The 59,512-nt window shown below is 47.3% G+C and overlaps 2 protein-coding genes across 3 annotated transcripts; both read right to left on the reverse strand.

Moving 5' to 3' along the window:
• Positions 1–5,735: 5,735 nt before the first annotated feature.
• AIRIM (AFG2 interacting ribosome maturation factor) lies at positions 5,736–14,599 on the reverse strand. Its single transcript, XM_079989262.1, has 5 exons — positions 13,565–14,599; positions 11,711–11,992; positions 10,605–10,784; positions 8,191–8,309; positions 5,736–7,740 (listed from the first exon to the last, which is right to left on the reverse strand). The coding sequence occupies exons 2-5, from the start codon at positions 11,989–11,991 to the stop codon at positions 7,700–7,702; spliced, it is 621 nt and encodes a 206-aa protein (XP_079845388.1). The 5' UTR covers position 11,992; positions 13,565–14,599; the 3' UTR covers positions 5,736–7,699.
• A 42-nt stretch (positions 14,600–14,641) lies between these two features.
• EPHA10 (EPH receptor A10) lies at positions 14,642–56,967 on the reverse strand. 2 transcript variants are annotated; one of them, XM_079989261.1, is made up of 17 exons: positions 56,843–56,967; positions 44,433–44,497; positions 41,732–42,401; positions 35,534–35,689; positions 34,807–35,142; positions 31,566–31,690; positions 30,169–30,337; positions 28,061–28,172; positions 27,758–27,813; positions 26,102–26,227; positions 24,739–24,924; positions 22,866–22,927; positions 22,545–22,748; positions 20,558–20,707; positions 20,159–20,352; positions 19,827–19,991; positions 14,642–19,373 (listed from the first exon to the last, which is right to left on the reverse strand). In XM_079989261.1, exons 3-17 carry the CDS (start codon positions 42,333–42,335, stop codon positions 19,259–19,261), a joined length of 2,760 nt encoding a protein of 919 aa, XP_079845387.1. In that variant the 5' UTR covers positions 42,336–42,401; positions 44,433–44,497; positions 56,843–56,967; the 3' UTR covers positions 14,642–19,258. The 2 variants fall into 2 exon arrangements, with proteins under 2 accessions (XP_079845387.1, XP_079845386.1); XM_079989260.1 differs by lacking the exon at positions 56,843–56,967 and adding an exon at positions 46,776–46,870.
• Between the last annotated feature and the right edge of the window lie 2,545 nt (positions 56,968–59,512).

Genomic DNA, 59,512 nt, shown 5'->3' on the forward strand with positions numbered 1-59,512 from the left:
AACATCTTAACGGAGCTATCCACTATGACTCCTGGTAAGTCACATCCAGTTCAGATCCTAGAAGCGCATATATGAAATTAACATTTTTTTTGGCCCAACACACATCACTTTGCACTTCTTTACATTCAACTGCATTTGTCATTTTACCACCAATTCACTCAACTTGCAGAGGCTTTTGAGCACAGAATTTATTGCTTGTGTCCATAAAGCTGTCCAGAATCCATGGGTCTTTGCTTGGATATTCATGTTAAAATTATGTTCATTCTGTTAGATGAAAAAACCTTTAAATTTGGCAGTATCTGGGCTGCTCATGAGCTCACCACTTCATAAATAACATTTTGTAATCAGTCCAGGATTCCAAACCACACCCCCCCAACTCCAAAATGCCCCCTTCTTTCTCCCAGGCTTCTGGCTCAACTCTAACCCTCAGTCATGATGTCAGAGAAAGTAGCAGGCGCCAATCGCTACCACATGTTCGTTGCTTCATCAGCCCAGAAAAACAGCAACAGAAGAGGCAGCTGCCCAATGGACATGGTCCTCAAAGCGTTTTGAGAACGCTCTTTTGTTAAGGGAAATGTTGGATGCTTCTTGATAAAAACTGCTTGGGGAATTTTTTTCTACTCCAGCTCAACAAAACATGCTGCTTGAATGGTTTCCTCAAAAAATGTTGAGAACCATATCTATTTGCTGCTGTTCTTGGCTTTTTCTACAGCTGTTATTGATCTTCTCTACTTGTGCAACTGGCTTATTTCACCCGAGTCAAGAGAGTTGGCAGAGGTCCTCACAGCATCTTTCTGTCCTTGCCTGTAATCTGTTCTGGGGAATGAACAACACATCCCATTAAAGTCAGACCATGGCAACTACGAGATCCCTGATCACTCACACACCTACAGATGAGACAGTTATAGTGCCTGGACTCTTATGGGGAAAAGCCAATTGCCCCTTCATGCTGGTGGGTGGAAGGTCAGAGAAGAACAAAGGAGTGGCAATCCACGGGCAACACTGGAAGGAAGGAAAAATGTTTCCCTTTGATGTGCAAAAAGAAACAAATCTGCCTGGAAGTGCCAAATGTTCCGTCATCAACATCATAACTTATCTGTACACCACTTTTCCATAGTAAACTATGGCCAAGACAGTTTGCAAGGAAAAAATTACATAATTCACTGAGTTATGAAATGTAACAAAATTTAAGTGTTAAGGAAAGCATCTCAAAAAATATTCAATAAAATTAAATAAACCCCTTATAATAATGTCTTACAACAAAATACAAAAACAGAATCACAAAAACAGAAAAAAATAACATACAACCAAAGTTAAATCTTGGGTCTAATAGAAGCCCATAAAACATTACCACTACCACTACCACCCCCCACGATTGTCTCCAGGCGTCTTGAGCAGGATGTCTTGCAGCACCCACAGGTCAAGGGTCTCTTGGGTACTTTCCGCTGAAGCAGCTATGAGTGAGCCGGTCTTCTTGCTGGCCAGATGGAAAAAGACCAGCAGAGATGGAGGAGGAGAAGGGGATGGAGGAAGAAGACAACTCTGGAAGGGTCATTGCTGAGTGTGGCAGTAGACGAGTTCCTGGAGGTGATCTTCCCAGCAGCCACTGAAATTCTCATTCCCCGGTTGTAAACAGCTCCCCTTTGCATGCTTTCGAGTGCACACATACAGCACATATGTATGTGAGAAATACTGTATAGCTGATTATTTTATTTAAATATTTTTTAAATCTCACTCTTCGGCCAAAAAGGGTTCCCAGAGTGGCTTACAGATCGACAAACAAACACCAGTTCCTGTCCTTAAGGACACAACATAAGCAAAGGCGGAGGGAGAGAGGAAGAAAAGCAAAGTCAAGCACCAGTTCTCAGTTACGAAGTACTGACATGGACCAGCTGGGATAGGTCAGTTCAGAGACAGAAAAGTAGCCAAATCTCTTAAGTAGAACCAGTGGAGTGGCCTTGCTTCCCTTCGTTCCCTTTCTTCTGCAGCCTGGCAGAATGGCTGCCACTAGGCGATGAGGGAGAGCCAAAAGGCAGCTGTTCTCTCAGCAGAGCCAGCAAAGTAGCCCTGCTTCCCATCTCTCACACTGCGGCAACCTGACAGAGTAGATGCTATTGGGTAATGGCTGAGGAAGAGCCAGAGACCTAGTCTCTCAGCAGAGTCCGTGGAACAGCAGCCCTCCTTCCGTTCTCTCCCTCTGTCACAACCTAATGCAATGGCATCATTCACCCTTGAAAGTCATCTGCCCCCATTTGTGTGCCGGACTAAAGTTCTTAGTGAAAGACTTTTGGGATGTGAGAGGTACAGAATTGCCACAGAAGTGGGGAAAGGGGGAATCAGCAGTTCTTTATGAGCAGATCCTGGTTTGTGCAGCTCTTCTCCCTTGGGGCATTACAGAAGTGATACTAACTCTCCTCTCCCCTCCATCCCCAATGCGAATTTTGATTATTTGGACCCGGAAAGGGGCCAGATCTAAAGAAATACAAACCCGCCTTTTGCAGACCCGCAAATGGTTTGTTTTAACAGCTTGGGTTGAATCGCCTTCCCCTTTGGTATCTCCAGTCTGGCAGTAACGGGCTCGCTGAGTGTTTGCCTAATGGTTAACATCCTTTCCTTATTAAGCAAAACATTTGAAGTGATTATAGTTTATTTACAACCAAAGTGGGCTTAAATGAGATCTAATTCCTCTCCCTTCTCCGCTGTTGGGCCTTCAGCCAGCCCACATGCAGCTGCCTTTGGGCAAGGAGCAAAACTGCGAAGGAAGGAACAGCCAGGATGTCTCCACCTTGTGGCAGGCTGTGAGAAAGCACCTCGTGGGCATGCGTAGCATCAGAAATCCTGCACAAACCAAGGCTTCGTTCTCCGGCTCCCCCAATGGCTTTCTGGTGGGACTCAGTCAAACAAGGAACATCACCTATTTCAGTACTCTGGTGGGTTGGGCGCTCCTGCCAGGGAGGAAGGGGGAGAGATGGGCAGAACAAAAAGGAAGCTCAGCTCACCACACAGATGTCCCTGGTCAAAATGGCACCATTCTCCTCCTGCACACCAAGAATGCAAAGGACCTTCCCAGTCCAGAACCAGCAACTGCACTTAAAGAGAATCAATAGCAGGTGCTGGAAAAGGCCTCCCTCTGCCCAAGTCCTTGAGGGTCTGCTGCTGCCACCGCCAGAGTAAAGAAAACTAACCTAGATGGTCTTATTCACTGTAAAGTTTAATCTTCTCATTTATCCAAGAAGGTGGCTTAGAGTGGCTCTTTGGGGTTCCTTTATTCTGAGGCAGGCATCCCCAACCTGCACCCCTCCAGATGTTTTGGCTTACAACTCCCACGATCCCAAGCTGACAGGACTAGTGGTCAGGGATGATGGGAATTGCCCAAATTGCCTTTGGGCAAGGAGCAAAACTGCGAAGGAAGGAACAGCCAGGATGTCTCCACCTTGTGGCAGGCTGTGAGAAAGCACCTCGTGGGCATGCGTAGCATCAGAAATCCTGCACAAACCAAGGCTTCGTTCTCCGGCTCCCCCAATGGCTTTCTGGTGGGACTCAGTCAAACAAGGAACATCACCTATTTCAGTACTCTGGTGGGTTGGGCGCTCCTGCCAGGGAGGAAGGGGGAGAGATGGGCAGAACAAAAAGGAAGCTCAGCTCACCACACAGATGTCCCTGGTCAAAATGGCACCATTCTCCTCCTGCACACCAAGAATGCAAAGGACCTTCCCAGTCCAGAACCAGCAACTGCACTTAAAGAGAATCAATAGCAGGTGCTGGAAAAGGCCTCCCTCTGCCCAAGTCCTTGAGGGTCTGCTGCTGCCACCGCCAGAGTAAAGAAAACTAACCTAGATGGTCTTATTCACTGTAAAGTTTAATCTTCTCATTTATCCAAGAAGGTGGCTTAGAGTGGCTCTTTGGGGTTCCTTTATTCTGAGGCAGGCATCCCCAACCTGCACCCCTCCAGATGTTTTGGCTTACAACTCCCACGATCCCAAGCTGACAGGACTAGTGGTCAGGGATGATGGGAATTGTAGTCTAAAACATCTGGCGGGCCGAAGGTTGGGGATGCCTGTTCTGAAGGGTCCATTCAGAATCCCATCTTCCCAGCTGGCCCTTTTCAGCCACTCTGGAACAAACCACATTTTGGCATTTCCAGAAGGACAGAATAGTTGCGTCAGCCCATTGCTGCAAAAACCAACAAAGTGCCTTCTTACGGCATATAGAGGCTTACACCATAATTAATTAGCAAGTCTCTAAGGTGCCACAAGACTCTGTTGTTTTTATAAGATTCCATTTGTCTTGAATAAATTGACCTTCAACAAATGTCCCCTGATGGGATAATTCTATTAAGTTCTCTGATGTGAAGGGGTCGTACCAGCGGAACCTGGTTCTATTTCAGCGCCACAAGTTGTGTGTTTTGCTCTGTAACGAATTCCAACTGCTTCTCAACGTCCATCTCAGCCTAATGTGTGTGACGGTTTGGGGTTACTGCCTCGGAAAGGCACACCGCCCTGCCTAATTGGTTTCAGGTCCGCAGCTGGGTGCAGTCTGAGACGGGCTTGGCTTTTGCTCTGCTGGGGTGAGTGGCACCTCTCAGGCAACCTCCACTCCCCAAAAGGCCCTCCAGCAGAAATCACAAATGATTCCTTGGGTGACATCGCCCCAGAGCGATTGTGTGGGGTGGGGGTGGGGCGCGATCCAGAAATGTCAGCTGTGGGCTTGGCCCCAGAAATGTGACAAGGCTGCCATTTCCATGCACTGCTGGCAAGATGTGATAAACCCTGCCAGATCCACCAAAGCAAATGAGAAAGCAAGCTAAGCGTGTTCACTACTATGACACAGCCATGCTCACAACTGGCCTGAAGGACATATTTCTGCAGGATGCGTGAAGATGGACAGAAAGCATTTGGGACAGATACACAGAAAGAGAAGCCCCTTTTCCCTTTCTTTAACTCAGGGTTTCCCAAACTTGGCTCTCCAGCTGTTTTTGGACTACAGTTCCCATCACCCCTGACCACTGGTTCTGCTAGCTAGGGATGATGGGAGTTGTAGTCCAAAAACAGCTGGAGACCCAAGTTTGGGAAACCCTGCTCTAGCTTCAGAGTCTGTAGACCCTCCAACTTCAACAGCCACTTCTTGCATTCTTCAGCTTCTTGTTGCCTCTGCTGCAACAGGCTGCTCTTCTGACTGATTTATTTGGAGGCCACATGGAAGAGAGAAAGCTACAGCCAAGTGCAGACTCAGCAGGTGGAAGAGCTGATGCTCTGAGCACAAGAGGCAGAAACACAGCTCGTCCCTTCAACAGCCGCAACACCAAATGCAGGGAAGCTCCTTGCAGCAGCGGTGCAGGATGCTCTTGGGTGCCTTAATGTGTGTTGCCTCAAACCCATCCATCACCATTTCCAGCCAGAAACACTACATTAGTAGAGCCGTGCAATGTTAACAGGGACAGGTGTTTTGTGGGTAACAAGCACAAGCACCAGATGACCGTAGGAATGCACAGCTTTGACGCAGATTGCCCAGATGGGAGGGATCAAAGGCACCTGCTGGTCACGTGTCCTGCTGGAGCCCTGCGCTGCTCACTCCTGGATGCAGCAAGGGAGTGTTTGTGCGAGATGGTAAACCTTCTGCTGCCATCACCCACTCCAAGCTGCTTAGTGTATTTTAAGTATTACCATATGGGATGATAAAAATGCATTTGGTAAAAAGAAAAGAGATGGAAAATGCAGTAAAGGAGGACCAGGAGCTAAAAGCACTGGGCTATTTAATTTTAAGAAGTTTTTAGGAGCCTTTTAAGAAATGCAAAAAGAGAAACAAGCACAGAGGAGGTAGAATAAAACCAGGGTGAGTTTACAATGCTATTGTAATGTTACAATGCTATTGTAATGACTTTCATCCCAGCTTTCAAGACAACTCACAATAAAGTGTTATAAATAATAAAATAAACCAATTATATTTGAAGGCAAGCGATTTTTCCCGTTGCGCAGCGGTGGGATCTTCCTCTATCAGGTGCGCAGCAGGGCTGTTTAAAATACCAGAGTATGAAATGAGGAACAACCACTGACCTAATATGCCAAGTAAGAGAGGCAAAGGGTTTTGCTTCGCCCCAGCCGCTCCCTCTGTAGGAAGGTCTGCAAGCGCCCTCAAGTGGACACACAGCATGCAGGGAAGCAGTAAGAACTCAATCACATTTTGTTATACAGTCACAAACACTTTAAAAGCTGATTAGTTTCCTTCCATAGATACAGTGATGCCACAGGATAGAAACGGGAATATTACCAACCTTCTTCACAGGGCTGTCGGGACAGAACACTTTGCAATTTAACAGTACCACCGAAGTAATACAATCAAAACTGATTTACAGTAGCTGACTGCTCAAGGCTGCTTCTCAAGGGGAACGGCACTTCCACCAAAAGTGGGGGAAAGCTGTGGGAGGGATAAGGCACAACCCTTTTCATCTTTGCTCCTAACAACTCCTGCAAGGCAATTCCTAAAACTCTAAGAGGTCAAAGGGAGTTCATTCAGTCCAGCATCCTGTTCTCACAGTGACCAACCAGATGCCCACAGGAAGCGCCAAAGCAGGACCTGCATGCAATAGCACCCTTCCCACTTGTGATTCTAGCAACTGGTATTCAGAGCAATAGTGTGTCTGACAGTAGAGGTAAAACATAACCATCATGGCTAGGAGACATGAATTGTCTAATTCTCTTTTAAAGCTATCCAATTTGGTGTCCGTTACTACATCTTATAGCAATGAATTCCATAGTTTAACTATATGCTGTGTGAAGTACTTTCTTTTTCCATCCTGAATCTTCCAACATTCAGCTTTGTTGGATGGTCCCAAGTTCCCCCAGACCCCTTACTTGCCCTTTTTCCAAACTAAAATGCCCCAAATATTGTAACTGTTCCTCATAGGGCAGCTATTACATCCCCTTGATCATTATGGTAGCCTTTTTCTGAACCTTTTCCATTTCTGCCTTTCTGCATATGGTGCAACTGCACCATAGATTTGTATAACAGCATTGCTATATTGACCTTCTTCCAATTCCTTCTATCTTAGTCATTGTTCCCCATCTGTTGAATTTGATAGCACTGTGGTCACTGTTCCAAATCAGTTCACCAACACTTACATTTTACACCCATTTCTGAGCACCACTTAAATGATGCACATAACTTCTCCTCTGTTTGGTGCCACGACCAACTGTCATTAGAGTATGTAGAAATGTTGCCTCTTTGTTGTGGCTAAATACAAATTCAGCCAGGCTACATGCATCTATTCCTGGAAAAAGGGACATCTGGTTGATCTTCTGGAGAAACTACCCCACACACCCTCACCCAGGCTATGCTTCTTGCAGCTGTTCCACTCTGGACAGCTACAGGCACAACAGGAAAAGGGACATTTTGCACTCCAAGGGTGCGACATCAAGTTTAATTTACAAAGAGGCGCCTACCAGAAATGGTGGCATGTGGCTCAATAAGGAACAATCCCCAACTACTGGTTCACATACTCTTCATTTCAAATCTGAGGGCCAGCACCAGCCCAGGTCTTCACACAGAGCAGGATCCGGAATTTTGCATCTTCTGACTACGGGGCTGGGGAGCTCCATCCGAACAAAAAGCAGCCCTGTTTAAGGTCTGGGCCTCTTCACATGGTGGTGAGCTGTCCCAGGAAAGCTGGCCTCTCTTGGGAAGATGAGCAAGTTCCATGTCCTCACACGGCTTCCAGAAAGAAGGAGACCTTCAGCAACACTTCTGAGAGACAGATCAGAAGAGGACTCTTTGTGAGGAACAGGTCATGGGTAAAACTTCAAAGCAGGGATACTGCAGGTGCAAAGCATTGTCGTTTTCTATAGGCCAATATTGGTTCAGTTGTGCATCTGTTCACAGATGATGGGCCTGTTGGTGGCTATTTGCCAGTGACTAAGACTTTCCCGTCAAAATCTTACCTCTGCCATGAAACCTTGCCCTGCATCAGCACTAGCGCACTGCCTTATGTTGCAGGAATGGTGTAAGGATCACAACAAGGCAGTGTACGTGAAGGTGCACTGAACACTCTCCCAGTGTTAACATTTAAGATACCCAAACATGAAGCCTCCATATTCATGGTACTATACCTCTATCCAGCTACTAGAAGCTGAGGGTTTGTGTCTGCTACTGACCCCACCTCATCGCCAAAGACATGTTCCACATTGGTGTCATTACCTTCTGCTGTGTTTTGGAGGCCCTGCTGTAGCACCTGCTCCCAGGCCTTTGGAAGAGCTTGCATCTCCATCAGGTTCGTGTAGCTGACCTGAAGGAGGAGAAACTTGAGCCCCAAGTATCTTTTCAGGTGTTAAGGACAGATAAGCAGCCAGCTCAAAGTGGAATGACAGACTTCCGGGTCAGCGCCATCGCCGAATGGCGGACTCCCTCCGAGCTCCGGAGGGAGTCGGCTGGGTAGGGGTCGGGTCCTGCCGTGCCGGCGACGCGGGGACCCTCAAAAACCATGGGCGGAGATGCCCATGGACTTGGTGACTCGGCGGGCACCGTTTGCGCCCCCCCGACCCGCGAAGGAGCCTTTTTAAAGGCTGTGGAGCGGGTGACGGGGGGGGGGTGTGGTGCTGTGAGTCCAATGCTTCCCCTGCCCAGCGAAGCCGCATGCCATTCGGCGGAGAGCAACGACTTCTTCTTTGAAAATTTCGGATTTGGACTAAAAGGAACAACCCGTGAGTAAATTGATTGGACTTAAAAGGGAAATTTGATCTTTGAATTTGGAGCGAGCGGGGGGAGTGCAAAAAGGAAGTCCGCCCCCCCCCTGTTGTAGATGGCTCAACGCAAGGATTTGACAACTAAGATCGAGAGATGAACTTGTTTACCTGAAAAAAATTTTTAACTTCACGAAGGGAAATTACAATAATTGTGCTGGAGGAGAAGACTGATTTGTGGGAACTAAAATGCAACCCCCCCCCCCGGGAACCGAGAACGATCCGCTATGAGAGACTGGTGAAGAGACACAGAAACTTTGACAGCTGTCAAAGCAGCTGTCAAAGCAGGAAAATAAAAGAGAACTTTGTTACGATGGCTTTGCTGGTTAGATTTGTTACAATTTGGACATAAATTATTGGAAATAAAGGCAACAAGTTATTTGACTTTTGGGTCTGATTTTGAAAGAAATTAAGTTACCATATTCCCTCTAGAGGGAGGCTGGGACATTGCAACAGTAGCAGCAAGTGGAAAAATACTATGAATTTGAGCAGGATCTGTTATCTCTTGGGAAAGCTGCAAAAACGAAGCATTATTTTGTCTACAGAGGTTTCTATACTAAAGGAGACAATGGATTTATCTATTGAAGAAAGAAAGGGACTTGACGCAAGTTATGTTCCTGAATAACAAAAGCCTCTGTGGAGAACAAGAAGTTTCTGAATTAGAAGGTTTCTGCAGCAGAACAGGAAAAAGCAACCTGAGGAATAAGAGCTGGACCAAATTTGAAGCCGGAGTATTTGGAACATCCAGACTTTAAAAGGACCAAGAAATAGAATTTAAGTTAGACTCTTAAACATAGAGGTCTGGATGGAAGAACAATGACTTTTTCTGAGAGTTTTTCGAGATTGGACTTTCTGAAATTAAAAGCTATCAAAAGACGGCAAACTGGAGTTGAGATATAGACGTGGATACACTAGGCTGGCAGTAGACAATGGATGAACTTTGGGGATTGGAACCGGGGAATGGGGGGGGGGAGATTTGGAATCCAAAGGCTGTAAAATTATATATTATTTCTTTCTTTTCTTTTTTCATGTTTGTTGTTTGAAAATAGGGGAATTCGTGGAAGGGAAATGGGGTCGATCTTAGGGAATTATATAAAATATAAGGAGAAATGGTTCATTAAGATAAATAAGATAAATTAATTTGGAATAAATGGGTTATTTAAAATTACAAATAAGGTTTTAAAATTTGGGGTAAGAATCTGTGGAATCAATTTAAGGGAAATGGAATACAAGAGGGGGGGGGGGAAGTCCGGGAAAGATGCCACTGAAACCAAGTGTAAATCATATTTGTTTTTTCTTTCTTGCTTGCTATCTTTCCTTTTTATTCTGGAAAATTTTTAATAAATATTATTAAAATATACAAAGTGGAATGACAGAGACTCATTTCAAGCTACACAAATCAGAGGGGCAAATGAGAGCAGTCCAGAACAGGATTATTTGGTAAATTTACATCTTGCCAGATGCTCTCAACAGGAGCTTTTCAGGAGCGATGAGAAGAGCTGAACTCCATGGAAGGAAAGGAGAGTGTTTCTGGGGGCAGAGGGCTTGAAACCTGCCTCCTCCACACTTGCACAGCTTGAAAAGTTGTGGGAGAATGGCCTTGGGGCTGGGGCCCTGCAACTCTCACAAGTGACAACTGAATCAACAGTGAGGCATCTTATCCAGAGCTGGAGGCAACAAGGATTCTGGTGTGCTAATGTTGTTTTCTTTTACTGGCTTGTGTTTCAGTGTTTATTGCTAAACTGAACTGTTAGCTATCTTGGGGGTCTTTTTCAAGGCAGACATAAAGGCTGCATAGATAAGTATTTTAATAAAGGTCTGTTTCTGGAGAACAGGAGGACCTTGCAGATGCAGAACTCTTTCAAAGGATACACACGGTGGTAAAATTCTTCAACATCCAGAAGCCACTCCAGCATGTCTGCCAATGAGGGGCATGATGCAGAGCGCTGGAAGGTCGTCTCCAGGCTTAGGCCATCTCCTGGCTGCTCACAGAGCCAGAAAACGCTGTCCACACGGACCCCAACAGTATCCCTCACCTTCTGGAGCTCCATTCTACACAAAACAAAGACCACTCATGTCACACTCTGGGGTGGTTTCCATAGAGATCAATCACCCAGAGAAACTACTGGTTCATTTTAAGTGTGCTAATACTGGCTTTCATCATACGTTGTTACATTCTCTCTTGTTTGCACTTCCGCCATATTGTCTGAAGGGCCTTGCACAAGTTTAAGACGGGGTGAGAATCTGGCCTGCGCATCTCTGCTGCCCAAGCTCAGGTTGGAGATGAGAAATTTTTGGCTGATTCTCTAAAACAGGCATAGGCAAACTCGGCCCTTCAGATGTTTTGGGACTACAACTCCCATAATCCCTAGCTAACAGGACCAGTGCTCAGGGATGATGGGAACTGCAGTTTCAAAACATTTGGAAGGCCGAATTTGCCTATGCCTGCTCTAAAAGCTGTGTAGACAACTTAAGCAAAAGGCAAACGTTGCTAATTTGAACAAAGGTCTTACCTAAATTCAACCTGTTGCAATGGGAATGGTGAGCTGAGCTTGGGCAGCTCACTAGGAACTGCCACAAAGCTCACTGGGTAGAGCCAAGGGAAGCCAGTCTGAGCTACCCCATGTGGGCTGCTGTTATGAAAATAAGTAAAAACATGAAACTACTTTTTTTAACTGCGAAAGTGCTACATAAATAACTAACTGGAGCTAGACAAAGTCAGCTGAACTTACTTATTTCAATGGGAATTAAGTTCAATTAACTTAAGATCTGACACCAACCCAAATAAATTTAGATGTACTTTTAAGATGCCACAGTTTTAAGTTATAGAGTAATAATATAGAATTGTTCATGCCTGCAAAAAACTGCCTCCTACCAAATAATTTTGACGTGAACTTTTTTCACACTGTGAATGACCCAGAGAGCAGCAATTCCCCCTCCCCTCTGCCCTACCCACAATGCAAAGCAGATGCCCTTACAGGTGGTCCTGCTGCAGCACCTCCAGCAAAGCCTCCATGGCACATTGCTGCTTGTGCCTCAGCCTCTCTGGCAGATCTGGGAAGTCTCGCAAGGGGGTGTTGGCAAAGGAGACCTTCTGGGAGGCCTGCATCTGCTCAGCCAGGTTGGCCAAGGAACTGAGAAGAGGTGTGCAGGCAGCTAGCACTCTCTTCCAAGCCTCATGTTGCTCCTGGAGGGCACGGAAACACTCCTGCAGGGCACTGTGAATGGTGTGCAGGGAACTGGAGTCCCCAGAAGCCATCCTGGAAACAAAACACAGAAGTCAGGTCAAGAAGCAGCCCAGGTAACAAGACTCCAGCAACACCAGGCTTGGTTCAACCTGCCCTTCCCCTCACTTGGCTTGTCACACATCTGCATCAAAAACAAAGCAGATATTTCCTTTTGCAGAACATCAAACATGTTTGCAGGACTCAAAACAAGTTAGTTAAGTCATAGCAGTAGGCTGAATCAAAACTGATTCAAAACCATACACATACAAACACACACACTACTGTGTATCATTTTTTAAAAAGAATACCTGGTTTAAAATGAAATCCTAGTTTAATACAACACCAGGAGGGTGCCAACTATGTCCCTCATCCCTCAGAGTTTAGGTAAAGCTTTGAGGAGAACAAACCCATCTTCCCTGCCTTTTTCTAGAAGGGCTGAAGGTTGCTAGCTGGGATTTCCTCATGCTATTAACCAAGTTAATAAACGGATTCTGATTTTTCATTTTTTTTAATTTCCTTCTCAAGTCCTATAGCCGAGTGGATTTCCTAGGTGAACTTCTCAGCCACAGTCCATCATGCCAGTCATTTACAATGTTTTTTAATACTATTTTCTGAAGCAATGCTAGCACAGCCTAACTGCTACAAGCAGATAATGCTCCATCACCAAGCTATCCTCATGGGTACTTTTCAGGGCCAGCTCTGGATTTCATGGCCTCCATGGAAAGTCTCACATTGCCATCTGCCCATCCCAACATACTCTTGATTTAGTGTTTACTCTTAAGCAGTGTTGGATGAGCTTCTGGAGCATTCAGTGTTTGCATGACACTCTGAGAATAAAGTTGCTCAGCTTTATAGCCTTGGATGCTTCAAGTGTCGCAGCCCCATGGTGCCCAATGCAGCACACTCCCAAATTAAGCAACTGATTTTCCCTTTATGCTATCCAGCAGAAACAGCAGGACCTTTTCCACAGTGGCTGCCAAGGCTTGAAACACTCTGCCCCGGAAGGTCCACACACAGAAGGTCCTCCTTCTTCCACAGGCTGGCAAAAGCCCCTCTGGTCCCTATCAGGCATTTGGGGGTGCAGCAGAGATGCCAGGCACCGCCCAGCAAGTGTCCAGAGAATTGCATCTTTAATGTTGCTCTGGTTTTATTTATTTTGAATCTCTGGTGCAAGTTCATGAAGCACTGCTTTTCTATTTTAACCGGTTTGCTCTCCTTTCTCCAGCAAGTCGGCAGCAAACTGCCACGTGTTTTCTCCTGCGCCCTAAACTGCTTTGAGGGTTTAGTTTTCTTTGCGATCAAATGGTGTATTAAATTTTATTTTTTTAAAAAAATATATTTCATATAATTCATTATTGTCAAGACTTCTGGGCATGTTATTCCTCACTAGCACCTGCCTAGAAAATTCTTACGAGGCTGATAGGATTTAAATACCGAAAATATTCGGCATTTTGTAGGTGAAGCTACCTACAAGCTCCCTCCGCCCCAAGGAAGTGCTTTGCCTTCCTTGGACGGAGGTGGTGGTGAGCAGGGACAATACAGCTTTCCTGACCTACCTGCTTCTCTCCGGCACAAAAGCCTATTTGCTGCCAGGTAAGGACCTACCTCAGCCCTTCCTCGCCGGCGCTACGCGAGTGCCGCTCGGGCCTTGGACTCCTCTGGGTGGGGTGTGTTGGGAAATGTAGTCCCTTCTCTCTTTCAATCTGCGCTTGCGCGCTTTGTCACCTCCCGCCGAGTTTCTATTGGTCCAACTCACTCTCCCGCGCTTCTGATTGGCTGGTTGCTCCGAAGGTGATGGGGAGGGGCTGGGCCGAACGGGCTTTTCGCGCGCCGCTTTCTTTCTCGGTTGCCATGGCGACACGGCAGCGGCGAGGTGACTGTTGCCTGGCGACGCAGACTACACTTCCTTGGAGCATGTGCAGAGCGCTCCTTTCCTCCCTCTTTCAAGGCCAGATTTGTGTAAACTGCTCGAAGTGAATAAATGGATCCAGCAGCAGCATCATCCCAGGCTATGATTCCTGCTCCTGCAATGGGACCCCCAAAGCAGGCGGCCCAGACTTGGTGATCTGCCCACAGCGCCTCCACCCGTTGCTAGGATTCAGAATCTACATATTGGGCCGCATTCAACCCACTACAAAGCTCAGGCCCGGAGCCAGGTTTTTCTGGGCCACTCCTGACACACAGATGCTGCAGAGAAACAGAGCTGGGCATCACTAGGGAACTCCTGCCCCTCGTTGTGAACATTCTCCATGTTTCTCGAGACTTGTGTACTGATGCAACAACAGAGCATTAGCAGCATCTTTATACTGGACCATCCACATGCCATTCTACGGTATTCTGTGTTTTGCAGTGCGTCCTCAAATGTTGCCATGTTATTACCCTCAGAACTGGGACTCTTGCACTATCACCCAACAAAAGTGGGGCATTCATAGTATAAAAAGTAATAGGATTTCAGCAAGAGATTACAGGACCAGCACTGACTGGGAACGAGGCAGTACATTCACCCTGAAAGGTCTGCAGGTGCAGTTTTGAAAGTGGGATTCTGTATAGCTGTCAGATACCATTATGAGCATGCCTTTGCTCTCATCCTCCTAATATCACAGCTCTGCATTCTTGTCAGTAAAGCCAAAGTCACCCTCCTCCCTCCCTTCATTCCACAGGGTGGGGAAGGATGAAATCCTCCTAATATCACAGCTCTGCATTCTTGTCGGTAAAGCCAAAGTCACCCTCCTCCCTCCCTTCATTCCACAGGGTGGGGAAGGATGAAATCTCATAGATTCAGAGTTCACATCTTTCTACCCAGATGAATTGTCCCAGGCACATCTAGAATAAGCCTGATCCCCCTGCCCTGCAGTCTTGATAACAGTCTTTGGGAGTCCAAAGAGCTGAGTCTGTTGTTCTAGATGTTAGTTCGTGGTGCAAATATAGCTGTGGACCATTGGCCCAACTAGTTCAGTCTTGTCTACACTATGTGGCAGCAGTTTTGACCAGCACTGTCAGGAAGCATTAAGGATTGAGTCTGGAACCTTCTGCATGAAGAGAAGCCAAAAGCCTTCCTTTGGCTCCAGAGTTTGCCTCCCTCTCCATTTCCATAATACTTGCATGTTGATAGCAGGAACAGCAAGAACCTGGAAGCCCAATTCCTGCTGCAGAATAAACAAGCATGTGGGTGAGCAAACTGATGAGGTGTGACTGTATCTAGACAACAGGAATATGATAATGTTATTAATGGAGGAAAATGCATCCAGCTAAACCCAATCTAGACTGTTTCCTTGCCATTCCAGTGTATAAGCAATGCATGCACTTTGCCATATGTCTTTTTGTGGCTCCGGAATTCATGATGGGAACTGAAACACTTAATCTTCCAAACATAATGAGAAAGATAAGGAGCTGTGGCTGACACTGAGCACCAAACAGCCACCTTCGGTAAGATAATGACTTCAATTGTTGCCTCTCTGCAGAGCACCGTGATGGATGTGTACATTGGCTGCAGAGCTATTTCGGATATGGCACAAAGTGAGCATTTATCATTGCAAGCAACTGTTGGGGCGGAGCAAGCAGCCTGCTGGAGCTTGTGCCATTAAGCACACTCCCAAGCAGCTGTTTCTTGTGAAGTGCTCAGAGCTTCTTCCCTCTGACCTGTTGAGGGGCCTTCGGAAAAGCTAACAAACACAGTTCATGAGAGAATTTAGTTCTGATCTTGTGCCAGGAGACTGTTTTCCAATGTGATCCGGGCTTCATTGCAAAGAACAGGCTGCTGTCAGTCTGATTAAAGCTAGTCCAGAGCTGGCACTTTTTAGCCAAAATATAAGACACCCAAGCTGGGTTAACATTCAGATCATTTAGTATTCAAGGAAGCAAAGGATATGATAGCAGAAACTTTCCATGAATTATTTTTATCGAGAAAAATACCACAAAGTAGCAATTAACAGTAAGCCAGGGAAGGCTTCCCAGGGAGAAAGAGGACTTGAGAGTGAGTCCATGGCACAGTTGCCCAGGATGACTTCACTGTAGCATAAACATTACCAACCTAAAACTCAGCAGGCTTGTTCTTTTTCTCAATTTGAATCTAAGCTGATTGCATCAAAACACAGTATTTTCTAAGATACAGGATAGCTATGGATTGTGACTAAAGTGTATACCCCACTTCCCAAACCAACGGTGGGAATGCACTGGATGCAGAGTAAGCAGGAGTGTGTACACGGCCTTAGAAAGGTAAGGAGAGAGGTTCAATGAGAAAGAAGGGAGAATTACTCCTTCTCTCATACATCCTTCCACTCTGTGTCAGGCACACCAGAGGAGGTGGTGATTCAAGAGAGTGCAAGGATGGACACCACCTGGGAGTTCAAGAATTCTAGGGAGGGAAAAGACGGAAGAAACTGGGGACGGGAGTTGAAGCCCAGGGGGGAACTGGCAGAGAGACAGAAGTGTTTTTAGGGCATGGGCAGACTCGGGGATTCTAGCATGCGAGGGCATATTAGACTTGGAGGGTGGGGGAGGCTTATTGCACAAAGGGAGGTGTCCTGGGAAAGCAATTTTGAGATATGCCCCAAAGGAGAGGCCTCTGTTTAATAAAATAAAAAGGGGTTTAGGCTACAGTGGGAGTTTTACAGGACTTGTTGCATATCACCCTTCTCAGCATTCCCAGTGATCAATCAGTGAGTGAAGATTTGATTAGAACTGGAGGAAGTTGTGCATTTGTGATCTCGGGAGGTCCCAAACAAGCTGACTAGAAGATGGGAGTTACTCCTCTCTCCATGGCAATAGAGAGTTTCCATAGGAAACTTGCAACTTGAGTTGCTCTGTGTAGTTAGATCCTTCCTAGCTCACCTTTACAGGTAAAAAATAAACTATGGAGACAAGGTGCTTGCTAGGGAACACATAAAATGGTGAAGGATTCTTGCTCTTGGGAAACACTGCATTAACAGCCATGCATGTGTCTTTCAGCTAATTCAAGCATACTGTATTTTATTTTATTTTATTATTGCATTTATATCCCACATTTCTTCCAAGGAGCTCAAGGTGGTGTGCAGAGTTCTCCGTCCCATATTATCCTCACAACAACCCTGTGAGGTAGGTTAGGTTGAGAGACAGTGACTGGCCCAAGGTCACCCAAACTCCCCATCTGGTGAGGTGAACAGGAATCAAGTGATTCAATTTCTTGCTCTAAAATATATTATTCTCTAGATCAAACAAAAAGATTCATGTTGCACAGTCTCAGAGAGATGGTGCCTCATAAAGGGAAGGTAGTCTTTCCACAGAGGATCTGGACCAACTGGCTGGCAAGGCAAGTGAGAGCCATCCACTTGTCTTTCAAGTCCAGCAGGCACTAATATTTTCAGTAGTCAAAAGTGGAGCCAATGATTAGGGCATGTACTTGGTTGGCTTGCCCAAAAGAGCAGGTCTTCTCCTTCCCAACGTTCATCAGCTCTTCCTGTATTCTTCCAGAACAAGGGACAGCTGTGAGTTTCTGCATTGCTCAGAGTTCTCACCTGCAGCTTCCCTTGAGTCTGAAGCCTCTATAGCTTGTGTGTATTGGGCTGAAGAGGTGGGCATCCTGAGGGAAGGAGGCCTTTTCTTCAAAGCACTGCTGGCATGGAAGGACTTGGATCTCCACAATCCCCACCACAAAGAAATGTCAGCTGCAGCTCACATGAGGTGCAGTGGTGCCATTCAGAGCAGCATGCCCACTGTCTGTGCTCCAGAGCTGGGAACACAGATGGGTGGAGCAAGAGAGCCCTTCCCTTTGGACTCCTTTCCCTTTCAAATCTGTCTGTCTCCAGTGATTATGGAGTTGTAAAAAACAACCACCATGTACACTGATAAGCATACAGTAAACTGCTGTGGACCCAAACAAAGGAGGATTGCAGAGGCCCACTTAAGTTAGTCTATCTAACAGCATAAATCTATTTGGCAAATGCCACACTGAGACAAAGAGGAGTGGGCAGTGAAGGGGAAAACCCACCAACATAGGAGGAGGAAGAGGAGTCTGGCTCTCCCAGGAGTACCTGCCGTGGCCTTCAAAATTGCATCAGGATACCTGCCTGGGTGCCCAGTGTGGCCTCTGAAGACTAGCCAGGGGGTTCCATCATGGCTCAAACAACCACCTGCTGGACAGCACACACAGATGCTTCTTATCTTGCTGCCTGCAACATATATTGTCTCCAACTCATGACCTGGGAAAGAACCCAATGTCCAGAAAGGAAAGGTCCCTGATCTAGGACAGCCTAGAGGCCTGCCTCTGCTTCCACCTCCCATCAGCTCTGTTCATTTGGTCCAGAGTTTGGGGAGATCTCCCCATCACCCAATGCAAGCTCCCAAGCCAATAAAGTCCTAGGAGCTATTATGGTCCAGGCCTCCAAGAGCGCAAGTAGGTATGCTAACCTGCAGCTTTGCTGTTGGCTGAGATCAGGAACGAGGGAAGGACTCCTGCATTCTGCTTGTCCTGCAGAGACCAGCTAAGTCAGCTGAAGCTTGTGATAATTTCTCTGCATCCTGCGAAGGCTGTTCTGCTTTGTGGAGTCAGGAGCAATGGGAGTCTGAGAGAGAGGTGTCTGTGGCTAATGACTTCAGGAAGAGATGCCATCAGAATTGACTGCTGCAAGCATTTGGCACTCAAGAGCTGAGCGGGCTGGAACTCAGCAGCATGTGAGGCAGGATTCCAGTGCCCACTGAGAAAGGATTTCCAGGGCAGGAGCCATCATCCTTCTACCCTTTAACCGATTTTCTTTCTGGCTGTGCACAGTCATATTGGACAAGGTTGGCATCAACATAGTACCATCAAAGTAGCCCATACTCTTGCAGTAAACCTGTTCCCAGTTGTGCATCTTCCTGCTCTTGCCCATGTAGCCTTCATTCCAGATAGAGGTGGAGTGTGCAGTCTTCCCATCTGCCCAAGAAGTCATGGAAGGAGGCTGGGAAAGGAGACTCACTGGAGAAACAGTCACTCTACTGCCCATTGAGGAAATTTCAATAATTGGCAGTTTCTCAGAAGATGCATTGCTCTGAGTTCAGACTCTCAAGGGGCTTAAGGGTCACCAGCAGACCCTCTTGCTCAGTCTCCTCTCCAAGGTGCCATTGGGGTAGATGGGGAAGAAAAAGACCAGCTCTTCAGCTGCTGCAGAGAGGTCGCTCTGGACCTCCCATGGAAGGGGGCAGTTGGTTCCCACTACCTTCCTGTGTCTCCGGGACATAGCTGCCAACATCATCTGCTCTCAGGTAAAGTCTCAGAGACGTGGCCTCACTAGGGCCAGTGGGCAGCTCAGGTTGGTTCTGCAGACACACACCGCTGCCCTGCTTTCACACCTGCACTCCGTGGCCATGCATCTGGATCACTTGAGCCCGGAGCGCTTGGATCCCACTTAGGAGGGTCTTTTGGTGTGCCACAGAGGTGATCCCCAAGCTCAGAACATCTCTGGAATAAAAAAAAAAGTGAGAAGCCCACTCCATACCAGAGTCAGTCTGAGCACAGCAGCTCACCTGGTCCCATCAAGCAACTAAGACAGGGAAATGGGGCTGATGGATGGTGAGGAGTGCCTCAGCAGTACCAGAGCCAGCAAGTGGGAACTGGGTGCAAAGCACAGCAGAACACCCCTGAGGAGAGTTCTGAGAGACCATAAGCCAAGTCAGTTGTTCAGGAGGCCCAGGAAGTGTGCGTCAGACTCCCAGCTGCCACCACTCAAAAGAGAAAGCCGCCCAAGGAGCAGCAGCAGCAGCTTTCTCAGGTTAGCCTGAAGCCAACCCCAGAGCCAGGTTGCCGCCCTGCTCTCTGGGCCCTTCCCTGTTACAAGGGGCCATAGTTGGGTGTAGCCAAGCCTATGTGTGGCTGGCTGGCAGCATCCTTCTAGAGGAGGGGAGATTCACTTACTGTACTGTCATCCTGGCCACTGAATCCAGGTAGCAATAGCCAGCAGCCACAAAGCTGTCCTTATACCTGCTCATCTCAATGGCTTCCAGCCACTCCCCAACAGAGCTGAAGTATGGGAAGGAAGAAAAGGGGCAGTCGGAGGGAGGGAGGGAGCAGCTGGCAGTCCTGGAAAGAAAGAGAGAGGAGCTATGTGGGGACATCACAGGAAGGAAGGTCTTATGCCCCAGAACCTTCCACCTCCCCCTAAGCTCAGATGTGTGCAAATACAGCCTCTCTCACTGCTGTTTTCTACATGGGCTTGAAGGTGGGAGGGTCGGGGATAATGCAGTCACCTGGCATAGGTGAAGATGCTGTTTCTCGATAGCTCTGGGGCCTGAAGCATGTTGCCAAGTGTGCTATGGACCTGGGAGAATTTTGGTCTCTCAGTACAGTCCTTCTGCCAGCAATCTAGCATCAGCTGGTGCAGAGCCAGTGGGCAGTTTGCAGGAGCAGGAAGCCGGAAGCCGTCTTCGATGGCTGTTATCACCTAGAAGCAATTGTTGGAGATAGAAGCCACACCCAGCAGGAACGTGGTAGGATGCTCTCGCTTGCAACCTTTACCAAAAGCACACCCACACCCACCACCAAGCACAACAGAGTGGTGGAGAGGCAGAGGCCCAGAGAGTCTTGGCCTGCCCATTTTCTGCTCCTCATCCACACCACCACCTCCAGCAGACTGGGGAGCCACTTACGTCCTGGTTCGACATGTCCCAGTAAGGCCTCTCTCCATAGGACATCACCTCCCACATGACAATGCCAAAGCTCCACATGTCACTGGCTGAACTGAAACGGTGGTACTGGGATGCTTCGGGGGCCAACCACAGCACCAAGCTTTTCCCACCCTGGGCACGCATAAAGAAAAGGCATTGAAGAAAGACCAGAAAATAAGTAACAATAGAAACAAAATTAATTGCAATAGGGACAAATATAAGGTTCTACACTTAGGTAGGAATAACCAGATGCATAAATATAAGCTGTGAGACACCTGACTTGCCAGCAGTACAGTACATGTGAAAAGGATCTGGGTCTTAGTAAGTCACAACCTTAACATGAGTCTCATGAGTCAACTGTGTGATGATGCAGCAAAAAAAAGCTAATGCAATCCTAGACTGCGTCAACAGATTTATAGTGATAGATTTATAGATCAAGGGACATTTTAGTACTACTTTATTTTGTTTTGATCAGATCCCACCTGGAGTTCTGTGTCAAGTTCTGGGCATCATAATTTAAGAAGTATATTGACAAGCTGAAGAATGTGGAAACCAAGCCCTATGAGGGACAGTTTGGGAGTTGGGCATGTTTAGCCTGGAGAAGAGAAGACTGAGAAGTGTTATGATAACTATCTTCAAATATCTAAAGGGTGGTCTCAAGGAAGCTGGAGCAGGCTTGTTTTCTGCTGCTCCAGACGGGAGGGCCTGAACCAAGAGATTCAAATGAGAAGAAAGGTGATTCCAACTAAACATTAGGAAGAACTTTCTGATGGTAAGAGTTGTTTGACAGTGGAACAGACTATCTTGGAAGGTTGTGAACTCTCCTTCTTTGGAGGTTTTTAAGCAGAGGTTGGATGGCCACCTGTCAGGGATTCTTTAGCTCTGTTTCCTGCTTTGCGAAGGGTTGAGCTAGATGACCCTTGGAATCCCTTCCAACTCTACAATTCTGTTGTTCTACAGAAAACACTACACACACACATCTGCCTCGTTATCATTATTATGTATTAAATCTGTATACTGTCCTTCATCCAAAGATCACAGGGTTGTTCACAGCATAAAAATACAAAAAGAGAAACAAAGTTCAGGTCTTTCCTGCTGCCAGATCCCCGTTTCCATTCTCTCTCTTCCCCACCTGCTACCGGAAAGCTGGCCTTTATACTGCACATGCAGCACAGCTGGATTGCTCAGGGGAAACTCTGTCCCAAATTCATTTAAAATGAGCTAGTTAACGTTCAAAGCAAGGTGTGTGTGTGTGTGTGTGTGTGTGTGTGTGTGTAGGGAAAGGAAGGGAAGTCCTGAAATATTCAGGCAATAGTTAAGTTCTCCTGCTAGATGGTTTACAATTAATATTTCATGAGGCAGCTTGTCGCTTGCCCAGCACAACCCATTTAATGTCTTTCATCAAGGAAGATCACAGCAGCAGCAGGAAGAGAAAGAACAGGGAAGCCAGGAGGGCTTCCCCATTCAAAGCACAGGAAGCACCAAGGGGTGATTCCAATGCCCCTTGCAGTGCTCCCCTTATGCCTCTGCACATACAGCTTACTGTATATCCGCTGCCTGCCTTCTCCTCTGCTTTCATCAAAATGCTCCAAAAATGCTCATCCTGGTGGCATCTGGAAGGTGTCATTCAAAGGCTTTGGTGTGTATTTTGATACTTAAAATGTTCACAGAATCATAAAGTTGGAAGGAAACCCAAAGGTCATATAGTCCAACTCCCTGCAATGCAGGAATCACAGCTGAAGCTTCCCTGACAGGTGGAAAACCACCACCATTGGCAGTGGAACAGACTACTTCAGAAGGCGGTCTTCCAAGACTCTCCCTTCCTTGCAGGTTTTTAAACAGAGTTTGGATTGCCACCTGCGAGGGATTCTTCAGCTGTGCTTCCTGCATTGCAAGGGGTTGGGCTAGATGATCCTTGGTGTCCCTTCCAAGGATCTATTATTCTTCCTGCCCCCTCCCAAATACATACCAGCGTGCTGAAAACTGTCTCCATCTTCTCCTCCTGGCCTACCCTGAAGCCAGAGATTTTGCAGACCAGCTCCCCATTCACCAGGATGTTATGCGCTGCCAGTTTCTTGTGGACGTAGCCCATCTCGGTCAGGTATTTCATCCCGGAGGCAATCCCCTGCAGCATGCCAATCAGCTGGGAAGCCATGAGCTGCCCCTCATGCCGCTGTGGGTGGGAGGAGAAAGATCCATGAGGCTGGCTGCAGGTAGATCAGCAAAAGACTCTGCCAGGCAGGTGGCTGGCATAAAGCTCATCCCACTATCGGGGAAAGGTCTTACTCACCCGCAGGAAGGAGTCCAGCACCCCATTCTCCATGTACTCCATCACAGTCATCATCGGGTTCCCTACACAGAGAAACAAGAATCCAGTCTCTCTCTCTGTCTGTCTGAAAACCAGCTGGATGAGACAGAGGGCTCTATCTGTGACATTAGGTCAGGAAGTTGTTAATCATGCGCTGGTAGCAACATCACATGCATGTTCACACAGAGGCAGTGTTGTAGTGCTGTACTTCCTGCACTAGTAACAAATTGGAGTAGATTACCTTTGAAGTGCCCTTGTGGGAGGAAGCAATTGCTTGGTCCCAGTAAGGCAGTTCCATAGAGCGATGCCACACAAGGAGCAATTGCCCACCTGCTTATGCTGTTGCTCTAAAACTCTCCTCTCTCTGGACTAGCCTGATGAATGAAGACCAGCTGCTCAATGAACCCTTTGCAGTGAGATTGGCTTCCCAGCTTATTAAATTAGCTACAGAATCCCTAAGCATCTTAATGTTGTGGGCTGGAACTGACACATAAATGAACCTTTGGCCTCCAGAGTGTGTAGTCCCAGCATTTCTGGATAATCGTCTTTCTAAACCACATTAACCACCACAGACTCCACTGCAAGCAATTAAGAAAACCATCAGTATTCTCTCCCTGCCTTCACACAGGACAGTCACTTTCCTGAGATGGCTTTTAAATCACCCAGGCAATTAGGCAGAACTGCATCTACACACACAAAAAAAAAAAAAACCCAAGCCAGGCAGCGGCTGCTTTCATTTTTGCTGGCCACAAGTAAGTGTGTAATTATTCCAGTCCCTTAATGACTGTTAAGGAGAGGAAGGGCATTGGGGCATTTGCCTGCCTGATCACACTTTTCCCTGATGTAAATTGTTCACAGAACTACCTAAACTGCCTCACAGTGTGAAGCCAGCATGCCCTTAAACACCAAACCTGGTGGCTCCTGCTGCTTTTCATGCATAGGACACCATGTTCCTAGAAGGAGCGCCATGTGCAGGAGGATCAGCAACCGCTGCCTCAATGCAAAGCCATCTTTTCTAAGAACATAAGCAGAGCCTGCTGGATCAGACCAATGGTCCATCTAGTAGGCCTCGATATTCCTTCAGTTTCATTGAATGTCCATGAGTTCTAGTGATATGGAAGAGAGAAAAATGTGTTCTTCACTCCCCATGGGAGAAAAAAGACAGCAGGTTCTCTCACTTGTAGGGCTGCATTCCCTCCTGGGTCTTGGGGCTGCACACTAGTAATGGGCTCGGCAATGAATGTGACCCTTATCCTTGTGCAGTAGGAATGGGCGTAGTCAAGGGGTGGCAGGGAGGGGCAGCTACTCCCCTTAATCAGTAAAAATTAATAAAAATACATAGCTAACAGATTCTGCCCCCCAAAAAAACAAAAGGCCTGTCCCCGCAAAAAAAATCCTGGCTACGCCCATGGCAATAGGATACATTCTATCCACACAAAAGGTAGACTTTTTTTATGCAAACACACCACACCTCCATTTTAGCAAAGGAGATTCCCAATGCCCTCAAGCAGGAACAGTTAGGGGCACTGCCTGGAAATAATCTCAAACCCCAGGTAGAGCAGCCTGAGGTTCCAGAATACAAATGCGGAAGAGAGCCCCCCCTCCTCTCTCTCTCTCTCTACACACACACACACACACACACACACACACAGAGTTGAAATGAAACTTGGGCATCTTCTCAACATACACTTGGCAATGGAGCAGAGGTCAGTGCCTGATACACAGTCTTGGGCCTCCCTTGAAGGTGTGCAACACAGGCGCTTCAAGGGGCTATGCAAGGAATGATTACCTAGCGTTCTGAAGGAAGCACCATCTTCTGGCATGCAAATGGGCAGAATCCATAAGTGCTTCTTACCTCTGGTAACAACTCCCTCCAAGCGGACAATGTTGGAGTGGTCAAACTGGCCCATGATGCTGGCCTCAGTGAGGAAGGTGTGGACCTGCTTTTCGGAGCAGCTGGCTTGCAGGGTCCGGATGGCCACAGGCAGCTCCCGCTTACTGGGGAGCTTCAGGCACCCCTGGCAGATGTCTCCAAATTCTCCTGCCCAGAAGAAGGACCTGGAGTTAGAACCAAACTCCCTCTCTGTGTAAGCAAGAAGTCCACATGCAACAGCACCCTCCCTCCAGACTCTGAAAGTGGAAAGGGAGCCACTGCCAAAATATGAGGCCCCCTCAGTCCCTCATGGCTTCCTACAGAGGGTTTTTTATTGGAAAAGTTCTAGCAGAGAGGAATGGCAGAGAAAGGCAAAAGCTGGCATGTGCCAGTTGAGAAAGGGAGGAAAGGGGTGGGGGTGGGGTGCTGCTGCAGCTCTGGGAGAAGACCCAATGCCATTGTTGTTGTTTCTCTTAAATTTCATCTAGTTTGTGCTATTGTGATGTTTTGGATTATCTATTGCCTTTCATGATTCAGGACCCATAACTGTTCTAACACAGTGGTTCTTGAACTTTTGGGGGCCGCTGCCCCCTTGGTTCCATAAATTCATCCCCAGTGCCCCCTTCCCTGTAAAAATTGTTATTCGGAGTAGCAGTTTGCATGACCCACTAAGGAAGATAATAAATAACACAATAAGATTGAAAACACTAACAATTAATTGCACATTTACTCAAAATCTAATTAACACTTTTTAATTAATTCAGCAGACCTGATTAACTTGATCCAGTGATACCAGATTTTCAAAGTCTAATTTAACTTGATTCAGTGATAGGAGCTTTTCAAAGTCAAATTCACACTCCAGTGCTCCCTTGCTGCTCCCCTGCTACCCCCCGCCCAAGGTAATCCCACTGCCCCCATTTGGGAATCATTGTTTTAATACCTAACCATATGCAATCAGTTCCTACAGTTTATCCTCAGGTTCCCTGGATTCTTCCCCTGCTTGAACAGATACCTTGTTCAACCCACATTTTACCAGCTTCCTCACAAGAATTTGTGAGGGACTTTGTCAAAAGCCTTACTGAAATCAAGATACACTATGTCCACAGCATTCCCCTGATCCACCAAGCTTTTAACTCCAAGAAAGAAAGAAAGAAAGAAAGAAAGAAAGAAAGAAAGAAAGAAAGAAAGGAGATTTGTCTGACCTGACTTATTTTTGAGAAACCCATGCTGGGTCTTAAGCAATCACAACATCCTTTTTCTCAGTGCTCATGGAAGGAAGGGACCGCCGGGCAGCTTGTCCCACAGGCCCACTGAAAAGCAAAGGGCCTGGATCCACAACACTCACCTGTCCCAAGCAGCTTTTCCATTTTGATGCTGGAGCTATCGAGTTCCTTGGCAAAGAGAGAGACAGCCTGTAGGGGGTCTTCACAGGTCTTGGGGTCAACATACATCCTCCGGGTTGGTATCTTGACTACAGTGGGGCATCAGAGATGGTGTTAAGGCCTTTTGCCAACATTGAGGTGCTGCAAATTTCCCCGACCTGGCAGAATCCAGCCAAGAAACAAATATTTTCCCCTGCTCCTGCCATCCTCCCCCCTCCCTATGTCTTCTCCATCATGGAAACTTGCCTTCCATGTCCATCTGTTTTTGTCACTGATCCAGAATAAAGTTACTTTTGAGGCTGGACCTGTAGAAAGAAACCCACTAATGTGGCAGTTAGACAACAAGCCAGGATCTCTCTCCTTACTGGAGGGAAAAGGGAAAACCAGTCTCATTTAACATCTTTCTAGGGAGTTAATACATAGCAACAGTTCCTTCCTGGCTGGAACACAGGCATCTCTGCACAGACCAGGTAGATATGTGTGTGAGCAATGCTGTAGTTTAACCACTTACTGAAAGTATCCTGTGACTGTATTAAAACTTGCAAGTTCATGAAGGAAATAAGTTTATATTTGATGCCTTGGCAAACTTAAGTATTTAACTTGCATTGGACACACTTTGAAGGAAGGTTTGGAAATGGTGAGAAAAGGTACCATTAGTCTCACCCACTGGTCTTGGTTGCCTTCGGCCTGGACCCTTCTGAGGGGGTCTGAAATTCATGAGCCCCACTGTTTGGTCTCCTGCTTTTCTATACAGCCAAGAAATTAGATGCTTTTGCTACTTGACTGTTGATGGCCTCTGTTCCATCTGGTCTGAAGGACCAAGCTGTAGCTTAACATCAGACCATAAGAAGAGTGTGCTGGATCATGCCAATGGCTCCTCCAGTCCAGCATCCTGGCCAACCAGATGCCCCTATGGGAAACATCCAAGCAGGACCTGCACACAAGAGCCCTTTCTTCTCCTGTGGTTTCCAGAAATTGGCATTCAGAAGCATTTACTGCCTTCAGCCATGGAGACAGAGCATAGCCACCATGATGAGTAGCCATCAATAGCCCTCTCCTCCATGAATTTGTCCAATCTTCTGTTAAAGGCATCCAAGTCGGTGGCCATTACTGCCTCCTGTGGGAGTTCTCTAGCTTAGCTATCTGCTGCATGGAGAAGTGCCGTATTTTATCTGCCCTGAGCTTTAGTATTGAATCCAGCATGCATTTCTGGTGCCTTCCTTCTACCACTCCAGTGCCACAGTTTGTGGAGCTCAGAGCAGTTGCTGAAGCCTAACCCAGAGCAGGATGTGCCCACTTGGCGAGCTGCAGCCGTTTTCGAGTACATGAAAACAAGAGCCTCACAAGGGCCTCATAAGGCCCTGGAGGCTTCCTTGCAGGAGCAGTTCCTTAGGGCATCTGCCTGGGCAGAATGAAGAGGGGGCCCTGCAAATGCACACTTCAGAGTCAGTCTAGAGAGGAGAGGAGGGAAGCCCAGGATGGCTGTCATGTTTGGAGTCTAAAACGGCACCACTGTAGTTCATCTCAGAAGCTGGACTCCAGGAGAGCCTCTTGCCACCCCTGCATCACTAGTAGCAGGAAACCTCCTGCCCTTTCTCCTCCCTCTGCCTTCAACTCACAGTGGAAGTACAGTTCCTCCTCTCCATCCCGGTAGGCCTTGCTGTAGTCACACTGCCTGCAAGGGGGAGAAGCAAAAGCCACATTATACCTTCTCAGCCAGGACCTACCCCAGAAGTGGCCTCAAGCAAAGCCCCAATATAAGCTGTGAAGAAAGGCGTCGAGTCCCAAAAAGAGCTGTGTCCTCAGCCCGACTCACTTGTCTTTTTTTAAGCTAGTATGATCATGCTCCAGCTGCCCTACTCAGAAACCTCTTAGCAGAGGAGTGGGAGGGAGTGGGCAACATGGGATGGTCATGTGCTCACCTCCTCCAGGTCAGGATGCCCAGGATCACAGAAACCAACACAATCAGCCCAGCAATCGCCACAATGACCACAAGGACTATGGGGCTCTGCTCATGGAAAGCGACAGCAGTGGCTGCAGGAAGAAGTTTGGGGGGGGGGGGGAGAGAAATAGAAGGAAATGGGAGTTAGACCCACAGAAGCCAAGAGCGGCAGGGCCTGGCTTATCTTGAGCAACTGCCTGTTCAAGGGCCAAAAACAACCTCACTAGGACATTTGCTTTAATTGTGTGGTTGACTGGCAAGCAGCAAAGCTGGGAGACTTTAACAATACAGTCGTACCTTGGTTCTCGAACTTAATCTGTTCCAGAAGTCCATTCGACTTCTGAAAACGTTCAAAAACAAAGGCGTGGCTTCCGATTGGCTGCAGGAGCTTCCTGCACTCAATTGGAAGCCGCGTTGGACGTTCGGGTTCCAAAAAATGTTCGCAAACTGGAACACTCACTTCCAGGATTGCAGCGTTCAGGAGCCAAAACATTTGAGTCGCAAGGCATTCAAGAACCAAGGTAGGACTGTACAATTCTATGCCTAGGGCCACAGTTCTGCTTTTCTGTCCCTCTCCACTTGTAATCCTGACGGAAATACCCCGTGCCCTAGTTAGCTTTATGGTGAAAAGTTCCTATTGCCAAAGAGGCCATTTTTGTCAGGATCACAGCTGGGGGTGGAGGTGATAAAACGCCCCTCTCTGCATACTGCAGCCTTAATATAATTTTTTTTAATCTCCCAATGTTACTGCTAGTCCTGCAACAGAAGCCATATCTGGCCTGGTCCCAAGTCCCAAGAGGATGGAGATACAGAAACGGTCTGAGCTTTCAGCTCCCACTCTTTGTTGAAAGCTGTGACTGTTGGAGGTGTTGGAATACGTGGGAGAAATCAGAGAGTAAGTGGAACCTCCAGGCTTCCCAGACTGCCCCTTAACCTGTGCTGACCTTCCCTTGGTTACTAGACTAATACTCTCATACTTTCTTTCCTCATTTCCTTCTTCTTCCTTACCTTGGGAGAGGAGACATCTTCGTATGTTTCTCCTTCCGAGAACTTTCCTATTCTGCCAAGCCTATGCAGGCAGTTAAGAATACATCCTTTCATAATGGTTAGTTGATGTCTGCTTATAACTTTTTATAGTTTTTATCGTATGGTTTTGTTGCTGTGAACAGCTTTGATATATACTTTTATGGTACAGATATTTTTTATAAATAAAGATCAGGCATGTTGCCCCTGGAAACCAAGACCACTTCGCTGTAGTTGGTGGTCTAAGAAACAGAAGTTTCTCAGCAAGGGGCTTTTATGGCATTTAAAGGAGTGGGAAAGGAATCCAGTTGCCACCAAGGACTGACTTCTGGGCAAACTCACAGTGCGCAAAAGTCACTGGATGCATCAGGAAATCCAAGTCAGAGCCTTTTAGGACTTTGGAATTTAATGCTCCTACCTGCTTCTTTTTGATCCAGGCAGACTTATTTCCCTCTACCTCTGGAAACTCTCTTTGGCATAAACTAGTTAAGGTACTTATTGCTTCCTCTGCTATTTTCATTTAATTTCAAGAGTAAGTGACTTCATGAATGGGTCAAAGGGCAGTGCGAAAGCATTGTGGGCGAGCAGCCAGGAGCTTGTTTACATCCTCCCACCCCCTGCCTCATGGTCTGTTAGGCAGCATTAATGAAATATTCTTTAGAAGAGAGGCATTAAAATGTATGACTTACAAAGTGGTTTTACTTCAACACTTTAAGACTTGGCTTTCTGGCTTTTGCAAATGGCTACGTTCTATGAGAAATTTTTTATTCAATTCAGTTTGTTCCAAAAGCATCTTGTGTGGCAAATGGATGCAATTTAAAGCCCCATTAAACACAGCCTGTAGAATTCCTACTGGGTGCATCACCCCAGTGCTTTCATTTCCAGCTAGGCAGAGTTATTAAACTGAAACCTGGCCTTCTCGGCCCCCCTTCCCTGTTCACTGGGGGACTGAGGGGCTGCTAGGCCAGGTAAGAGCTGCAAAGAGTAAGCCAGTTGGAGACACAGAGGGTGCATGCCTCCCAAGTGGTTTTGTTGCAGCCTCTCCAGAGACACTTGCACACTCACTCTCCCCCAGCGTTTCCACCTCAATGCTGTGGCTGCAGTTCCCATGGTCCTGGAAAGCGGAAGACGTCTTCTGGACTTGGAAGACATAGAGTGTGCTGGGCTTCAGGTTGTCCACTGTCACAGCTGGGAAGGTGGTCTTCAGGGATGAGTAGCTCTGCTCTTTCTGACCCTGTGGGACCCCAGAGTTTCAGATTAGGTGAGACGCTGCTCCCCAGATCTAAGAGACTAGTTCATTCTTCTAGGCTTGGTATTTTGCTCCACTCTAGGTTGTTAAGAAGGGAGAAGGCACGTTTGGCTAGAAGCCAAACGTAAATCAAATCAGCAAGGAAAAGACACAGATGTCTGGTTTTGTTCAATTAAGGTCTAAGATTCTCAGCCAAGAGGCTGTATGTGGAGGCTCCAGCCACGGCAGGCCACAAAACGAAAGGGCTCTGTGTTCTGCCCTCCTACAGCTGCATTTTATTCTATATATAGTTGTGGGTTTGGGGGGTCAGTCTGAATGATGCCCTGAGTCCCTTCCAGTTCTTGGAGTCCTGTATCAAATGAGGGTTAAAATCTAATAGAAGATTCTATAGCTGAACTAGTCAGAAAAGTCTCTTTGGCCACTTAAGTGTCCTCAACAACATCCCGAAAGAATCAGCTAGGTTGTGTGAGAGCTGCAACTAAGTGATGGTGCCCTCCAGGCTAATGGGTGAGACTTTTCTCCACCCACCCACCCCAATGCAGCTGCTAGGTAGGGAAACAATAGCCAGAGGTTGTGTATGAGTTGAGCCAGAAGCAATCTGGAATCTGGAGACACAGTGAAATGTTTGCTCTGTGCTGGATCCAAAGCTGTGACTAATGGAGAAGCAAGATCTGTTGGTGTGTTGATGCTGAAAGCCCCTCCATCTTATGCTCAGGTTGTATATATGTGTAAATAAAACCACATATCCTAAAGACATTGTCTCTGCCAACCTTCATTCCAAGAAAATTCAACCTGGGTAAGAGCCTGGAACCCCCAGGGTCTTTCTCTGCTCGTAAATTGGGGTGGTGCACAGCTATATTTTCCTTTTTTTTTAATTAACATATTTACTGTGTATATTGCTGTGTCTTTTAATATGTACACAGCCTCAAGAATTTGGTAAAGAACCAGTACAGAAATGCTGTAAATAAATAAGAAACAAACCAGGAACTAACTTAAGTCAAGCAGAGATGGAGGTGCTGTACCTCTCCACCCTGCTGGTGTATGGATTCCATATTCTCTCTCACCATCCCTGAACTCTTATAAGCAGCAATGGTGGAAGTGCTGGGGGGTGGGGTGGGGAGAGACTATGCCCCAAAGAGCAGCTTCAGTGCAGAAAATGAGGGGATCTGCCTTTCAGAGTTGAAGACAACAGCACCCCTCCTGAAACAGTTACCTTTTCATAGAAGCTAATGTCATATTCTGTTTCATTGGCGCTCAAGGCACTGGCCTCTTGCCAGGACAAGGAGATGCTCTTCTGCTCAATTCTCTCAGCGCGGATGTCAGTGACGAGCCTCTGGGCTAAGAAAGCCAAAGAGAAGAAAGGCAGGTGGGTCGCCAGCAGCTTTGCCTGGGCATGACTGGCCCACAAGACCTTAGGCAGCCCCTGTAGGGCTCCTTATTTTTGCCATGAAGCTGTAGGACAGTTGTTCCCAAACTTTTTCACTGCATCCTTGGATCCATAAACTCCTCCCCCTATTCAACCCCATAAAAACCATTATTCAGAATGGCAATTTGCATAACCCACAAGCCTAGTCCAGTTTGCTATTCCTATAAATAAATCAAGTTTAGTGCCAGTCAAAGTTATTTGGGCCAGGATTGAGAGCAAAGGGCTGGAAGGCTCCAAAAGTCCAGTCTGAAAAGGAACATAATTTTCTGAAGAGAATCTAGAAAGCATGGGGTGGGGTGTATTAGGGGAGGGGTAGTATCTCTGGTGGGAGGCACATTGTGCTCCTTCTGGGGTAGTTTGTCCTCCTTTGGTCCCCACACTGCACTCAGCTCTCACCTGTGGCTCCTGGAAGTTGTCAGTATGTGACAGCGGCCAAACCCAAGGAATGGTTTTGGCTGGCTGGCTAAACCAGGTGAGGGTAGATGATGGGTTTAGGGACTTCCCCTGAGTGTGAAGACAAGCTGTGAAGGATTGAGCAGACAAGACCAATAGTAGCCCAATAATCAAGAAGGCTGTTTCTGCACATGCTGTAGAAGGAAGTGAGGGGGTAAGGGAACCCATCAACCTGGGAAGGTAGCCCTTCCAAGAGAAAAACTCTGGTCCTAAACCTCCATTGCCTTGTGGGACATCTTTGGGACAAGAAAAGGCTAAGCAGTAAACCCTACACAAATCCACAGTGGAGTCCCTAAGAGAGTTGGATGGCGCTTAGTATGCCTATTTCCGACAGCTCCTGCAGCCAAGCTGGTGCCAAACATATTGCTCTGCTTTCCTTTGAACCACATCAGCATGGCCAAGAGGGGAGACTTGTCGTCTGGGCAGCCCAGAGCCTCTATGCACACTGCCCAGGCTTGCGCCCCAGAGAGGTCACTTTGGGGCTGCTAACGCATCAGGTTTGACTTCACCCACAGAGGTGCACTCCACTATCTCTTGAGACAGACGTACACCAACAAGCTGGAAAGCAGAAAGCATGCAAGCTCTTTTAAAGAGGCTAAAACCACCACACAAGCTTTGATGCTGTGAACTACTGCTGTAAATACACTCTGTGCTCATTCATATTTCAGACACACACACCGCCCCACCACCACCACCACATTGCCCATATTCCGGAAAAGCAAACATTAAATTATTCACTACCCCATAGCTTGATTTGATCACTTTGGCTCCCTGGGACACCAATGCTCTCCTTAATTAAGAAGCCAACCAAGAGGGAGGAAAAGGACAGCATAGGAGCATGGATGGGAAAGGAAACAAACTAAGCAAGTGAGCCTAGCTTTGAGGGGTGGTGGAGAAAAATGATAAAATTTATTTTTTGTACCCTGCCCATCTGACTGGGTTGCCGCAGCCACTCTGGGCAGCTGCAGCCTTCAGGGTAGGCAAAGGACAGCCTATTTCAGCTTCTCATTCTTTCTCCACATGTCTACATCAGTTTGCAATTTATTAATGTCAAGCCTGAGCGTTTGTCAGCATTTCATTTCCCCAAGCAGAGGCACACTAATGAAAGGAATCTCTTCCAATGCGTATTTGCATAATGCTTTCACTAATATTGGACTTGAGATAGGTTTTGTAGCTATGCCGTTTTTAAATGTATGTTTTTATTGTGCTGTGAAATCACTTTAAGATGCTTCGCAGGAAGTGAGTCCAGCCTTTCTGTTGAAGATCGGCGTAGCAAGTTTTGAAAGGGAGCTGCAATTCAGTTCACATATTGTTCCAGGAAGTGCAAACCAAATCTCTCTCTCGCCACCCCCACTACTATCTAACAGGCTGAGAAAGCAGAGGTTGTGTCACAGGCTCTTTCAACTCTGATTTTGAACAGCTCCCCGCTGCTTTCTCATCCACTTTCCAATGAAGACTCTGATCTCTTGCTTTGCAGAGACCTGAAGAAATGTTTCATAAGGAGTTTGACCCTGCCTATGAACTGGTTTCACATAGGCCATAGGAGGATTCTGGCTCAGCAGTGGGGTGAGCCTCAGGGATGGGCCCCACTAAGCTGAAAAGAGGGCAATGAGCTCCACCACCCCCCATAATGCCCAACCCTGTCTATTAATACAGTGGTGCCTCGCAAGACGAAAAGAATCCGTTCCGCGAGTCTCTTCGTCTTGCGGTTTTTTCGTCTTGCGAAGCAACCCTATTAGTGGCTTAGCCGCTATTAGCGGCTTAATGGCTTAGCGGCTAAGCGGCTATTAGCAGCTTAGCGGCTTAGAAATAGGGAGAAAACGAAAAAAATCGCAAGACTCACAAGACGTTTTCGTCTTGCGAAGCAAGCCCATAGGGAAATTCGTCTTGCGAAGCGCCTCGAAAAACGGAAAACCCTTTCGTCTAGCGGGTTTTTCGTCTTGCGAGGCATTCGTCTTGCGGGGCACCACTGTAATCTATTATGACCTTGTTTTCCTGGCAGAGAGGAATTCAAGGCAACTCTGAACAGTTTTTTTCTCCCTTTCTCTTTCCTGCCCTGCTGTAGCCCTGCAAATAGGTATTGAGTGTAGGGCAAAAGAGGTGAGTGCCCTACAGAGGCCAGGTAGGTAAATCCAGGTTCAGCCTCTGATTTCCCTCCCCCACCCCCCACAAGATCAGTACTTAGTTTCTCAAGATAACTTGCAGCTACTTCTGAGGCCATCTCTCTCCCCTTCACCCACAAGCCGTCTTGAAAGCCAGTGTGGCGCAGTGTTTTGAGTGTCAAACTAGGACCTGGGAGAGACCAGGGTTTGAATCATCACTCAGCCATGAAGCTCACTGGGAGACCTTGGGGGCCAGGCACTGCTTCTCAGCCTCACCTACTTCACAAGGTTGTTGTGGGGAATAATGAGGAAGGAGGAAGAATCACGTGTGTCCCCTTAGGCTTCTCAAAGGAAAGATATAAATGCATTAAACACATAGATCATAAAATTTTTCGTAAGCAACAGGCTGAAAGGCAGGCACATCAAGCAGGGAGAATACCTCCCCCCACAAAACACCCCACCTGCTTTCCTACCTGTCACCCCGGTAAAGATGGTCATTTCTGCATATGGCTGCTCAGATGAGCTACCCAAGCCTGAGACGCCATTGACAGCCTCCACGCGGATGGTGTAGTTTGCCTGGGGCAGCAAGTTCATGAGGGTGGCTGTCCTGCCCACCAAGCCCCTCTGCTGGGGCACAAAGCTCACCCCATGGCCGCAGGGTGTGCACTGAGAGGAGGGGGAGCAGTGAAGGCACAGGAGGTTATAGGAGATGTCGCTGCGCCCCCCCAAGTCCACCGGGGGACTCCACTCAAGGACTAGGGTGGACTGCTTCAAGCGGTAGACGAGGTTCACAGGTGCCGATGGGGGTCCTGCAAACAAGACAGTGGTTAGGCATATCAGCGGCAAGGGGTGGGGATGTTGCATGGCAGCCTAACTTCAAAGGGCACTTAAAATGGTAGAGCCCTGTTTTTAAATAAGCAAAACAGGTGGCCATTCTGCCACTAGTTTTCTTGCTATTCCGCCTCTGGAGCTGTCATGCAATGCAATGCCATCATGGCGTGCTGCAACTCCAGGCCCAAGATTCAGAAAAGCCACACACCCATTGGTTACACACACACACACACACACACACACACACACACACACACACACACCTGCTTGCAAAGGTGCTTGTGTGATTGAGGATGCCTCTTAGCACCCCTCACTGATGGATGAGCCAACCTTGCAATCTCTACTACCAGAAAGAAAAGGATGCCTTACGGGTGCAGGGTGCAGACGGCAAGTCTGAAGGGGCCCGGGTGTAGGTCGCCTGGCAGAAGCAAAAGGTGGAACCTTCCTGCTGTGTAAAGCTGTGTGGAGGGCAGGGAGAGCAGCGCAGAATCCCAGCAGACCTCTTGTAATATCCAGGGGCGCAGGCTGAAAGGAGACAGCAAGAGGCAACAGAGCTGAGGCCAAGGGCAAGGGCAAAGCCATTTCTGGGGAAGGACCCAGCACAAAGCAGGCAACGAGTTGCAAAGAGGGGAATATATTTAAAAGGTGTATTGGGGAAAGTGTTGCTGCACCCAGAGAAATACATGAAGCTCATCGGTTCATCTCGCTCAGGACTGCTGGCAGCAGCTCTCGTGGATTCCAGGCAGAAGTCTTTTCCAGCCCTGCATGAAGACTGAACCCCACGGAGCAGTAGGTTATGGAAGAAATCAGGCAACCCTAACATAGACACATTACTCTCCACAGAGTTCTCAGCAAAATGTCAGGAGAGGAAGGTCACACACAAAATGCAACTTCTCCTTCTGCCTCTTCAAGTCATTGCATGCAATATGTAGCATGGCAGAGAAAATAGCAAGCTCTTGGCATGGATAGGTCTAATCCCCCGAAGAAAATCACCTACCAATTTTGTTCTCACTTGGTACCCACTACATTTACTCCCTGCGCTTGGGTAACAAATGGGTCCCCCCGAGGGCAGCCAAAGATTCCATTCGCTTGACAAGGATTGCACAAAACAAGTAGCAATGCTTGTAATTTTCAGAGTTGTCTCCTTGAAAATTAAGTGTCAGGGGGGAAATTGTGTGAGCCTCTGCTGTGATTTCCATACCCGTAATTATTTCAGACAGGCAATGTAATATGTGGCTCAGCACAATAATGAAGCAGGAGGCTTGAGGGACTCTATGAGAGGGAGGATGCGCCAAGGAGACAAAGAGGGAGAAAGTGGCAGGATCAGTGAGATGCTGCAAAAGCGAGCAGCAGGTCCCCGATTCCTCTGCTCTGGTATTACAGAGTTCTCGGGTGGCAGACGTCACTCATGCAATTCTGAGATGAGAAGCAGCTCTTTCAGCTGTTCTGAGTCCACAGTCTAGCTGCATGAGGCCTGAGCTGCAGCTCCTGTTGATCTTCCAGTGAACCACACAGTTGATACATCAGGCTAGACTTGCCATTGTCTGGACATGCAAGAAACTCCTCCATAAGGGACAGGCCACTGGTCTTTTGCAGGATCAGAGCAGCTATGTTTACATGCAGAGTTGTGGTTCACACAAACTGGCAGGGCCAATTCATGCATTGCCAAGTCCAGGAGGGAAAACGGGAAAGTTCCACAGTTGCAGGGGTGCCTTTCTTGCAACCATCTGGCAGACACAGAGACAGCAGACAGCTCTTCTTCTACTGTCTAATCTGCACACAAGCACAATTGTGAAGACAGAGGAAGCAGGTGCTTTGAATGGCTTTTTCTCCTAGAAGACAAGCTTCATGAACCTGACCAGGAAATCTGACCAGGAGAGCTGAGAGGAAGATGGGAGAGGGGCAGGAGATGGAATGATAGACAAATCACCACGGATTAGTCCAGATTCTGCCTTGAGCTTGAAAGTGGAAGGAATGACACAATGAGGGTCGTGTAGCCCAGAATAAATAGGGAGATTGTTAGAGATACCAGACTACTATAAATTACATGGTTTTTGTCATTCTACTATGCTCTGCTTTTTTTGCCCTGTAAACTGCCTTGATAGTCCTTTGAAAGACAAGGTAGTATACTGATAATTTTAACATATGACTTTTAAGTCTAAGGGCCCTCAGTTGCGAAAGCAGATTGTGGCTATTATGATATTTCAGAGCTACTGACTGCAGCCTTTGAGAATTGCCTGAGAAGTGGAGATGGGTGAATGTCCTCCACTCCCTAACTGCAAAAAAGAGAAAAGTGCAGAAACTACAGACCAGAGAGTTCAACATTGATACCTGGCAAACTTCTAGAGCAGACGAACCCTGGTTTGCCCCAGCAGGGCCTTTCAGCTACACCGGCTTCTGCAAGAGAGGATTATGCAGATACCAGACTGCTATCAGTTACTGAAGGTCAAATATGAGAAAGAAACAGAAGGGCCCAGACAGCAATTCACTCCATCTTGCCTAATTATTATTAACCCCAATTACACCATGCAGCTTAATTATGTTCCTGGACACTTCTGTAGAATCCACCAGCCAATTAAAGTTGTCCCCTGGTTTAATGGGCACAGGAGCCATTAAGAGGCAGGATCCTTCCTCCTCCTTCTCCCCTCTCCTCCAACTGTCTCGTGCCAAATTTAACAGCAGGCAGAACAAGATGAAGTCCTTCCTTTGTGAGCAGCAAGTCGACTTCTGTCTGTAATGACACAGGAGGGGCAAATCCTGCAAGCGCTTCCCACAGAGTAGGTGGACTTGATAGGCAGAACTCCTTTCCCTAACCCAAAGGAAAGAAATTAATTTCTGAGCCTCTTTCCAAGTCCACCCTGAAATGAGTTCAGGCACTTCCACTACCTTTGCTCAGAAGATTTTCAGAGGCCTGAGGCACAGCCAAAAAATTATCTCTTCATTTCTTGGCACAGGGCTGGCAATTGCCTCTGCAACAGAGGCTCCCTGCAAAGCGGCCACTTTCCTCAGCCACGCCTGCCTGCCACAAAGCCAGCAGAATATTAACACAGTACAGCCTCCCACCACTGCTGTCAAAGCCAGAGAGGAACATGCTGTAATAGAAATTCTCCTGCAGCACCAATTTATGCCTCTGTCAAGGAGAAGTGGCTGACAGTTATTTTTGGAACTGGATCTCCATCATATTAATTTGATGGCTGGTTGAAGTTGTCTCATTTGCAAGAAACCCAGCTGATAAATATTAACCTTGGACTTCGCTGGAAGTCTCCTTGCTGCTGCTGAGCGAAGGGTGTGAGAAAGATGGGCAGCGTTTGTAGGAGTTGTCAGCTGCTTCTTGTGCTGGAGGGCTCCAGATTCACAAAAATACGTGCCCAGCAGAATGCGAAAACATTTCTCGCCTTCTTCCTATAGCCAATGATGGAAGGCCCAGTGGGCTAGCTTGCTAACCATAGTTTGGCATGAGAATGACCCTATCCTATTCTGGGGCTTGTGTCCCTCCCCTCCAGCACAGGTGCAACAAGACTAGAAGACTTTGCTTATTGTTTTATATTAACTGCAGCTTAACAAATCATCCAGAGCCATGGTTAGTCTAAACCATGGCTAGTGTAAACCATGTATGATATGATCTTGGCTCCTTTGCGCCAGCCGTAGTTAAAATTATAATTAAGATTAACCACAGTTTATGAACTTCAGATGACAAGCTAAACCATAGGTAATCAATAAGTGAAGTTGAATCTTTCAGCTTCCTTGTGACTGCATCAGAGTCAAAGGGGAATTCAGAACTCGAAAGGGAGGGGAGGCTTCTCCTTCATCTACTGCATCATGAAGCTCCACTCACTGGAGTAACATCCAAGCCCAGCCAGTGACTTCAGCAGAGAGAGAGACCAGCAGATGAGCAGCCACAAAGCTAGGCAGGCTCATCGCCCCCTGCATTCCAAGGGAATCAGGGTGAGGTTTGAGACCCAAATAAGCACAGAGGAGCATTTGACTGCAAACACACAGTCACAGAGTTCCTCTTAAGTTTTTTTGGGGGGGAGTGGGGAATAAACTTGCCACATCCTTAAGGTGGCTGCTTTTGCCAACTGAGACAAGTTTTAAAACAGTAAACAGCTGAACCAATATCATGCAAACATTTCCACAAAAGGTTCTGTATGCCATTCTTTATAGAAAACTATGAAAATAGATGGACTGCAGGAAATTTTTTGGTCTGCTGAGCTAGTGGAGGAGCTGTCACCATCACGGCACCTAATGCCTGCTTTGCCAGTGTCCTCAGGATATGGACTTCACTTCATGATCAGGGGAACAGAATCACAGAATTGTACATTTGGAAGGGATCACAATAATTATTTAGTCCAGCCCCCTGTAAAGCAAGAATCAAGCTAAAGAATCCCTGACAGATGGCCATCTAAATTCTGCTTTAAACCTCCAATGGAGAGTCCATTACCTTCCAAGGGAACCCATTTCTCATCAAATAGTTCATGCCATCAGAAACTTCTTCCTGATGCTTGTTTGGAATCTCATTTCTTGTCATTTGATTCTATTGGTTTAGGTCCTACCCTCTGGAGCAGCTGAAAAAAAGCTTGCTCCATCTTCTATGGGACAGCCCTTCAGATATTTGAAGATGTCAAGTGTATCCCCTCTCGGTCTTTTCTTCTCCAGGCTAAATATGCCTCAACTATTCCTCACAAGGCTTGCTTTTCAGACCCTTGATCAACTTGGCCACCCTCTTCTGCATACATTCTAGCTTGTCAATATGCAGAACTGGACACCTCCCTCCCTTCTTCCAATCCCACCTCAAACCTCCTAGATATAGCCTCCAAAAAAAGGAAAGGAATAATGGGCCTCTCTTTCAGGGCTATTTTCATTCATTCATATTCAAATATATGCAGTTTTAATCAGTTAATCAACTTTCTTTAATCAGGAAATTGCCCTAGTTAGCATACATGTGTCAGGGGTGTTTGATTATGTCATTAGGGGGGAACTGCTGCATGGAGCAGGGGAGGCGAGGGGAGGGGGAGACACCCATCATCTCCACAAGGTCAAAGCAGGGCATGAAAACCAACCAGGAAACGGTCAATACTGCTGGTGCTTTGGGTTTTGCAAGCAGGCTCCCAAACTGGAAGAAGTCAAAATAAAAAGAGAGAAGAAAACTAAATGAGGAGTGTCTTCCCCCCAAGTAGCCAAATATGCAAAACTGAAAAATGCTTATTAAACACAGTTTTTCTGCAGACAAATCCAGGCCAGTCATGGAAAGAAATGAGGGGGGTGGGGTGGGCTGGCCAAGCCATTTTTAATTAAAATGCACAAAAGTCATATTACACTGAAAAAAAGGGATTGCTGCCAATTTGAGGGGAAGACTGTGTGCTTTTCTCAAGCCTTCCTGGCAACCCGTAAGAGTTGTGTCAAAGTTGTGTGTTAGAACTGGCTGTTGCCCAACACCTGCGAAGGACTTGGGGGGCCCTGAGGCCAGAATCACCACTTTGCCCTGGGTTAATTTAAGCTTCTCCAAAGATGTCATTGGAGTTAAGGTCTCATCTACAGTTGCCCAATGATAAGACTTGTGGAAACTCTCAACCAGTTAGAATAACTTTGAGGGACAACATCCCGTTTGCCCCTTCCCAACTCCACCCCCCTTAGCAAATGCTGCAAGTCCCCTAAACTGCCCTGCATCCCATGCCTCCACCTTCATTCTAGGCCAAATGTTGCTGGACTACAACTCCCATCATTGCCGATCACTGGCTGGGGCTGAATGGAGCTCAGCAGAAATCTGAGTCCAACCAACCACATCTGGAAGGGCAGAGTTGTCTTCCTGCCCAGGTTCTGGACCCACTTCCAAATGAAGAAAAGCAAGGAGAGCATCAAGTCAGAAGCAAAACTAAGCAGCCCACAAGCCTGGAGCATTGAGATCAACTGCGAGAAGAAGGACACCAGGCAGGGGTAAAAACCACCTTGCAAACCCTTCAGGTTTCTGGTCACCCTGACAGGAGGAGCTGGGCAGTTGATGGACAATGTGCCAGCCTCGCATGATGGACCTAGGGCAGTTGCCCTCAGAGCATGTGGGTAAATCAACAGAAGAGAGCAAAGACTGGAAGAAATCCACTTCCACTTCCTCTCTCTCTCTCTCTCTCAAAAAAAGTGTTTCTAAATTACTGTAATTTTAATTTAACCAAGCCCCTTGACAAGACTCTCCTGCTTTTGCTGATCCTGAAAATGATTACATCTGCAGGCTCATTAAGACTGCAGCGCATGAAATCATGTCCAGTCTCGTAATATTTTTAAGGATGGCTGTTAAATGATTCAGGGATTCCACAACTCAAGAGAGAAAAATCCAACAATGGGAGTATTGCTGTTGGCACGGAGAGGGGAGGAGAGGCTCCACAATCTCAGGTGCCTTTAGATGCCATCATATCTTAGCCCAAAGGCCCTGGGTGCACATACACAGTAAGGGCTGGTTGCAGCAAATGGTGAGTTCTACAAAACACATGATTTGCCCGTTAGAACCGGTGACAGGGTGGGTGGATGACGCAGCCTTGGTGTAAGGGAAAGGGTACAGACAGCCGTTCCTTTTACCTTGACACCTGCTGCCCTTTTCTTCAAAGCCAGCCCTGCAGGTGCACTTCCCAATGGGGACCAGCCACTCCCCCTCTGCGCTGCAGTGCATTCTGGGAGGGCCATCTGCCTCCACCTCGGAGTGGTTGACGCAGGCCCCCTTCACTTCCACCAGGGTGGCAAAGGCAGCTTCCGCCACCGTGTCGGGGAAGGTGGCCAAGTTCCGCACCGTGGAGAAGCACTTCTTGTAATAGACCCGCACGGACACCAGTGCCACGCAGGCGCCCACATCCTGGAAGCCCAGGTGGAAGCCCCTCTTGCTGAGGTGCCCAATCTCCCTCAGCTCCACATTGAGCTTCATCTTCCGCTCGCCCAGATCCCCCTGGGTGAAGCTCTCATCAGCAGCGATGGTGTCTATCTTGGCGTACTTCTGCTCGGTGACGTTGGGGCCCAGGCTGGAGTCAGACTCTGCGTAGTAGAGGTTGAAAGTCTCCTTGCAGGTGCCCCCCACCCCTGGGATGCTGTTGCAGTCCCTGAGGGTGAATTTCACCTCCACAAAGATCCTCTGGCCACCCTGCCGAGAAATCCACGTGGTCTGCAGCCAGTTGTTCTGGTTCGGCTCCATGACATTACAGATCTGGTATGTGCGAATGGACCGGTCCTTCTCGTCCACCCCACTGATCTCTTCCCACTGCAGAGGATACGAAAGGAGACACACCTGTTATTCCGTGGAAATGGCTACTTCGCAATGCTTGGGGTCCTCCCTGCAAAGGAGCCCGTCTGTCATTGGTGCCAATCAGGGCTTTTTTTTCTACTGGAACTCAGTTCTGTTACCTCTCAGGTAGGCTCCATTGCCATTATAAGAATTCCAGCACCTCTTTTTTCTAGAAAAATAGGACTGGTGCCCTGGTGTTTGTTTCATAGTCCATGAGAATTAGCAGAAAAAAGGAAGATATGTGATTAAATGAAGCGGATTATATACACATCTGTCAGGGGTTCAGGAGCAGAAGCACAGGGAAGAGGGGAGATGGAGAGCGAAGGGGAAGAATCTGAGGGCAGCATAGGAGAAGATGACAGTGGCCCGAGAGATTCCATGAGCCTCTCCAGCGAATCGGAAGATTCACAGAAGGGGGCGCCGGTGGCCAGGGCAAGGGGGGTCCCAAGGGGGACACCCCAGAAGCAAGGGGCCAGCGGGGACTCCCAGAGCAGCAGTTGGAAATCAGGACCAGCTTCCCCACCAGAGCATAGTGGGGGGGAAGAGTTACAGGTATCGGGAGTAGTGTCTCCCCCAGCAGGGAGAGGAGAGGAGTCAGGGCTGACCACGCCTCCATCGGAGAGTCAGACAATGGAGGGGAGGTCAGATCCGGCTAGCATCCCGGAAGAGGGAAGCAGTGACAGAAGTAGTGTAACGGTCAGGAGGAAGGTCACTGGGTTGGCGCGAGAGGCAAGTTCAAATGTACAGGAGCGTGGGACAGCAGAGAATGAGGATTGGGAACCGGGTCCTAAAGCCCGCCGGAGGCAGGGGGAGGAGCTAAGCGACTCAGCGTCGGAAGAGTCCAGAAAGGGCAATGCCCCAGCGGGCAGGAGGACCCAGAGGAGAAGAGAGCAGCGGAAAAGGTGGAGCAGGGCTAGGATCTTAAACTGGTGTAAGAGGGGAGGAGATTCAGACGGGACTTCGCCGATCTAGGGTTTAAGATGTAGGGCTGCGTGCTTCGGCTTTGAAATGGAAATTGAACTTCAATAAAGACTTTTGTACATTACGACAGCCTAGCGTTGGTCCTCTGTGAGCTGGGACCTAGAGGCAGCTCTGACAACATCTTTTGGAACTGTTCTCAAATACCAATATTCTAGAAATCTATTTAGGCCAATATCCTTGATATGCTAGGGTATCGTATACCCTTAGAACCTCAAAGATTTCTACTTGGTTATCTATAAGATGTTATTCCACAGAATGATTGAGGAATTGTGTTTAATCTTATAACTGCTGTTAGGATTATGGTAGCTAAAAATGGGGGGGGGTGTGGACATATTTCCTGCTACATCCAAATGGATTGCTAAAATTTGGGCTATAGTAACTAAAGCTAACTTATTACAAAAGAATACAAATAAACCAGCCTAACAGATTTATGGGGGAGAAATGAGTATATTATGTAATGTTTTGGAGCAATAAATTTAACTATAATGACTCTATGCTTTCACCCTGCTGTAATATTGTGAGTACTTCTTCTTCACACAATTTTTCTTTGGTTTATTTTACTTACTAATAACAAACTTTAAAAGTTTAGAAAGAAAAAAGAAAAAGCCTAGCAGGCTTCTGAGGCCACCTGGGGCTTCTCAAACCAGATTTCAACAGTTAAAGCCAATGGGGAGCCATCCTCTTGCAATTGCCTGGCCATTAGTAGAGTGAAACAGCTTGCCTACCCTGAGACACCATGAGTGCCCTTCTCTCTGCCACCAAAGTGACTTCAGGCAGCAGGCAGGGTCCTTGCTGAGGGAGACGCAAAGCAGCCATTCTCTTAATCAGTAAACAAAACTAACCTGGGGCGGGGGGGGGGGGGGGAGATCACCAGCTGGCCAAAGAGAAGACATGACATTGGGCCTGGGTGTCCTCAGCGGCTTTGCTGGTGGCAGCACCAGCACCACCACCACTCCCAAGCCGGCCTACTAGGCCAGGCTCAGTAAGTGTGTTTTAGAACCACAAATGCCCAGAACAGCCACTCACCCCATTGGAAGGGTGTGACGTCCAGCCCAGTTCAGCTTGCGATTCCTGAGAATCCAACAAAATGACTGAAAGAGAGAGAGAGAAACGTTAGAAGGAGACTATGCAGGGGAGCCTGTCCCTGAACTCTCCCTTACAGGCCCTCTTGGTTCACTCTGGTTGATCTTTAGGGAAGGAATCCAAATGGAAACTAGCAAATCTATGGCCTGACTGCTGCCTACCAGAGCTGGGCTTGAGGGCTCAGCTGCTGCCTGCCAGAGCTTCTGAGAACTGCTGGCTCCCAGGAGGCCTGTTCCTAATATCTGAGAGGTCCCCTCAGAGCTGGGAAGTACTTGAGGGAAGGCCCAGAACTTGGAAGGACTAGGCCACCCAGAGTCGGTTCTGTGGTGAGGCCCCAAACGGTTTAATCCTGCCTTTCTGCCAATTGCTCATTGCCCTGAAGCCCTGGCTGCCTTACATGCCCAGAGGTGCCAGTCATGTGATTTAACTGCTTCTGCTCTGTGACCCTGAACATGGACACTCCCACTTTGAACCAAGGCTCCTTTTCGCAATTCCCTCCGTCCCCCGGGGGCAGTTTTGCAGGGCAGAGACTGGTGGAGAGAGGTAAAGAGTCATCTCGATCTCATGACAGCTTCATTATCCTGCCCAGGCATCTCACAGAAGAAGCTGTTTGACCAAGAGATTCAGGGCACATCCTCCCCTTGACAAGCAAAGCAGCAGCAGCTGCCACAGTGACTATAATAAAGATTTCGTAGGACGCTCCTGCCAATCCAAGCCAGTTCATTCCCACAAGACCAAAGCAGTGCAATGTTCAAGCAGTGAATGCTTTCGTCTGCCAGGGACACTGCTCTTTGCAAGCCAGACAGCAGTTAGCGCAGGAACAGAAGCAGCGTGCTCTGGTTATTTCATTCCCTATTTGTAACACACTTCTTTCTTTAAATAATAATAAAAAGCATTTCAGCCAGGCCTTTGGCTGGTTAATATTTGTGGGGAGGGGATTGGGTTATTGTTTTAGTTTTATTTATTTAGTTGTGTTTTTATCTTGTATTTTATTCTGCAAACTGCCCTGCGATCTTGTGATTGAAAGGTGGGATTTAAATTTGATAAATAAAATTCTCAGGGCAAAAAACAAAAGGAAACAAAACACCAGCCTGTTTTATCAAAAGCAGTTCTAGAGCCAAACCGAACAGATGATAGCCATAGCAGGCAGCATATTTGCAGTCAAAAGCTCATCTGGAGGCAGCAGCAAAACCCACAGCTGACAGCAGGCAACAAAGGAGGAGAGGCTTTACCTGGCAGGAGGAACATCCTCTCCCCAGCAAGACTCAAAAGAGGCTCCATCCTCTTATGTACTTCTTGAAGGAAACCTTACTGGACCCTCTTGCTAGGAGCTGCCACTGAAACCACCCTGAGTTGAGGGCTGGCATCTCTGGACGCGGCCTCTCTTGGGCATGGGAGGTTCAGCTCTGTGCAGCAACCAGGACTGTCCCTGCCCGCGGGCAAAGACTGGGATTGGGGAAAGGGGGGTGTCGGAGGCAGCAGGAACAAGGAGCAAGGGAGAGCTGCTTGCCTGAGCCCGGGAGCTGTCGGGAGGGAAGCTTTCTAAACATCTGCGGGGGTGACAAGCCTAGCCCAGAAAGCCGTCGAGGTCGAGCCCCGTTGACGCTGCACGGTCCCGTCCCGTCCCGCCCCCCCCCCCGCCAAGCTGGCCAGCGGCGTCCCTGCCAGGGCCACTGGGCGAGAAGGGGCGCGCCGAGCCCATTGAGGAGAGATGGCGCTCCTCCGCAACCACTTTCCTGCCAGGGCCAGGAAGAGGGTTCCCAAAGCAAGCGAGCGACCTTAAGGACCCCCGACGACCGCTGAGTCTCCCGGCGGGCTCCCCGTTCTCAGCCGCCCCCCAAACACCCTCCGGAGGCGCTGGCGGCAACGTTCCCCGAAGGAGACGGACTTTCCGGCGGCGCAGCGCTCGGAGCAGAGCCAAAGGGAGCCTCCATGTGCCGCCGCAGTCTACCCCTCCGTCCCGTCTGGGCTCGCTCCCTGCAAGCACTCACCCGGCCCACGAAAACACCAAGAAAGGGTTGCGGGAGGCGAGGAAAGGAAGAGGGTGGGGTTTTCTTTGGTTGCTCAACCCCCTGGGGTACCCTGGCGGGGGTTGCGCTTTAGGAAAGCATCGCCCTCCCGCCCTACCCCTCCATGGGGGGGGGCTGATGACCCAGCAGAGCATCCATGCTCGTGGGCACTCTACCTCCGAGAGGTGGCTCTTCTCCAATGGGACTGCCTGGCCCTGGCGGAGGGCGGCGTCCCCTCGGTGGAGCCTCCCTGGCTAGGCGCAGTCCTCCCCCCTACCTTGCTCCGCGGAGGCAGCGCGCACGACCAGCCCGAGGAGGACGAGGCGCGGCAGTGCCATGGCCCCGCGCGCCGGCGAGGCTCCTCATGCTGCCAACACGCTCCAGCCGCCCGCTGCTGCCAGGCAACTGCCTCCGCGCGCCGCCACGCCCACCGACCAATAGGGGTCGGCGGGCGAAGGAGAGAGGCGGGGCGGGCGGGCGGGGTTGCCCGAGGGCGTGGTCAGTAGTTGGTCTACGTCAGTGTTTCCCCCTTTTAGCTAGTATAAAAATCCCATGCCCCCCGCCCCCACCTTGAAACCTGGCTCCCCTTATGTTAAACGACTGCAATACCGGGAGTTTTAATTACAAATCATAGAATTGCAGAGTTGGAAGGGACCCCCCGGGTCATCTAGCCCAGCCGCGCCACCTGCAATGCAGGAATCGTAACGAAAGAATCCGTGACAGATGGTCATCCAGCCTCTGTTGAAAAACCTCCGAGAGAGGAGAATTCGCCGCCTTCCAAAGTTTTGGGGTTTTAAAAATAACAATGAATCAAAGTGCTTACAATTTTTTTAAAAAATCAAAAACTTGACATGAACTTTTAATTTTCTGTTTTAATTATTATTAATCTGTGCACAGATGTTGCATGCTTATCAAATGTCTTTGTTTTAATAGCCATAAGAGCAGGAAGACCAAATTCACAAAGATATTTGGATCAAAACGTCCTTGACAGCTGAATCACACTTGATTCCCCCAAACTCCTCTTGGAGATGCTCTAGCAAGGACTGGAGCGCAGTGATGAAAGGCTTCCTCACAGGGTGCTGTGCAATTGGCAGGATGGTCTGCTCAGTTCCCTCTACCAGAACCATTGAGCTGGAAGGGACCTAGGGGGTCATCTAGTCCAATCCCCTGAAATGCAGGAATATGCAGCTGTCCCGTATGGGGATCAAACCTGCAACCTTGGTGTTATCAGCACCACACTCTAACCAACTGAGCTATCCATTGTGTGCAGAAAAAAGTTGCCAACCTAGGCTGCTTTCCCCAAGGGTTTCTATATGGTCTCAGTCCAGGTCTGGTGACTCCAAGAGGCCTGACTAGGAGATTGAGGCATTTGGTGAGCGAAGCCAAAAGGGATTGATAAATTAGCGTAGTATGAGTTTCCTGGATTGGCTTGCTAATGGAGCTCCTCTGTCTCTCATGCCCAGCTGAAGTGCCAGGGGAGGGAATTGTGAGTGTAGTACTCTTCTAAGAAAACAAAAAATTGTTTAGTTCAGGGCCCAACTACCTGTAGAAACAGAAAACCTATTAATTTTACATCTATAATAATATGCCACCATTGGCTGAGAAGGACCCTAGACCAGCTCTGTTTTGCATTGTCTGCAGAAGAAGGAACATGGGGTGCTAGAGAGGGCAATGATACAAAAACAGGAGGACTTGAAGAGTATTGAGAAGGATATGAGGGGAAAATGCCTGTCTGAAGGTGTAAGTGAAGCAAAGGCTGTTTTTCTGGCCCCAAAGAAAAAGGACACATATTATCATGGCTTCAGCAGTTTAACTCAGCAGAAACTAAGTTGATTTAATCATCTATAGCAGGCATGTCCAACACGTCAATCACGATCTACCGGTTGATTGCGGGGATGTTTGTGGTCGATCACGGTATCACTTATACTAGTGATCTCCTGGGTGATCGTTATTGGTCCCCCAAAAAACCTCAACAACTCTGCTCAATCCTTCCCCCCCAAAAAAGCTCACTGCCAGTTTTTCTATACTGGGAGTAGAGTAGATCGCAGTCTCTTGGGAGCTGGACGTGCCTGATCTATAGAACAATAGAACCATGGAGTTGGAAGTTGCCCAAAGGATCATCTAGTCCAGCTCCTGAAATGCCAGAATCACAGCTGTTGCCAGTTGTTGAAGTGCTTCCTAACTACATCCACCTGGCGTGTGTAATTTCCTCCCCACTTTTCCAGCTGCACAATTGTTGTTTCAACCACACACTAAAAATATCTCCCTTAACTCAAAGATAATTTTATAGGTAATAGCAATGGCATATATAGTATGTGTGAAATTCTCACAATTCACTGCAGCCTGCATGATGCACTACTGTGCTGTATATATTGTACATCACACCAACCGAGAGGTAATGCTGAACTCCTGTGCACCCATGATGGCATGCTGATCATGTAATAAGCGGCACGTGATCTTCACATACCACTTCACACTTTCATATTTTAATTTGGGTGGGTTTGGGTTTTTTTACTTATATTGTACATATTTTTTGGAAGCACTCATCCTCCCCTGCTGATCTTCATACATATACTCCCCTGGTTGAGAAACACTGGTTTTGGTACTCAGATACTGTCAATCAAATAAGCTCATCCATATATTTTTTAAAAAAACAAACAAACACAAAGATTATTTGATGAGGAGGATTAACAAATCTCTTAATGAAGGGACCCTGCCAAGGAGGGTTTTGAACTGTGCTGGATCCAGGAGTGAGCAGGAAGCCAGTGGAAGGATGCATTAAGCTTATATGGTCAGAGTCACAAGAGAGGTGAATCGTTCAGTGGGTTTTGCAGGCTGAAGCTGTACTGAGATAACATCACAAATAGGATGAAGCTTTGGAAAAGTTGCCGTTTAATCCATCCACCCTTGAAGTCATCACATACAAATTGATCCGTCTTTTTCCACTGAAGTAAACTCACATGACCTGCTCTTTGGGGATCTGGTCTTCACATCCACCATCTGCATAATCGTGTGTGCGAGTACAGAGTGCATTTCCATCTGAGTGAGTTAAAACACTTTCCACACATCCAGGGGATTTTGTGGAAGGACTCCCAGATCAGCAGGGAGGGAAAAGAAGGAAAGCAGCCCATCTGCTTCCAGGGGCTGAAGCTGGGGTGGGAGGGGTCAGTGTGGAGGCGAGCGTTGGGAGATCATGAGGGTCCAAGCCTTCCTCTCCATCTGTTCTCTGCTGGCCTTTGAAAGCATATCTTTTAAAACAAACATTTGATTCTGCTGCATCTTAATTTCATTTGAATCTATTTGTGGTTCGTTCTGCCTCTCAGGAGAGCTTTGTTTTATTGATGCTGTGGGGTTTTTTTTTGTGTAACTTCATTCAATTATGAGATAATGATGTTTGTTTTTAGGCTTCCTTTGCCTCTTTGAGCAACTTCTTTTTTTGAGGAGGCAGGAGTAATGATTATATTTCTATAAAATAAGCAACCCTGGTGCTGCAACTCTCACTTCAGGATCAAAAATTCAGTCCTCCTGCTGTGATGAACTGCCACTTCCAAATTAAATGGCTTATATGCCTCCTTTCATTGGGGCCCCATTTGATTAAACATTGAGTACCTGAAGGATACCTGCCTAGAAACCCATGCAGATGTCTGTGCAATGCTGTGGTTTGGACAGAAACCTCATTTTTGGATGGGCAAAAAAGATGCCCTTGGCTTGACACAGCAACTGCATGGCAGGGATGGATTTTTGTATCTCTCAGTTGCTGTGATATTCTCTAAGGTCAGTTCTTTGCATGAGAACAAAAGGGGCCTGCTGGGATAAGGCCCATCTGGTCCAACATCCTGTTCTTATGGTAGCTGACCTGTGGGAAATCAGAGAGCAGGACCCAAGCACATGAGCACCATTGCCTTCTGTGATTTCCAGCAACTGCTGTTCAGAAGCATTGCTGCCTCTGAACATGGAGGGGGAGCATAGCCATCATATATTGTTTATGATCACTTTGGTTATGTTTGTAATTACCGTATGTTGTTTTTCCATGTTGTGCTTGAGCAGGGTTTTTAATATGGAAAGGTGGCATACAGATAAAATGATGTATCAATCACGACGAGTAGCTGTCAATAGTTATAGCCTTATAAGATGGAGGCAGTAATGTTTCTGAATACCAGCTTCTGGAAAATCACAAGAGTGGAAAGGTACTTGAATCCTCCTTGAGGGTTTTCCACAGGCATCTGGTCAGCCATGATGAGATGAGGATGCTGGACTAGGACGGGTCATGGGCCGGATCCAGCACATTCTTCGTAATGTTCCTGTGTTCTTAAGAGGGTGTCAGGGAGACCCAAGGGACCAAGAGCAGCTCCTCTGCCCCCCCCCCCCAATAGGCACAGATTTTCTGAGCTGGTTCTGAAAGAGTGTTTGAAACAACTGTGAAAATAACACTCAGAAATCAATACCAACCCCTAGGAGACTTTAAGGACATAAATTCCAGAGACAGGAGCTGAAAGCCTCCATGGGAGAAGGGGGAAATTGAAGCCACGGGAGTACAGAACAAAACTGACTAGTTTTGCTGACAGATGACTTTTCCCCTAACAAGTGTAAGAGCTGCAAAATGAGTCAGCCAGGTAAAACAGCTGTAGAGGCCCGCCTTGAAGGAAGGAAGGGTACAAAGTGAGCTTGGTGATGGTGGGGCTATGGAGGAGCAGAAAATGGAGCTCAGACAGCCTGACACCCCCCAAATCTCCTCTAGGCTACATCATCATGGAGGCAGATGAGCACTTGTCTTTCCCTAGGGAGTACTGCATCATCATCATCATCATTATTATTATTATTACTATTATTATTATTATTATTATTACTACTACTACTACTGTTATTGGGGACGCGGGTGGCGCTGTGGGTAAAACCTCAGTGCCTAGGACTTGCCGATCGTATGGTCGGCGGTTCAAATCCCCGCGGCGGGGTGAGCTCCCGTCGTTCGGTCCCAGCTCCTGCCCACTTAGCAGTTCGAAAGCACTCTTAAGTGCAAGTAGATAAATAGGTACCGCTTTATAGCGGGAGGGTAAACGGTGTTTCCGTGCGCTGCGCTGGTGCTGGCTCGCCAGCTGCAGCTTCGTCACACTGGCCACGTGACCTGGAAGTGTCTTTGGACAGCGCCGGCTCACGGCCTCTAAAGCGAGATGAGCACGCAACCCCAGAGTCGGACACGACTGGCCCGTATGGGCAGGGGTACCTTTACCTTTACCTTTACTACTGTTATTATTATTATTAATACCCCACCCATCTGGCTAGGTTTCCCCAGCCACTGTGGGCGGCTTCCAACAAAATATTAAAAATACAATAAAGCATCAGACATTAAAAACTTCCCTAAATAGAGCTGCCTTCAGATGTCTTCTAAAAGTCAGTTGTTTTTTTCCTTGACATCTGATGGGAGGGCATTCCACAGGGCAGTCACCACAACCAAGAGGCCCTCTGCCTGGTTCCCTGTAACTTTGCTTCTCGCCATGAGGGAACTGCCAGAAGGCCCTCAGAGCTGGACCTCAGTGTCCGAGCTGAATGATGGGGGTAGAGACACTCCTTTAGGTATAAGACCAAGAGCTGAAGCAGAACAGGGAAGCCCCATTACTAAGCCTCAGAGAGATTCCCCCCCCCCCATCAATCCCAGGAGGCAGGATTTGACAGGCTTAATCCACTCTGGAGGTTCCTTGCCTGCAAATTTCACCCGCATATCTGAAAAGAAAAAAGGATGCAGGCATTTTTAGATCCCCTGTTACAATAAACACGGGTGAAATAGAGCCTCACCAGAACAAATTCAGACCAGAATAATGAATTAAATTGGGACAAGGCAGAGAGCATACAAAACATATTGGTAGGCCTCTCAATGCTACAGATACAAGCCTGGATTAAGCTTCCAGAGAGATCCAGATTTTTCTAGGAATTTGTGGTGTTTGTACCCTATTTTCACTTGCTAGGGAGTTGCCCCCTTTTCTCTACCTGTTGTAGCTGCATCCATCCCAAAATAAGACTCAGACTTTTTTCTCCCTGGGCAAATGACTGACTGGTGCTGCTTCTGTTGAGTCAGCGCCGATTGAAATGAAGAGAATGAACCTCTCTGGGGAGCTCTTTGTCCTATGAGACATGAGACAATGCAATCCCCAGACAGGTAATTGGTATCTGAGAGACAATTGACAGGGATTAGGGGTAAACAAAGGGAATCAATTATCTGATAAGAGGGTTTAGGTGCTGACACACAATGGAATCAAAATTATCTGTGTCATGGATCAAAGAGAGAATTCCATCCTTACCTGAGACAGCTCCTGCCCGCCCACTATTGCAGAAGGCAAGAGGAGGGAGTTATCTGTCAGAAACTGGTACCCTGACTGCTGCCATATGGGACAGACAAAATAAAGTCCTTCTTCATGCTGTGTGTGTAGTTAAACTATGGAACTCCCTCCCACAGGAGGTAGTGGTGGGCGCCAACCAAGATGGCTTGAAAAGAGAATTAGACCAATTCATGGAGGAGAGGGCTATCAATGGCTCCACAGTGTGAGACAGCAATGTTTCTGAATACCAGTTGCTGGAAACCACAGGAGGGGAGAGGGCTCTTGTGCATGGGTGCTGCTTGTGGGTTTCCCATTGGGGCATCGACTTAGCCGCTGTGAGAAGAGGGTGCTGGACTAGATGAGCATTGGCCTGAGCCCACAGGTGTAGCACCCTGCTTGTGGTTAACGCTTAGCTGGAATGAAATATTCAACGCAGCAATAGAGAAATTAAAATAATAATTTTTTTGTCAGACAAATAAATATGAGGCACAGTGGTATATGGTTACCAAGCTCTGGCCTGGCCTCCTGCCATTCTGGCCAGCACTTATATTTCCTTAATCCAGCCCCCTTGCTCCTCCTGTGGCTGCCTCTGTCCAATCAGCCTGGTTAAAATTCCTATTGGCTGTTTGCTAGAACCAATCACAAAAGATACACCCATTTCCTTCTGTCCTTTTATGGGAATCAAAAAGCCATATATTCTTCTATCTATAAATGACAAATAAGTAGTAATATATCTTACATGTGTCTCAACAAGGAACCTTAATTACCAGCTCACCTCTTGCCCTCCTTGCCCTATTGCCTTCCAAAACAGATGGTTAATCTTGAATTTTTATCTTAAACATATGTCAAGGATTTTGAGTTCACATCAACATTGAGAGATCTCCTTCATTTGAAGGTTTCTAAACAAAAGGCCTGACAACCATATATCAGGAGTGCTCGATGGCGTCTCCTGTCTAGCAGGAGGCTGGGCTGGTGGCTGACTTAATTTCAGGATAGTTACAACTCTTACAACTATATGAAATAAGAATCTAGCATTTCTTAAATCCTTTGCATAATTATATTTAAGCTAATATATTTAATACATAAATAACCTTTTAAAAGGAAAAGAAATCTTAAAAGGATCTTAGTTTAAGAAAGAAACAGCTTTAGAAAAGACTTCCCAAAAATGCTCTCTTTCTGCCAGCCAGACCAGTTGCTTTTCAATTTGTTCTTGGCCTTTTTAACCTTAGGAAGAAGATATGGCTCATTTTACTATTTATCAACCCTTAATTTGTAGGGTCAGTGTAACCTTGGCTCTCAGCCTGTAATTCCCTTTTTACGACTTTGAGAATTGTTTTCTGCTATAAATCAGGGGGGCCCCTTGTCTAGGAGAAAAACATTTTGCCAAGGTTCTTAGGCAGCTGGTCTTCTGCCTGGCATAAAACATTTGAAAATCTTTAAGCTCATTTTAAAATACAAGCCCTGATTAAACATATAAGCTTTAATAAAAATGCAGGCTTATGATTAGATGCCTCACAGGCTCGTCTTGTGTTCTTAGGACTAACACAATTTAGACAGGAGCTGGGGTTCTGGGCTACCGAACTCTCTCAATCTCTGTCTCTTTCTCTGTCTGTCTCTCTCTGCCGGCCTATAAAAGACACCTGTGTGGACCATAGCTTAAGAGGAATCTGCCCCACGTCCCTACAGCTAGTGACCTTAAGGGCCCCCCAAAAGCAGCTTACAGTATTACAGTTCTACATCTTATTGGTATAAGCCCGGCTTCGGCTTCGGCTGGGGAGCACAGGATATAAATAAATTTTTATTTTATTATTATTTATTATAACAATTTTAAGGGGCAGGGAGATCATGAAGCACAATTGCAATTGCTTTCTGGAGTTACCAGTTGATGGTTGTAAGGATTCCCCCCCCCCAAAAAAAAAAATCTCTTTCCAAAGTTCAGGTGAACCTAACCTGTTGATGTAATATGTCAAGGGATAGTGATGGGCATTCTCCACTGAACACTGGGGGTGCAGACAGTGCCTTAAACTGAACCAGGCCATTAGTCCATCCAGTGTAGTAATGTCTATTATTACTGGCAGCAGATCTCCAGGATTTCAGATGGAGCCATTCCCAGTCCTACCTTGGGGTGCCAGGGATTAAACAAGGGACCTTCTGCATACAGAACAGGTGAGATACGACAGCCCTTTCCCAGTTAAGCTTTCTCAGCATCTGAAAAGTCAGCCTGCGGCAGGCATTGCAACCTAGAGGGATGGGAGGGGGTCCCTAAGCAGCAGACAGCCCCAGTGGCTGCCTAATGAAGAGAAATAATTAGCACCAGCACTTCCTAGGTCTGGTGGCCCTTCCTCCCTTTCCTTCCAAGAGGCTGTATTTACACTGCCTTTGCATTCCTTTGAATCTTCCTTCCTGTATGTCTGTGAGTTAGGAAGCCTGTGGCAGGTTCTAATGGTGGTTTTGCAAATATAATGCTAATTGCTAGATTTTGCAATGAGAAGTGCAGTGCGCAGCAGTACTTCTGTGCCCAGCTGAGCTGCTTCCTACAGGACTCTCTTGCTGAAGCTGTAAACACTTGGAGCCTGAATGGTGTTTATTGGCACAAAAAGACCCAGGAGAGGGGTGCTGAGCACCATTGGCTTTGATAGCATCAGACAGAGCACAGCCCAGGCTGAAATAAAAGTCAGTGTTGGGGTAAATGAATGGGAGCAGCATAGGATGATGGGCCAGGGGGGGCATTTGATGTGTGCATATAAAACACATAAAGAAACAAAGACATCATGGCAAGAGCAGTAGTGCCAGAATTTATCCCAAGGTGAAAGCAAATGACAACAGCAGACCTAGAATGAGGGGAGGGCTCTGATTCCTCATGCCCTCATCCAGGTATCTCTCTAGGAATCAGCAGAGGGACCTTGGCAGGTCGGCAAGGGAGCCTGTCCCTGGGCAAGGACTTGCTTCTTTGCTATGGCTACAATTCCACCAGAAACAGTAGAAGGGTGACTTTAGGGAGATACAGTTTTCCTCCACCACCTATAGGCCTGGACGACCACCTGCAGCTGAAGCATGAAGCATCTGCCTGGAGTGACAACAGGACACAGGGCACCCAAGCAAACAGGCAGCTCCCTCTCTCTCTGAAACCTTCATAAGAACATAAGGAGAGCCTGCTGGATCAGGCCAATGACCCATCTAGTCCGGCATCCTCTCCTCACAGTGGCCAACCAGATGCCCATTATGGAAAACTCACAAGTGGGATCTGAACATAAGAGCAACTCTCCCCTCCTGTAGTTTCCAGCAACTGGCATTCAGAAGCACTGCTGTGGAGACAAAGAATAGCCATCATGGCTAGCAGCCATCAGTATCTCTCTCCTCCATGAATTCATCTAATCCTCTTTTAAAGCCATCTGAGTTTAGGGCCATCATTGCCTCCTGCAGGAGCAAGTTCCACACTCTCTGTTAACTCTCTGTTGCATGAAGAAGTCCTTTTTTTTATGTGTCCTGAATCTTCCAACATCCAGTTCACTGGATGTTCATGAGTTCTAGTGTTATGAGAAGGAGGGGAGAGGGACTTTTCTCTTTCCGCTTTCTCCATGCCATGACTAATTGTAGAAACATCTATCATGCTGCTTCTTAGTCACCTTTTCTCTAAAAGTTCCCAATGCTGCAACCTTTCTTCATAGGGGAGTCGCTCCACCCCCTTAATTGTTTGGGTCGCCCCTTTCTGAATCTTCTCCAACTCTACAATATCCTTCTTGAGGTGAGGAGACCAGAACTGTACACACTATTCCAAATACAGTCACACCCCATAGATTTGTAGAATAGCATTATGGCATTGGCAGTTTTATTTCCAATTCCTTCCCTAATGATCCCTAGCATGGATTTTGCTTTTTTCACATCCACTGCACACTGCATTAACGTCTTCACTGAACTATCCCCAATGACCTGAAGGTCTCCAGCTTCTTCATCCCCAGCTCCTTTCCTCACTTTCTCAAGCAGGCCTGTCTCACCAGAGAACTGCTGCTGCTGCCTACTCCTTCCTTCTCACCCGCAGCCACCTTTAGGCCGATGAAACCCTCAGGAGGGCAAAATCCAGAGAGACGCTCAGGCAGCTCTCTTCCTGCAGAAGTGACATGATCTAAGAGCTGAGCTTTTTTCTTTCTTCCTGCTTTGCCAACTGGGAGATGATCCAGTTTTTTAAGCCTGCAAAAGAGATAGTAATTAACAAGTCTCTTTCTTCACTCACAAAGGATGTCAAGGAGGTTGGAGGAAAAGCGGGCGTATTGGTGATGTTCTCCGCAGGAAGGCAAAGGTCAGGAGACGGGGCCAGGGAGCTGAGCTCTTCCTCCCCAAGAGGAACCATTTGCTCAGCTCTCTCCTTCAGAGATGAGAGGCTGAGTTTGACTTTCAACATCTGAAAGCCAAGCCAAGGGAGATGCTCCACATTAATGGATTAATTCCAGAGAAAGTTTTGCTGATCTGTGCACACTCTGGAGTTGAGCAATGTTGCTGTGGAGCCACAAGTCTGGGAGCTGATTTCTTAATTTAAACATTCATTGCCCTACCTTTCCTCAATGAACCCAAGGTGACTAGCTGCATACCTTAAAACGATCACTTTATCTTTCTAGCAACATGCTTCTCATTTTTTAAAAAGCATTCCTTACTATTTGTTTGCATGTGGGGTTTTTATGGGGGGGGGGTTGCCTGTTTGTGTGCCTTTTTGTTTTCCTGTTTGGGCCAGACTCCTATTTGTTTTTGGAAGGAAGCCTTCTTGCCTCTAATGACTTCTTTGACTGGTATCCTCATGGCTCTGGTTGTCCCCTTCCTGATCTGAGGTTTACATTCCAGCTGAGATTGTAATATTGTATGTATGTAGGGAGGGGCCAACATGGCGCCGAGGTAAGACGCGCTTACCGGTGCTCTTCGGACTTCTTTTAATCTTCTTTTAATCTTGTATATTTTATCTTAACTGACCCAGTCAGTTTTTGAAGTATTTTATAATTGCTGCAGCCGCATGCTATGGAAACTCTCTGAGAGATTTGGCCCTGCTCCAGACTGCTGCAGCCTGCTCTTTGTTTCTCTCTTATCAGCGAGCCGGCCTCAGCTGCTAAAAGAGTTGAGACATTATTTTAATTTATTTTAATCCTTCCCTATCCAGCCCCAGCAAAGCCCTTCTTGTTATCTAAATGTCCGGAGGGTTTACTCCCCACGCCGTCACTCTCCTCAAGTCTGTCCGATAATAAGGAAAACGGGTGACAGCTAATTTATTGCCAACTCCGTGTTATGCTCTGAACTATAAGCTATCAAATTACAAACAGCCACCCCAAATCTTGCCTCAATTTGGACTTCAGTCTACAGCTGGGTGGAGTTTTTTGACTTCCTAAGAGACATAGTTTCTGAAACAGGAAGAATAACCCCTGACTGGTAACAAAGATTTACAAATGGTACTTACTAGGAAGAAACGTAAGGACCTGGGGATAGCGACAAGTCCATTGTTCCAGGAGTGTTATGAGAAACAGAGTAAAATCACGCAATACTTTTCACATACAAGGGACAACGAGAATGGAAATGGAAACGAGCAAAAGATGGCTGAGATGATTGAGTCGAAGCAGGATGAGGCCCTTCTTTTTTCCTCTGCTGCTCAAGATCACTCAACCTTCTCTAGAGGAATACAGGACTCGGAGAATAACAACCAAAATAGAAATACAATGAGCCTGGCCCATGAAATAGTCTTGGCTGAGATATTATCCTCAGAGTTACAGGAAGAAACCCGAAACTCCCAGAAAACCCAGACTTCATCTATGGGCTCCCAGACGGAAAACAATGACTGCTATCCTCAGGACTGGCTGCTCTCTATAAATCTCGATCTGGCAGCTATGAAAAAATATTTAACAATAACAAATGGGCTGCTCCTGACACTAGTGGAAAATTATTCCCTCCAAGCTAAAGGCTCAGAATCTCATGGTGTTGACCCACCAACCATCCCTCAAGAGTCAGAATATACAAAGCAACCAGCAACCAGCAAGTGCACACAAGGATCATCAGTGGAAAATCATTTATACCAAGGAAAGGACATAGGGTTGTATGTCTCTGTCCCCAAAACTGAATCTCCTACCCAAGTAAATCAAAAGAAGCGAGGTATCAGTAAGAGATCCCATAAGAAGAAAGCTGAAACTAAAAAGAAAAGTAAGAACATAAAAACTACAAGGAAATCTGTCATAAACCGACGTGCATGTAAAGTATGTTGGAAAAGACTATATAAGCTGATTCCAACAAAATCAAAAACAAACTCTAACAAACCTGCTACACACGGCAGCAGAGAGAACAACAGTGTGGATCCAGGAAAAAAGATCCAGCTGAAGTCCTTGAAAGAAACACCATTGCTGCCCAACAAAATAAGTGAGGTAACGGAATCACTACCCGGGTGCTCTATGCTGAAACCTCAAGGACCCATAAATATTAAAGAAGACCCACCCCATACCATTAATTATGGCAGATCTCAAGATGAGCCAGTAGCAGGGCAAGATCTGTCCCAGGATAAAGGATGGAAACTGATACTGGCAGATAGGAAGTTGGCTTTTCTAAACTACCCGAAGCCAAAGGGCTTCCTCACACAGAAAGAACGCTCGGTGCATTTTGTGAATACTTTAGATGATATGCTGCCAGGGAAAATAAAATTAAATGACATTATCTCAGTAGATTTCATATTCTACAATGG

Source organism: Podarcis cretensis (genome assembly GCF_951804945.1).
Source record: "Podarcis cretensis genome assembly, chromosome: 8".
NCBI classification, from domain to species: Eukaryota; Metazoa; Chordata; class Lepidosauria; order Squamata; family Lacertidae; genus Podarcis; species Podarcis cretensis.

What these genes read in the sequence shown, in the direction of transcription:
- AIRIM (XM_079989262.1), bottom strand. Translation starts at nt 11,991, where the DNA reads ATGGCTTCTGGGGACTCCAGTTCCCTGCACACCATTCACAGTGCCCTG. An exon ending in GTGCTGCAGCAGGACCACCT is followed by an intron (nt 10,785 to 11,710) that starts GTAAGGGCATCT and finishes TGTTTTGTGTAG; the next exon opens with AATGGAGCTCCAGAAGGTGA. An exon ending in CCTCCAAAACACAGCAGAAG is followed by an intron (nt 7,741 to 8,190) that starts GTAATGACACCA and finishes TCTGTCTCTCAG; the next exon opens with AAGTGTTGCTGAAGGTCTCC.
- EPHA10 (XM_079989260.1), bottom strand. Translation starts at nt 46,836, where the DNA reads ATGGCACTGCCGCGCCTCGTCCTCCTCGGGCTGGTCGTGCGCGCTGCC. An exon ending in CGTCACACCCTTCCAATGGG is followed by an intron (nt 42,402 to 44,432) that starts GTGAGTGGCTGT and finishes TATCCTCTGCAG; the next exon opens with TGGGAAGAGATCAGTGGGGT. An exon ending in GCCGTCTGCACCCTGCACCC is followed by an intron (nt 35,143 to 35,533) that starts GTAAGGCATCCT and finishes TCTTGTTTGCAG; the next exon opens with GACCCCCATCGGCACCTGTG.